Source organism: Lolium perenne, chromosome 1 (assembly GCF_019359855.2).
Source record: "Lolium perenne isolate Kyuss_39 chromosome 1, Kyuss_2.0, whole genome shotgun sequence".
NCBI classification, from domain to species: Eukaryota; Viridiplantae; Streptophyta; class Magnoliopsida; order Poales; family Poaceae; genus Lolium; species Lolium perenne.
The window spans coordinates 154,651,195-154,723,283 of NC_067244.2; the positions used below are offsets into that span (position 1 = coordinate 154,651,195).

Below are 72,089 nucleotides of genomic sequence, written 5' to 3' on the forward strand. Positions count from 1 at the left end.
ATTTGTGTTGATTACATTACGCACCATACTTAATGCAATTGTCTGTTGTTTGCAACTTAATACTGGAAGGGGTGCGGATGCTAACCTGAAGGTGGACTTTTTAGGCATAGATGCATGCTGGATAGCGGTCTATGTACTTTGTCGTAATGCCTAATTGAATTTCACACTACTCATCATGATATGTATGTGCATTGTTATGCCCTCTTTATTTGTCAATTGCCCAACTGTAATTTGTTCACCCAACATGCTTTATCTTATTGGAGAGACACCACTAGTGAACTGTGGACCCCGGTCCATTCATTTACATCGAATACAATCTACTGCAAACATTGTTCTTTACTGTTCTTCGTAAACAAACATCATCTTCCACACTATACATCTAATCCTTTGTTTACAGCAAGCCGGTGAGATTGACAACCTCACTGTTACGTTGGGCAAAGTACTTTGATTGTGTTGTGCAGGTTCCACGTTGGCGCCGGAATCCCTGGTGTTGCGCCGCAGTACACTCCACCACCAACAACCTTCATGTGCTCCTTGACTCCTACTGGTTCGATAACCTTGGTTTCTTACTGAGGGAAAACTTGCTGCTGTACGCATCACACCTTCATCTTGGGGTTCCGAACGGACGTGTGCTTTACGTGTTATCACTCCTTTAGTTTTGGGGGAATCAATATGCAGTTCTGAGCTCCTCACTTTAAAAATAATGGCTATATATATCGCTTTGCCCTTAACATTCCTGATATTTACAACAAATATGCCACCATCGTGATATACCACTAGTATTCCAAAAAAAATCACAAACAAAAAATGTATACTATTACAACAAACTCTTTGCAACATTTCAAAATGCTACAAAAAAATTATTAAACAACAATTTTTTTGCTAAATATTGGTTTGCAACAAAAATGACAACACTATCAACAAAAATAACAATTGCAACAAATTTATAGCGAACCCTCATAAACTTTTCAACTTTCTTGCTAAATGTTATTTTAAAAGCACATTTAATCATAAGAAATGGCAAATAAGATCATCGAAGAATCCAAATCAAGAAACAAACTTGAAGTAAACGCTTCAAAAACTTTCCACCACCTCACAATAAAAGACATAAGCGTTTGCTAAATTTTGGGAGCATGCACGCACAACACACGCACACGCAAAGTACGCATAATTTTTTTTCTAAATATTGTTTGCAACAAATATGGCCAACACTTTCAACAAAAATCACAAGTAACTACAACGAACTTATAGCGAACCCTTAGAAAACTTTGCAGCTTTCTTGCTGAAGGTTATTTTAAAAGCGCATTTAATCATAGAAACGGCAAATAAGATCATCGAAGAATCCAAAACAAGAAACAAACTTGAAGTAAACGCTTTGAAAACTTTCCACCATATGGCGTGCAATCTCGCAATAAAGGACATAAGCGTTTGCTAAATTTTGGGAGCATGTACACACAGCACACGCTTACGCAGTGTATGCATTGTATGCGTGTGGGGGCCAAAAGAATAGAAAAGGAGCGCACAACACGCTATCGGTCCGATAGCCGCACACTGGGCACTGGCCACGACGACCGAGTAGACGCGTGTGATCGGTCGCCGGATCGCAAGTCCTTTATGTTTCCTAAAATAAATAAGATCCTTCTAATGTTTGGAAGATTTGATTCCATTTATCTTCAGCTGGAAGTATATTTCATTTTTTTGGGAGGACTTGAAACAAGAAATTGATTTTGAGATATACTACACTTATTGTTTGAACGCGAATGAGAACGGTAACGCGTAAATATCGAAAGGAGTAGTCCATTTAAAAGGTGGCAACAATTGTTTTCCATTTTTGTTCTCCAATAAAGGAGATTTAAATTTCAATTATTACATCCCTGCGAATCAAAAAGTAGAAGGCGAACACGAATATGCATTGATTGGTAAATATTATGGACGCAGCAAGATTTTCTTTTAAATAGTTCCCAAATCCAACCAAATCAATCCGATGCATTTATCAGCAAATTGCGGCGCGCGACCATAAATAGTTTCGGCGCGTGCCCTCCAGGAGACCCACGGAGACCAATCGACCCACCCGGCCCGCTTCCCCTCTCGCGCCACTCTCGCCTTGCATGCATCCTTCCACTCGACGCCGGGCCATGGCGGCGCCGCCTCCCAATCCGGGGAAAACCCCTAAGCCTAGGGGATTCTTCCCCGGCGACCGCCTCTTCGCCTCCCTCGCCCCCTACGTCAGCTTCGTCGACTACCTCAGCATCCGCCTCGTGTGCCCCTCGTGGCGCTTCTTCTGCCGCCGCATCGGCCGCGCGCCGCCGCCCTTCCCGTGGCTCATGCTCCCGGAGCCGGCCCCCGCCTCGCCCTCCGCGCCCGCGCCGGTCACCGTGCGCCGCCAGTTCTACGACATCCCGGGGGGCCGGCCCTACGCGTACGACGTCCCGGGGGAGGGCTACCACCGCTGCGTCGCGTCCTCCGCCTACGGGTGGCTCGTGTTCGTCTCCGTGGACGCGCCGCGCCGCCTCGTGCTCGTGAACCCCATCTCCGGCGCGCGGGTGGTCGTGTCCTGGCCGTTCGGGGACAAGTCCCCCAACGCGCGGTTTCACGCCGCGCTGACGTCCTCGCCTGCCGACCGCAGCGCGTTCTTCCTCGTCGTCGCCACGGACAGGCTCGTCGCCTACTGCCGCCCCGGGCAGCAGGACCAGGCGTGGCGCACCCTGCGCGCCCCGGGGTTCCGCTACGACGCGGCCGCCAGCGACATCGTCGCCGTCGGCGCCATGGTGTACCTGATCGACGGCAGGAGGAAGGTCTGGCGCGCGGACCTCGGCGATCCGGAGCCCAAGGTGGAGCGCAGGAACACGGCGTGCCCGCTCCCGTTCCCGTCCGAGGAGGGGAGCATGCGCCACTACCTCGTGGAGTCGCTCTGGAACGTCCACCTCGTGGTCACGGACGAGCACCACGCGCGCGTCGCGCTCTTCAGGCTGGACTGGGACAAGAGGACCTGGGTGGCCATGGACCGCGTCGGCGGCGACCGCGTCCTGCTGCTGGGTCGCGGCTGCTCGGCCTTCGTGCCGCCGGCCGCAGGCCGTCCTCCGGGCATGGTGCTGTTCGCGCACCAGCCGTCGCTAAGTCTGGCTGACGTTGACGTCGACGGCGGCGGTGCGGCTCCCGCGTGGTTCTGGTCGGAGACGAGGTTGAACAACGGGTCGGATGGTCTTCTCGTGATGAAGAAGAAGATGAATCACCGGGAAGGCGCCTTCACCGCCGGTGACTCCTTCTGGTTCTTCCCGGCCATTGATCCAGATGAAAACGCTGTGCGAACTAGCTAGTTGGAACATGACATTCGCGCTTGATCAGGTAGGCTGATTTCGACCTGAACTATACTACTCCAGTATAGTACTGATCTAATAGTCTAGAACAATGGGTCGGTCCTGCCAAAGCTGTATCTTACTTCTTCTGTTAAAAGTAGCAAAATCTTCCAAAGAGCTGCTGCTTCAGCATCCTTCTATGTATGATTTTGCGATGCAACTCGCGATAAATATATGTAATTCCTAGTAATCATTTGTCGACAACAACTGATGCGCCGAATTGGGTGCGGTGCATGGGCATATCCGCATATACATGAAGAAACGGTGGATTAATCATACGTACAACTTTGCATAATCGGTTTCTTAGAGCATTTCACTGGAATTCCTTCAAATTTCTCCCATCTAGCTTGCGTTCTTTGTAGAATTCTAAGCCATAGAGCACTAAGCCATAGAGCACTTATGCATGCACAAAATCCATAATACAAAATTTCCTCGTTCTTGGTGTGGGAAACATGTACTATTACACATTTAGCTTTTCCAATTTCAGTAGAGTGCATGATATCTAATATTCACGATTTTCCTATTCTACCATTTTGAAAGGGATAATTTCACACTAGAGTACTAGACATATATGCGAGCTTCGCCTCGCAACCTGCATTCCGTTTTAGCATCGCCTGGTTGCGTGATAGAATTGCAAGCGCTTTCGTCTGCCCCACTGCCGTGAATAACACTATTAAGTTTATTAACATTGTGTTTTAATTCCACACGTAGATCTAAACCGGTTGGTCGTGCATTTTTTTTGTTGCGGTGTGCGAACGTACTAGGCATAGAAGTGATGTACATGGCGACGCAACCTGGCTGTAGGATTGGCCTGACATGCTGACGGTTTCCATATGAAGTTATTTTGTGTTTACGCGCATAAGTGTGTTTGTTGGGTCACTTTATATTGCCGTTCACGACTGCTTCGTCCTACAACGTGTTTCTGTGCGAGTGTTCCGCTGTGCCAGTACAATCACATTTCGGTTGAATTGTTGAGTTGGTCTTTAAGATTTTTCTTGAGAATGGTGGCGATAATCCACGGTATCATTCATAGATTTGTATACTGTTCCACCTTTACACTACTACAGCAATGCCCTCACAAATATACTCCCAAATGGTTGTTTCTAACCTAACTTGCATAAATCATGAGCATCAAATGTGATGAAAACCTTGGTCAACATCTTTGTTCATGCCGAAAAATTTCCTACTGATGTCAAATTCGGCATGGTCTTGCAGTTGCAGCTGCTAGGATCGATACCACTACATGTTTCATCGCCTAGTAAAATCCTTTCGAGAATATCATTATTTTAGCGTGTTCTTGCCTCCCAACCCTTGTGGCACCTCCCTTACTCGCAAGCATGCTCTCCATTAATATGTAAAAGGAAGAAGATCTAGCTGATTTTCTGTAGATCTCATGGTTAACACGTAATATACGGCGTTAAAATCACTAGAAGACATTGGTTGTTAGTCCTATGGGCATATAACCTAGCTGCAATAGAACCTCCACCATCAACACAACCCATGGTTTCATTGCTCACTACACAATTATATTCATAATTAGAGAAGCAATGCTTGCTTTTCAATGCAGGAATGATAGAGATAGAAATTTGTAAGTATTTTCTATAAACTAATCAATTGCATGAGCAAGCGCTGAATTTTCCTGGAAACCGCGAGGTAATAGTATTCGATGCTTCGAGATGACCCGGGACCTCGGGTTCTGAAAAGATAGCTTCATTATCTGATAAAATAATGCTTAAAGATCCAATTGATGCGACAATGCATAATAATGACATGCATTCACGTATTTGTGTCTTTTACCCCGTTTGTGAATTTGGTGTGGTCTTAAACCATTTAAACACCATTTTTGGCATTTCGTAATGTTTTATTGTATATTAAATTCATTAAATGATAATTATTTGATTTGAATGAATTGATTTGATTTTCCATTGGACCTTTCAATCAAAATAATGATTTTGGATTTTACTAAGATTTTTCTTGGATTTTAATTACTTAAGAAAAAACTTTTTGGAATCAAATAATTCAAAGTTATTTTCAATAAAATATCATTATATGAAAAATTACAATCATCTCTCGATTACAACCACGACAGGGGTCAAGCTTAGCAAGCCCGGGTGGCCCAGTGGGGTGGTTAAGAGATAGGTCTAGCCGAGCGGCCCATTTGCTAGAAGATGAAGGTATAGCTGACTAAGGAGGCCCAAACTGGATTTCGGAAGGTTTGGGAAGATGAGAGACTTGAAAAACAAGATACAACATACTTTTCTACATATACTAGAACTCCATAATTGGCTAGGTCTTTACCTAGATTAAACCCTAATTTTAGTTTTACAGATAATATGGCACATGCCTTCATCTGTGGTCATGTTGGCTAATTTTAATTAAAGAAGCAACAGGTAAGATGACAACAAATACCCGAGTATAATTGTTCTTTTCTCTATTTTAGCATCTCGCACAACAAGTGCTATCAGTGTTACAGAAGTACTGAGATGTTTTCACCTTTATATAGGTAAATTAATGGCAGTGCCAACTTTGTGGTTTAAGAAAATACCACTTAAAATACGACTAACGGAAAAAATGCCATCACAGAAGGGTTCATTTAAAGTATCCAATTCTCGCTGGTGGAGTTTTTTTTGAAGTTTTTAAACGGTGCTTTTTTCGAATACCCGGAATCGGTAGTGGCATATAACAAATTGACCATGTTCGAAATCATGTAGACAAAAGTACTTTGTGTATAAATTAATATTAATTTAATTCTCAATACAAGTATACTTACATTGTATTAATGTAATTTTTTGTTTCATCTATTAGTTAATTTAAATCTTTTCTATATTGATTATAACTAGCTATATTCGTACTGGAAACACCTAAATCCTCGATTCCTCTCATTACTGAAGGATGATTGGTGGTGATTGTCATGTAGCCGCCGCTGCCACCAACACTAGTAGAAAAAGAGGCTTCCGTCTAACCCTTTAGTACCGGTTTCCTTACGAACCGGTACTAAAGGGTGCATTAGTACATGTTGCACTGCCTAGGCCGCCTGCAACCTTTAGTACCGGTTTGTGCAGGACCTTTAGTACCGGTTCGTGTCACGAACCGGTATTAAAGGGTTGGCGTCAGCCACGAACCGGTACTAAAGGTTTTTCCTGCTCCCCACGCACCTCCCCCCTCCCCCCCCCGTGGATCGCCTTTTTTTGCTTTGTAAAATACAAATGAAAATGATAGAAAATTCAAAAAATAAAAAAATTCAGATTCTTGTATGTTATGCAATCTACTATTCGGTGAAAATAAGAAATTCTAATTTTGACTTTTTTTGTAAAAAAAGTTTGAAAAATGGTAAAACCGCATTAACTTTTGCATACGACGTCGGGAAAAACGTATAATATATCAAAATCATCGTGGGAAAAAGTTACATCCAAATTCACCTGGGTTTACCCGGTTAGCCAATTTTTAGATTCTCAAAATTCCAAATGAAAATATGAAAGCAGGAAGATTTTAGGTTTTTTTCCAAAAATTTAGAATTTTTATATATTTTTAATTTTTTTTAAATTAAAATAAATAATTAAAAGATTTTTTGAATCCTAGAATATTACTATTACTTTTAGCAAATTTTCAGGTTTTAGGTTTGCCAAAAAAAATATTAAAATTTTAAAAAACAATTAAAAATAATACAAATTTAAAATTTTAATTTTATTTATTTATTCAATATTATTATTACATCATTACTTTTTTTATTAAAAGAATTATTTGCAATATAAATAATAAAGAAGTGTGACATCGACCAACATGTTAATATGATTGATATGATACTACTATGAACAACATGCGCGCGAAGCACTTGGAAGTGGGTGTAAAGGAACTCGGAAGTTAAGCGTGCTAGTGTTGGAATAGTGTGAGGATGGGTGATACGTCCAAAACGTATCTACTTTCCCGAACACTTTTGCTGTTGTTTTGCCTCTAATTTGTGTATTTTGGATACAACTAACACGGACTAACGCTGTTTTCAGCAGAATTGCTCTGGTGTCTCGTTTTTGTGCAGAAATCCAACTTTCAGGAAAATCCCCAGAATTTATGTCGAAGGTCTTATTTTTCCAGAAGAATTACGGAGCCAGAAGGGCAAGCCAGGTGGAGGCCCGAGGCCCCCACACACTAGGCCGGCGCGGCCCAGGAGGGGGGCGCACCGCCCTATTGTGTGGCCGCCTCGGCTGGCCTCTGACCCCCTCCTCTGGACTACTTAAGAGTTTCGATCTAAAAACGCGAGAAAGGAAGTCGAAGTCGCCAGAAACCATCCAGTACGCCGCCACCGTCGCGAAACTCCATCTCGGGACCAGAAGCTCCGTTCTGGCACTCCACCGGGACGGGGAATTGGAGGAGATCATCGCCATCATCACCACCGACGCCTCTCCATCGACCAGCAATGTTTCCCCCATCCATGTGTGAGTAATTCCCCCGCTGTAGGCTGAAGGGGATGGTAGGGATTGGATGAGATTGGTCATGTAATAGCATAAGATTGTTAGGGCATAGTGCCTAGTGTCCGTAATTGGTACTTTGATGATATTGTTGCAACTTGTTATGCTTAATGCTTGTCACTAGGGCCCGAGTGCCATGATCTCAGATCTGAACATGTTATTGTTTCATGATGATATGCATTGTTTTATGATCTTACCTGCAAGTTGTATACACATGTCGCTGTCCGGAACCCGAGGCCCCAAAGTGACAGAAATTGGGACAACCGGAGGGGAAGGCAGTGATGTGAGGATCACATGTGTTCACGGAGTGTTAATGCTTTGCTCCGGTACTCTATTAAAAGGAGTACCTTAATATCCAGTAGATTCCCTAGAGGCCCGGCTGCCACCGGCTGGTAGGACAAAAGATGTTGTGCAAGGTTCTCATTGCGAGCACGTACGACTATATACGGAACACATGCCTATGGATTGCTTAGTACTTGGACACCGTTTTATTATTATCTGCAAATGCCCTGCTTTGATTGTTACATGAGTTTCTCTCATCCATGCAACGCCCGTCATCCGTCCCTGTGCCTACAGTATTTTAATCCTGATGTTTACTATAATCACTACTGCTGTCTTTGTTACACTGCTGATGTTATTTCACTACTGCTACTGCTATAAAACTGTTACTACTGATAAACTCTTGCGAGCAAGTCTGTTTCCAGGTGCAGCTGAATTGACAACTCCGCTGTTAAGGCTTTCAAGTATTCTTTGTCTCCCCTTGTGTCGAATCAATAAATTGGGTTTTACTTCCCGCGAAGACTGTTGCGATCCCCTATACTTGTGGGTCACCAAGACTATTTTCTGGCGCCGTTGCCGGGGAGCATAGCTTTATTTGGAAGTTCACTTGGATTGATATTGTTCGCTGCAAATTCTCCATCATGGGTAAATCTCGCGATCCTAAAGTCGCCATATTACCATCCACTACAAGAAAAGGTACAACTCTGAGTACCTCTTCTACTCTTGATTCACCATCTGTGATAAGTGATACGCGTACAACACGCGTCCGTTGGGAACCCCAAGAGGAAGGTGTGATGCGTACAGCGGCAAGTTTTCCCTCAGTAAGAAACCAAGGTTTATCGAACCAGTAGGAGCCAAGAAGCACGTTGAAGGTTGATGGCGGCGGAGTGTAGTGCGGCGCAACACCAGGGATTCCGGCACCAACGTGGAACCTGCACAACACAACCAAATTACTTTGCCCCAACGTGACAGTGAGGTTGTCAATCTCACCGGCTTGCTGTAACAAAGGATTAGATGTATAGTGTGGATGATGATATTTGCAGAGAACAGTAGAACGAGTATTGCAGTAGATTGTATTCGATGTAAAAGAATGGACCGGGGTCCACAGTTCACTAGAGGTGTCTCTCCCATAAGATAAATAGCATGTTGGGTGAACAAATTACAGTTGGGCAATTGATAAATAAAGAGGGCATGACCATGCACATACATGTTATGATGAGTATTGTGAGATTTAATTGGGCATTACGACAAAGTACATAGACCGCTATCCAATATGCATCTATGCCTAAAAAGTCCACCTTCAGGTTATCATCCGAACCCCCTCCAGTATTAAGTTGCAAACAACAGATAATTGCATTAAGTATGGTGCGTAATGTAATCAACAAATATATCCTTAGACATAGCATTGATGTTTTATCCCTAGTGGCAACAGCACATCCACAACCTTAGAGGTTGCTGTCACCCCCCCAGATTTAATGGAGGCATGAACCCACTATCGAGCATAAATACTCCCTCTTGGAGTTACAAGCAAAAACTTGGCCAGAGCCTCTACTAGCAACGGAGAGCATGCAAGATCATAAACAACACATAGATGATAGATTGATAATCAACATAATATAGCATTCATTATTCATCGGATCCCAACAAACGCAACATGTAGCATTACAAATAGATGATCTTGATCATGTTAGGCAGCTCACATGATCCAACAATGAGAGCAAAATTAGGAGAAGACGACCATCTAGCTACTGCTATGGACCCATAGTCCAGGGGTGAACTACTCACTCATCACTCCGGAGGCGACCATGGCGGTGAAGAGTCCTCCGGGAGATGATTCCCCTCTCCGGCAGGGTGCCGGAGGCGATCTCCTGAATCTCCCAAGATGGGATTGGCGGCGGCGGCATCTCTGGAAGGTTTTCCATCTCGTGGCTCTCGGTACTAGAGTTATTCTCGATGAAGGCTTAAGTAGGCGGAAGGGTAGGTCAGGGGGCGCCACGAGGGGCCCACACCACAGGCCGGCGCGGCCAGGGCTTGGGCCGCGCCGCCCTGATGTGTGGCCGCCTCGTCGCTCCACTTCGTTTCCTCTCCGGACTTCTGGAAGCTTCGTGGAAAAATAAGATCCTGGGCGTTGATTTCGTCCAATTCCGAGAATATTTCCTTACTAGGATTTCTGAAACCAAAAACAGCAAAAAACAGCAACTGGCTCTTCGGCATCTCGTTAATAGGTTAGTGCCGGAAAATGCATAAATATGACATAAAGTATGTATAAAACATGTGAGTATCATCATAAAAGTAGCATGGAACATAAGAAATTATCGATACGTTGGAGACGTATCAGCATCCCCAAGCTTAGTTCCTACTCGTCCCGAGTAGGTGAACGATAACAAAGATAATTTCTGAAGTGGCATGCCATCATAATCTTGATCAATACTATTTGTAAGCACATGTAATGAATGCAGTGATTCGAAGCAATGTAGATGCAATGAGTAAACAATTGAATCATATAGCAAAGACTTTTCATGAATAGTACTTTCAAGACAAGCATCAATAAGTCTTGCATAAGAGTTAACTCATAAAGCAATAAATTCATAGTAGAAGCATTGAAGCAACACAAAGGAAGATTAAGTTTCAGCGGTTGCTTTCAACTTGTAACATGTATATCTCATGGATATTGTCAACATAAAGTAATATAATAAGTGCAATATGCAAGTATGTAGGAATCAATGCACAGTTCACACAAGTGTTTGCTTCTTGAGATGGAGAGAAATAGGTGAACTGACTCAACATAAAAGTAGAAGAAAGGCCCTTCGCAGAGGGAAGCATCGATTGCTATATTTGTGCTAGAGCTTTTATTTTGAAAACAAGAAACAATTTTGTCAACGGTAGTAATAAAGCATATGTGTTATGTAAATTATATCCTACAAGTTGCAAGCCTCATGCATAGTATACTAATAGTGCCCGCACCTTGTCCTAATTAGCTCGGATTACCTGGATTATCACCGCAATACATATGTTTTAACCAAGTATCACAAAGGGGTACCTCTATGCCGCCTGTACAAAGGTCTAAGGAGAAAGCTCGCATTGGATTTCTAGCTTTTGATTATTCTCAACTTAGACATCCATACCGGGACAACATAGACAACAGATAATGGACTCCTCTTTAATGCATAAGCATTTAGCAACAATTAATATTCTCATAAGAGATTGAGGATAGTTGTCCAAAACTGAAACTTCCACCATGGATCATGGCTTTAGTTAGCGGCCCAATGTTCTTCTCTAACAATATGCATGCTCAAACCATTCAACTCATGGTAAATCGCCCTTACTTCAGACAAGACGAACATGCATAGCAACTCACATGATATTCAACAAAGAGTAGTTGATGGCGTCCCCGGGAACATGGTTATCGTTCAACAAGCAACTTATAAGAGATAAAATGCATAAGTACATATTCAATACCACAATAGTTTTTAGGCTATTTGTCCCATGAGCTATATATTGCAAAGATGAAGGATAGAAATTTAAAGGTAGCACTCAAGCAATTTACTTTGGAATGGCGGAGAAATACCATGTAGTAGGTAGGTATGGTGGACACAAGTGGCATAGTGTTTGGCTCAAGGATTTTGGATGCATGAGAAGTATTCCCTCTCAATACAAGGCTTAGGATAGCAAGGTTATTTGAAACAAACACAAGTATGAACCGGTACAGCAAAACTCACATAAAATATATATTGTAAACATTATAAGACTTTATACCATCTTCCTTGTTGTTCGACCCTTACTAGAAAATATCTAGACTCTAGAGAGACCAATCATGCAAACCAAATTTTAGCAAGCTCTATGTATTTCTTCATTAATAGGTGCAAAGTATATGATGCAAGAGCTTAAACATGAGCACAACAATTGCCAATTATCACATTATTCAAGTTATTCTACCAATTACCACATGTAGCATTTCCCGTTTCCAACCATATAACAATTTAACGAAGCAGTTTCAACCTTCGCCATGAACATTATGAGTAAAGCCTAAGGACATATTTGTCCATATGCAACAGCGGAGCGTGTCTCTCTCCCACACAATGAATGCTAGGATCCAACTTATTCAAACAACAACAAAAACAAAAACAAACAGACGCTCCAAGCAAAATACATAAGATGTGATGGAATAAAAATATAGTTTCACTAGAGGAACCTGATAATGTTGTCGATGAAGAAGGGGATGCCTTGGGCATCCCCAAGCTTAGACGCTTGAGTCTTCTTGAAATATGCAGGGGTGAACCACCGGGGCATCCCCAAGCTTAGAGCTTTCACTCTCCTTGATCATATTGTATCATCCTCCTCTCTTGATCCTTGAAAACTTCCTCCACACCAAACTCAAAACAACTCATTAGAGGGTTAGTTCATAATCAAAATTCACATGTTTAGAGGTGACATAATCATTCTTAACACTTCTGGACATTGCACAAAGCTACTGAAAGTTAATGGAATAAAGAAATCCATCAACCATAGTAAAACAGGCAATGCGAAATAAAAGGCAGAATCTGTCAAAACAGAACAGTCTGTAAAGACGAATTTCTAAGAGGCACCAGACTTGCTCAAATGAAAATTCTCAAATTGAATGAAAGTTGCGTACATATCTGAGGATCACTCACGTAAATTGGCAGAATTTTCTGAGTTACCTACAGAGAATTCAGCCCAGATTCGTGACAGCAAGAAATCTGTTTCTGCGCAGTAATCCAAATCTAGTATGAACCTTACTATCAAAGACTTTACTTGGCACAACAATGCAACAAAATTAAGATAAGGAGATGTTGCTACAGTAGTAACAACTTCCAAGACTCAAATATAAAACAAAAGTGCAGTAGTAAAATCATGGGTTGTCTCCCATAAGCGCTTTTCTTTAACGCCTTTCAGCTAGGCGCAGAAAGTGTATGTCAAGTATTATCAAGAGACGAAGCATCAACATCATAATTTGTTCTAATGATAGAATCAAAAGGTAACTTCATTCTCTTTTTAGGGAAGTGTTCCATACCTTTATTGAGAGGAAATTGATATTTAATATTACATTCCTTCATATCAATAATAGCACCAACAGTTCGAAGAAAAGGTCTTCCCAATATAATGGGACAAGATGCATTGCATTCAATATCCAAGACAACAAAATCAACGGGGACAAGGTTATTGTTAATCTTAATGTGAACACTATCAACTCTCCCCAAAGGTTTCTTTGTAGAGTTATCAGCAAGATTAACATCCAAATAACAATTTTTCAATGGTGGCAAGTCAAGCATATTATAGATTTTCCTAGGCATAACGGAAATACTTGCACCAAGATCACATAAAGAATTACAATCAAAGTCATTGACCTTCATCTTAATGATGGGCTCCCAACCATCCTCTAACTTCCTAGGAATAGAAGCTTCATGATTTAATTTCTCTTCTCTAGCTTTTATGAGAGCATTTGTAATATGTTTCGTAAAGGCCAAATTTATAGCACTAGCATTAGGACTCTTAGCAAGTTTTTGTAAGAACTTTATAAATTCAGAGATGTGACAATCATCAAAATCTAAACCATTATAATCTAAAACAATGGGATCATTATCCCCAACATTAGAAAAAAAATTCAGCAGTTTTATCACAGGCAGTTTCAGCAGTTTTAGCAGTTTCAGGCAGTTTTTCACGCTTTGCATTAGAAGTGGAAACATTGCCAACACCAATTATTTTACCATTAATAGTAGGAGGTGCAACAACATGTGGAGCATTAGCATTACTAGTAGTGGTAATATTCCAAACTTTAGCTATATTATCTTCTTTAGCATTTTCTTCTTTTTCCCACCTAGCACGCAATTCGGCCAACAATCTTATATTCTCATTAATTCTAACTTGGATGGTGTTTGCTGTAGCAAATGACTTAATATCATTATTTTCATTAGGCATAACTTTCGATTTCAAAAGATCAACATCAGCAGCAAGACTATCGACTTTGGAAGCAAGTATATCAATTTTCCCAAGCTTTTCTTCAACAGATTTGTTAAAAGCAGTTTGTGTACTAATAAATTCTTTAAGCATGGCTTCAAGTCCAGGGGTGTATTCCTATTATTGTTGTAAGAATTCCCATAAGAATTACCATAGCCGTTACCATTATTATAAGGATATGGCCTATAGTTGTTACTAGAATTGTTCCGATAAGCATTGTTGTTGAAATTATTATTTTTAATGAAGTTTACATCAACATGTTCTTCTTGAGCAACCAATGAAGCTAACAGAACATTATTAGGATCAACATTAGTCCTACCATTCACAAGCATAGACATAATAGCATCAATCTTATCACTCAAGGAGGAGGTTTCTTCGACAGAATTTAACTTTTTACCTTGTGGAGCTCTTTCCGTGTGCCATTCAGAGTAATTAATCATCATATTATCAAGAAGCTTTGTTGCGTCGCCTAGAGTGATGTACATAAAGGTACCTCCAGCAGCTGAATCCAATAAGTTCCGCGAAGAAAAATTCAGTCCTGCATAAAAGGTTTGGATGATCATCCAAGTAGTCAGTCCATGGGTTGGGCAATTTTTAACCAAAGATTTCATTCTTTCCCATGCTTGGGCAACATGCTCATTATCCAATTGTTTAAAATTCATTATGCTACTTCTCAAAGATATAATTTTAGCAGGAGGATAATATCTACCAATAAAAGCATCCTTACATTTAGTCCATGAATCAATACTATTCTTAGGCAGAGATAGCAACCAATCTTTAGCTCTTCCTCTTAGTGAGAAAGGAAACAATTTTAACTTTATAATGTCACCATCTACATCCTTATACTTTTGCATTTCACATAATTCAACAAAATTATTAAGATGGGCAGCGGCATCATCAGAACTAACACCAGAAAATTGCTCTCTCATAACCAGATTCAGTAAAGCAGGTTTAATTTCAAAGAATTCTGCTGTAGTAGCAGGTGGAGCAATAGGTGTGCATAAGAAATCATTATTATTTGTGGTTGTGAAGTCACACAACTTAGTATTTTCAGGAGTACCCATTTTAGCAATAGTAAATAAAGTAAACTAGATAAAGTAAATGCAAGTAACTAATTTTTTTGTGTTTTTAATATGGAGAACAAGACAGTAAATAAAGTAAAACTAGCAACTAATTTTTGTGTGTTTTGTTTTAGTGCAGCAAACAAAGTACTAAATAAAATAAAGCAAGACAAAAACAAAGTAAAGAGATTGGAGGTGGAGACTCCCCTTGCAGCGTGTCTTGATCTCCCCGGCAACGGCGCCAGAAAAAGAGCTTGATACGCGTACAACACGCGTCCGTTGGGAACCCCAAGAGGAAGGTGTGATGCGTACAGCGGCAAGTTTTCCCTCAGTAAGAAACCAAGGTTTATCGAACCGGTAGGAGCCAAGAAGCACGTTGAAGGTTGATGGCGGCGGAGTGTAGTGCGGCGCAACACCAGGGATTCCGGCGCCAACGTGGAACCTGCACAACACAACCAAATTACTTTGCCCCAACGTGACAGTGAGGTTGTCAATCTCACCGGCTTGCTGTAACAAAGGATTAGATGTATAGTGTGGATGATGATATTTGCAGAGAACAGTAGAACGAGTATTGCAGTAGATTGTATTCGATGTAAAAGAATGGACCGGGATCCACAGTTCACTAGAGGTGTCTCTCCCATAAGATAAATAGCATGTTGGGTGAACAAATTACAGTTGGGCAATTGACAAATAAAGAGGGCATGACCATGCACATACATGTTATGATGAGTATTGTGAGATTTAATTGGGCATTACGACAAAGTACATAGACCGCTATCCAGCATGCATCTATGCCTAAAAAGTCCACCTTCAGGTTATCATCCGAACCCCCTCCAGTATTAAGTTGCAAACAACAGACAATTGCATTAAGTATGGTGCGTAATGTAATCAACAAATATATCCTTAGACATAGCATTGATGTTTTATCCCTAGTGGAAACAGCACATCCACAACCTTAGAGGTTGCTGTCACTCCCCCAGATTTAATGGAGGCATGAACCCACTATCGAGCATAAATACTCCCTCTTGGAGTTACAAGCAAAAACTTGGTCAGAGCCTCTACTAGCAACGGAGAGCATGCAAGATCATAAACAACACATAGATGATAGATTGATAATCAACATAATATAGCATTCATTATTCATCGGATCCCAACAAACGCAACATGTAGCATTACGGATAGATGATCTTGATCATGTTAGGCAGATCACAAGATCCAAAAATGATAGCACAATTAGGAGAAGACGACCATCTAGCTATTGCTATGGACCCATAGTCCAGGGGTGAACTACTCACTCATCACTCCGGAGGCGACCATGGCGGTGAAGAGTCCTCCGGGAGATGATTCCCCTCTCCGGCAGGGTGCCGAAGGTGATCTCCTGAATCCCCCGAGATGGGATTGGCGGCGGCGACATCTCTGGAAGGTTTTCCGTCTCGTGGCTCTCGGTACTGGAGTTATTCTCCAAGAAGGCTTAAGTAGGCGGAAGGGTAGGTCAGGGAGCGCCACGAGGGGCCCACACCACAGGCCGGCGCGGCCTGGGCTTGGGCCGCGCCGCCCAGATGTGTGGCCGCCTCGTCGCTCCACTTCGTTTCCTCTCCGGACTTCTGGAAGCTTCGTGAAAAAATAAGATCCTGGGCGTTGATTTCGTCCAATTATGAGAATATTTCCTTACTAGGATTTCTGAAACCAAAAACAGCAGAAAACTGCAACTGGCTCTTCGGCATCTCGTTAATAGGTTGGTGCCGGAAAATGCATAGATATGACATAAAGTATGTATAAAACATGTGAGTATCATCATAAAAGTAGCATGGAACATAAGAAATTATCGATACGTTGGAGACGTATCAATAAGTCAACTTGTTTCACCACCACAAGCTTCACTTGCTGGTACTTCTGCTGAATCTGAAAATTCTTATAATATTGATAATGTTTCTGCTGTGCTTGATGATAGTGGTTCATTGGGATCTTTCCTAGATGCTACAATTGCTAGGTCTAGACAAATTGAAAATACTGAAACTCCTAATGAAAATGCTGCTACACCTGTTAATTCACCTGAGTCTGTTGATTATTCTAGTGATGATCCTGATGAGGATTATGTGGAGCTTGATGATGATTTTATTGATAAATGCAATGCTATTACTGATGCAAGAAAAATTAAAAAGTTTCTCGCACAACATACTGTTAGATATAAGCTATCTCCTGATCCTAAATTTGCCACATCTCCTATAAACATTAAGGATAAAGATTATGATTTTTCTCTTGATCTATCTCATATAGCTATTGTTGAGAAAACACCCTTTTGTGGTACTGAAAAAGAAAGTGTTGTAGAACACATGAATGAACTTTCTTCTATGAGTAGCTTGTTTTCTGATGATGTCAAGATGCGTACTTATTTTGTTGCTAAAATTTTCCCTTTCTCATTAAAGGATGATGCTAAAACTTGGTATAATAGTTTGGCTCCTGGTTCTATTAATAGTCCAGGTGATTTGCTTGATGTTTTCTTTCGGAAATACTTTCCTGCTAGTGCTCAACATGCCGCTTTGCAGAAAATTTATAGCTTTGACCAGGAAGATGGAGAGAAATTGCCTGAAGCTTGGGCAAGATTTTGCTCTCTTATCAGAGCTCGACCTGGGCATGATTTGGAAAAGCATGATTTACTTGATATATTTTATAGTGGACTAATCATTGAGTCTAGAGCATATTTGGATAGTTGTGCTGGTTGTGTTTTCAGGAAAAGAACTCCAGACGAAGCTGAAGAATTATTGGCTAAAATAGGCCGGAATCATGATGATTGGACTACACCTGAACCAACTCCGACGCCAATATTGAAGAAGAGGGGTTTAATTAAATTAAATGATGAATATATGAGGGAAGCCAAGAAGTCTCTTAAGGAGAAAGGTATTAAATCTGAAGATGTGAAGAATTTACCTCCCATAGAAGATTTATGCAAGATAATTCCCCCTTCATCCATGATTGAGGTAAACTCTCTTCAACGCTTTACTAGGGAAGATATTCCGTATTCAAAACCTCCTGCTAAATGCTTAGATGAATTTGATAATTATATTGTTAAGCAAGAAATTTTTAATATGAGAGTAGAGAATCATTTAATGGAAAATTCTCAAGCTATTAGTAATTTGCATGATATTGTGGAGAGAACCTCCAATGATGTTAAGATGCTTGTTAAACATTTTCCAATGGTGCAAACTCAAATTGATCAACTCACTAAAGTGCAAAATGACTTGTTAAAAAATAATTCTAAAGAGAAACATGCTTATGAAGTAACAAGTAGAGGCGGTGTTTCTACCCAGGATCCTCTATATCCTGAGGGGCATCCCAAGAGAGTTGAACAAGATTCTCAATGAACTGAACCTAGTGCTCCTTCTAAGAAAAACAAGAAGAAACATAAAACTGTTGTAGAATCCTCTGAACCTGTTAATGATCCTAATAGTATTTCTATTTCTGATGCTGAAACTGAAAGTGGTAATGAACATGATAATGATAATGATAAGAATGATGCTTCTGATAAAGAAGAGGTTGAAGATGAACCTGAAAAGCATGCTAAAAATAAAAAGTATACTAAAGAAGATTTTATTGCTAAGAAACATGGTAATGAAAGAGAACCTTGGGTTTAAAAGAAAATACCTTTTCCTGCTAAGAAACTAAAATCAAAGGAAGAAGAACATTATAACAAATTTTGTGATTGGATGAAACTTTTATTCTTGCAAATCCCTTTGACTGATGCTATTAAATTGCCTCCTTATTCAAAGTATATGAAAGATATTGTCTCTAATAAAAGGAAAATTCTTAATGAGGAGATTTCCACTATGCTTGCTAACTACTCTTTCAATAGCAAAGTTCCAAAGAAGTTGGGCGACCCAGGTATACCGACTATTCCTTGTTCTATTAAGAATAATTATGTTAGAACTGCTCTATGTGATTTGGGAGCCGGTGTTAGTGTTATGACTTTTTCTCTTTACAAGAGACTTTATTTAGATAAGTTGATACCAACTGATATATCTTTGCAAATGGCTGATAAATCTACTGCTATTCCTGTTGGTATATGTGAGGATGTTCCTGTTCAAGTTACTAATAACTGCTTGATATTAACTGATTTTGTTGTGTTGGAAATGCCTGAAGATGATAATATGTCTATTATTCTTGGGAGACCTTTTCTTAACACCGCAGGGGCTGTTATTGATTGAAATAAAGGAAAAGTTACTTTCAATGTTGATGACAAGGAGCATACCGTTTATTTTCCCAAGAGGATTGATAAAATATGTGGAGTTAATACAATTTCTAATGTGAAAACTATCAAAGTTGGAGCTATTGATTGTCCTATATATGAGCCTAAAGAAGGATATAAAAATATTATGATTGGATCCATATCAATACAATTCAAGGTAACATGATTGATTTGAGGTTTAATTCTTCTTATGCTATGTAAAATTTATTTGGTGGCAAGACTTGATCAACCTTGTTAACAAATACTTTTTATATGCATAGAGGAACTAGACAACATCTCTTTCTTCCTCCACTTGTTTTACTCGCTGTAGCAATACCTTTGTATCTTTACTTTATTTCATTATTGTGCCAAGTAAAGTCTCTAATAGAAAGTTGATGCTAGATTTGGATTTCTGCGTAGAAACAGATTTTTAGCTATCACGAATTTGAGTTTTTCTCTCTGTAGGAGAATCTAAAAATTCTGTAAAAATTCACGTGTGATCCTTAGATATGTACGCAACTTTCATTAGTTTTGAGTTTTCTGATTTGAGCAACGGAAGTACCTCGAAAAAATTCGTCTTTACTGGCTGTCCTGTTTTGGCAGATTCCGTCTCTGTTTTTTTGCATTGTCTCTTGTGGACTTTAAGTAAGGCTTTCTAGACGTGGAGAGCTGTAGCTAATGTTTTATTGAGTTCTTGCAATGTGTCACTACAGGACTAAAGTTGATTAAAGATTTTGAGTACTTACCCCTCTAATGAAGTTTATGAGAAGTTTGGTGTGGCGGAAGTTTTAAAGGGTTAAGAGAGAAGGGTGATATAATGTGATCAAGAAGAGTCAAAAGCCTAAGCTTTGTGGGGGGTATACCGGCATCACTCATTCTTTGCATATTATGGTTGCTGGATACTTGTACATACTTGTTTAGCTTCTTTGAGTGGTTTTCTAATAAGAGGGAGATGATATTTGGGGAAGTGCTGCCTGAAAACAAATTCTGGACTGTTACCAAAAAAAATTCTCAAAAACAGCCAGAACGTTATTTTGCGAAGCCAATTTTTGTGCATGTTCCCCAGGTTGTTATCTAACTTTCATTAGTTGAACACTTTTCGAGCTGAGCAGCGGAAGAATTTCTTAAAAATTGATTACTGTACTGCTGTCAAGTTTGACGAATTCCTGCTGCTTTGTGTTTATGTGAGTTTTCTAGTTTTCATTTTCTTGTTTTTTGCTTTGTTTCTTTCCTAAAATACAAAAAGACCAAAAATATTTCTGTTGTTTCTCTTCACCATTATTTTGGATTCTTGCTTTTATTTTGCTTTATTTGCTATCGTTGGTTTGCTATAAGAAAATCCAAAAAGATTTTGCTTTGTTTGCTTGTTTCCTTTTGTTCTTGTTTCCAATTCGAAAACACCAAACATATTTGCTGTTCTTCTTTGGTTTTGTAAAGTTCATTATGAGTTCAATGGTCTTCGGTGGCTGGAGCGTGGTTTTCATTTCATATTATTCAAGCTACACAAGTGAAAGGCAATAATGACGATCTACGACAATTCGACTGTGGTGAGAGGCTGGTATGAACTCTATTTGTTTTCATTTTTGTACATATACTCATCCATGTGAGCATGCTTAGTTGGTTCATGTGAGGTATATGTCATTTGAGAAAGTCTAGTAGTTCATGATCTCTCATGTTTAGCTCCAATTTATTAATATGAGTAGCATGTCATGGATGTTTGCTTGCATTGTTTTATTCATAAATAGGTATGACATTGTGGTATCCTCCTCTGAATAATTCATTTGAATCGACTTGGCACATGCTCACGCATGCATATGACTGGACAAAAGTCAATTAAGCCTCGATGATTTACTTTGTTTCAGAGTTCTTGTATCACTTTTATGCCTCCGTTAATTTATTTTGCCGCAAGCATGATTATGACAGTGACTGCTCTCTTGATTGTCGCTCCCCAGTCTATTGCTAGCCTTCACTTGTACTGAGCGGGAACGCTGCTCGTGCTTCCAAACCCCTGAAAACCAAGTTAATCCAAAGTGTCCACCATAAATACCTATGCACGGCATTTCAAACCATTCCAAGTAAATTCTCATGCGCTACCTTTAAACCTTCAAAATGCTTCTCAATTTGTGTTAATGTTTTATAGCTCATGAGGAAGTATGTGGTGTTTATCCTTCAACCTTGTCATTTACTTTTGACAGACCTTCATAATAAGAGCTGGCAACGGGGTGCCCAGCCCCAATTAATAACTTCATTAATAATTCTCTTCACATGTTTTGCTCTGATTCATCAGTAAGCAACTTAATTTTGCAAATAGACACTCCTCCATGGTATGAGATTGATGGAAGGCACCCGAGGATTCGGTTAGCCATGGCTTGTGTAAGCAAAGGTTGGGGGGAGTGTCACCCATAATAAAACTAAAATACGTGTGTGAACAAAAGAGAAGAGGGATGATCTACCTTGCTGGTAGAAATAACGTCCTTCATGGGAGCCGCTCTTGAAAGTCTGGTTGGCGAGGTAGTTGGTGTACCCATTACCATTCCTTGACAACAACAAACACCTCTCAAAATAATTTTACTCCTGTTTAAAAAAAATGAAAAGCTCTAGCGCATGTTAATCCATGCTTCCCTCTGCGAAGGGTCAATCTTTTACTTTCATGATGTGTCACCATCCTTTCTTTGAGCACTTTATTGAGAGCACAACTGTCATTCTTAGTATAATATGCTTGTCCCAAAATATGATTGACTGTGGTATAACTTTGATGCTTTTATCTTTGACAATCTCTATTTCTAGTCTTTCCATGAACTTCAGAGGTGCCTGAGCATTTATGTTTTGCTGATTCAAACACGGGCAAGCGAGATACCACTTTATCATATCCTTTTATGAACATTGCAATCCTGCTGATAGACATAACTCATGATGCTTATTATTAATTTGTTGGTACCTTTCCATGATTGACATAGCTATTGGATGATCTTATTTGCATGTATCGTATTATGAATTGCCTAAGTACTTGTCCATATCATGAGAATATTTACATCATATGAACAAATGTGTTCATGAAAGTTCTTTTTATCGCACTCAGTTGTTAACTGAATTGCTTGAGGACAAGCAATAAGCTAAGCTTGGGGGGAGTTGATACGTCCAAAACGTATCTACTTTCCCGAACACTTTTGCTATTGTTTTGCCTCTAATTTGTGTATTTTGGATACAACTAACACGGACTAACGCTGTTTTCAGCAGAATTGCTCTGGTGTCTCGTCTTTGTGCAGAAATCCAACTTTCAGGAAAATCCCCGGAATTTATGTCGAAGGTCTTATTTTTCCAGAAGAATTACGGAGCCAGAAGGGCAAGCCAGGTGGAGGCCCGAGGCCCCCACACACTAGGCCGGCGCGGCCCAGGAGGGGGGCGCGCCGCCCTATTGTGTGGCCGCCTCGGCTGGCCTCTGACCGCCTCCTCTGGATTACTTAAGGGTTTCGATCTAAAAACGCGAGAAAGGAAGTCGAAGTCGCCAGAAACCATCCAGTACGCCGCCACCGTCGCGAAACTCCATCTCGGGACCAGAAGCTCCGTTCTGGCACTCCGCCGGGACGGGGAATTGGAGGATATCATCGCCATCATCACCACCGACGCCTCTCCATCGACCAGCAATGTTTCCCCCATCCATGTGTGAGTAATTCCCCCGCTGTAGGCTGAAGGGGATGGTAGGGATTGGATGAGATTGGTCATGTAATAGCATAAGATTGTTAGGGCATAGTGCCTAGTATCTGTAATTGGTACTTTGATGATATTGTTGCAACTTGTTATGCTTAATGCTTGTCACTAGAGCCCGAGTGCCATGATCTCAGATCTGAACATGTTATTGTTTCATGATGATATGCATTGTTTTATGATCTTACCTGCAAGTTGTATACACATGTCGCTGTCCGGAACCCGAGGCCCCAAAGTGACAGAAATTGGGACAACCGGAGGGGAAGGCAGTGATGTGAGGATCACATGTGTTCACGGAGTGTTAATGCTTTGCTCCGGTACTCTATTAAAAGGAGTACCTTAATATCCAGTAGATTCCCTAGAGGCCCGGCTGCCACCGGCTGGTAGGACAAAAGATGTTGTGCAAGTTTCTCATTGCGAGCACGTACGACTATATACGGAACATATGCCTATGGATTGCTTAGTACTTGGACACCGTTTTATTATTATCTGCAAATGCTCTGCTTTGATTGTTACATGAGTTTCTCTCATCCATGCAACGCCCGTCATCCGTCCCTGTGCCTACAGTATTTTAATCCTGATGTTTACTATAATCACTACTGCTGTCTTTGTTACTGCGTCGCTGTTATTTCACTCTATCTTTGCTATAAAACTCATTACTATCGATAAACTCTTGCGAGCAAGTCTGTTTCCAGGTGCAGCTGAATTGACAACTCCGCTGTTAAGGCTTTCAAGTATTCTTTGTCTCCCCTTGTGTCGAATCAATAAATTGGGTTTTACTTCCCGCGAAGACTGTTGCGATCCCCTATACTTGTGGGTCATCAATGGGTGACCGACCGGGAAGTTTGACCACGGGTAAGTACTTTGACTAGAGATTAAGTGTAGTTAGGAAACGGTACTAAAGGCCTTTTGAAACCGGTACTAAAGGGGGGTTTCTCTACTAGTGCAAATTCCACCACCACGGCAACCGATGCACCCGTATGCTCCATTGCTTTTCTGGTCCAATAAACAGGCTCGACTAACCAACAACAAGCTAGCTTGCTTCGCCGATCAACAACTCTAAGTGCATCTAGAAAAATATTTTGCATGAATTCCACAAGGCCATTACTGGCAACCATATTTATATTTGTTGTCTAAATTAACATATGATACATATTATTACATACTATGTACAATTAAAAAGTAGAACGGGGTACAAGGGGACAAAGGCCCTCCCTTGCCATGATATAACTTCACCTCCGCAAAGATAAATAAAGGAGAAAGAGACGTCTCGTGAGTTAATTTAGAGTTTACAGGTACAACGAGATCGTAGCTACCACCTAGTTCTTGTAGCATGGCGGACTCAGAGTTTTTTCAAAGCCCAGACAAGCCAAAGTGTGCTTACAAAAATTATGGAAATTGATGGTTAATTGGAGAAGATGGAAACTAGAAATGGATCGATTTTTCTAGGAAATAATCCATAACTGGCCACTACAACAACTAACGGTGGCCATCTAAAAAAACAACAACTAATGGTGGCCTAATTAGAGGAATAAGGATATCCTAACTCAATATATGGCCCATTATTTGAGGCGTGGGGTACAAGAATCGGCTCGTGTAAGCCTCGACCGGGCTTCTTTTGACCAAGTGGTTGTTGTGGCAGATCCATAGACACTAGAAGCGAGCCACCGTGAAGCCCGTGCACAAGACCATCCATGTCATGCCGATTAAATAAACGAAAAAAGAAACTTGTCCTGCGAGCTGTATGTACAACGAGATCGTAGCCACGTAGCCACCCAAGGTCATCCTGAGTGTGGATGCTCACAAGTTTGTTGACCACAAACGTGGAGATTTTTTTTTTAGAACGGCCCCAAAAGGCCTGGAAGCAATCATTAAAAGCGGTGGGTACAGGATTTATAACAATGCCCTTTTGCATCTCTAGCCCTAGAAAACCTGAAAATTGAAGAAAAGGCATTGAACTTTACAGAAAGGACCCTAGCAAGAAATCCGAAAAAGCAATCAGGTGCTCGGTCTCCTTCTCCACCGGTCGCCGGTGACCTCAAGGCGCGGAACGCCGAGGTCGGAGAGGAAGTAGCTCGGGGCGCTCTCCATTCCGACGAAGATCTACCAGCGCCAGCCATGTCAACACCTCCGGGGACGAACCACTTGGTGGTGTAGCCATGGCGAACTCCGACGCCGTGTAGCAGAGGGCCTCCAGAGGAGGTAGAGCTTCTGGTCGAGGGCCGCCCTTCAATACACAGTAACATCAATAAATTGTTCACTCCGTACATCATTAAGATTATTTATAGTGGTAATAACATAGTAACATCATACACAGCAAAATATTTTGGTGACGTGGCATTCCAATAATAAAAAGTAGAATAAGGTGGTAACTAGCTATTTACCATAACATCACACACCTAAGATAAGATGAGTCTACAACATATTAAATAACACAATACATGCAATCACATACTTAGACTAATATCATATGTCGTGTTACTAGTCTTACACCCCACGATGATCAGCCTAAGTTAAACGAGGAAAACAATCTTATTTGCCTACTCAAACAAATTCTTGGATATAGAAAATTTAGTTTTTGGTAAACCTGAATTCCACCTATGTAAATCTACAGGACAATGCAGAACGCCATGCCATAGTGACATGCGTGCCTGCGCGAGCACCACTCCTGCCTGTCATGGACGAAACATTGTATGGAATGAGATGCAGTACCGATATCCTAACACAAATATACTTCATTATAATCTGATTGCTGACAGAAAATATATTAAAACCGGTTTTGCTAAAAATCAGCTAAATACGCATTTTCTATAAACCCATCGTTAAAATTAGCTATCCAAAGTTTCCAAACAACCACTAAGGCTAGCCATAGTGCTAGTATCATAGCTAGTATCATGCATCCTAGCCCCACCAAAAATGCTGATGTGGCAGGTAATTATGGATGAGAGAGGAGATTGGAGTATCATAGGTAGATACTGTATCATAGCGCACATTCCGAGAAAAGTTAGTATCAAATAAATCTTGTACACAAATTTGTATTGGGATTCTACAAATCAATTAATATAGCAAAACTATAATACTAGTCTATGATACTATGCATTATGGATCTAGTATCATACAAAAGTATCATATACATGATACTACTATATGGTACTACCCACTATGGTCAGCCTAAGGTGGACATAGAAAACCGTATCGATTAAATGAAGGAGTACTATTTGATAATAATGTATAAAATATATCACTAGTAATATTATCGAAATTAACATGTTAAATATATATTCTTAAATACTATGTATAATTAAAATGGAGCTTGGGTATGTATAGGGGGGCCAAGGCCCTCCTTTGACATGATATATATAGTCCACCCTTGCAAAGATTTAATGATTGTTGTGGTTAATTTAGAAACTCACACGAATAAAATGAAAAGGTAGACATATGAAAATTAAAGAAATGTTTGAAAATAGGATAAAGCAGAAAATAAATTGTGCAAAAGGATTCAAACCGAAGGCACGATAAAAGAAGGATTTGAATACAAGACATACTATATCCATACTAGCCTCTAAGCTATTGATTCTTAGTACTTTGAACTGGGACATTTATTCATATTATACATGATGGACTTGGCGTAAATTTCTTTGCAAGGTTTTTGGTATTGAATTGAATAACACTATGGAATGATACAACCAATGTATCTCGCATAACCATGCTTCACATTGTATCTTGCAACGTCTTTAACCGTTTTTGATAGTTATTTGAAGAACACCATGAATGTGAGTTCATGAAGGTATTTATAGGTGAATCTATAGCTCAGGTATATAGAGCTCTATGAATCTAGTGCAGACAAAAATATATAACTATGTTTAAGTACACAAGACCATCCATGTCATGCCGATTAAATAAACGAAAAAAGAAACTTGTCCTGCGAGCTGTATGTACAACGAGATCGTAGCCACGTAGCCACCCAAGGTCATCCTGAGTGTGGATGCTCACAAGTTTGTTGACCACAAACGCGGAGATATTTTTTTTTAGAACGGCCCCAAAAGGCCTGGAAGCAATCATTAAAAGCGGTGGGTACAGGATTTATAACAATGCCCTTTTGCATCTCTAGCCCTAGAAAACCTGAAAATTGAAGAAAAGGCATTGAACTTTACAGAAAGGACCCTAGCAAGAAATCCGAAAAAGCAATCAGGTGCTCGGTCTCCTTCTCCACCGGTCGCCGGTGACCTCAAGGCACGGAACGCCGAGGTCGGAGAGGAAGTAGCTCGGGGCGCTCTCCATTCCGACGAAGATCTACCAGCGCCAGCCATGTCAACACCTCCGGGGACGAACCACTTGGTGGTGTAGCCATGGCGAACTCTGACGCCGTGTAGCAGAGGGCCTCCAGAGGAGGTAGAGCTTCTGGTCGAGGGCCGCCCTTCGGCCATCGAAAAAGGGGGCGAGGCAGCGAAGCCAGCATATGTCCCCCAAAGAAGAACTCGCCAGACAGCACGGCAGCACGACATCATGCCAAGATCATCCATAGCTTCCAAAAAGCACCATAGAGGCAATTTATTGCAGCAAGAAGGGGTGGGGAAAGAAGGAGCAAGACCAGCCAAGAACAGATCTCGCCATGGACGCGGTAGCGAGGTGGTAGCATGAGATCTGCCAATGTTCTTCCCAGTTCTAAGAATCAGAGATTGAAGAACAAAAGCAACAACACCACCAGATCCGGATCTGACCTCCTCCTTATTCGCCAGGGGGGAGCTAAAAACTACAAGAACTAAAACTATAAGAAGCCAGACCTCCCACCCACCCACCGTCAGCCACCATGGCCGCCGGCGGCGAGGGGGAGAGAGGCCGGCGGGAGGAGCAAGGAAAAGAAGGCTCAAAAAGAGCAAATCTCCACAAGGGTACTGTAGCGCAACGAGAGGTGAGCGGGGGGAAAGTGAGTGGTGAGTACGACAGCGTCACAAACGCGGAGAATGGTGCCAATTAAATAGTAGATGGTTGTGCTAAAACCCCCAAGTGGATAATATGTCAGCTGAATGGATTTACCCAAGTGAGACTGAGACATACATAACATGAAAATGATAGACATTAGAAAAGAAAAATTCGCAGCTTGAATGGGAACAAATTCACAGACTGAGACATAAATAACATTAGATGCATGTTTCGAGGTATAATATGTCTTTTATTTTTATGACAAGGTTTCTAAATTAACCACAACGGTTATTACAACCTTTGCAAGGGAGGGCCTTGGGCCCCCCTATATCCCTGTTCCACTATTTAAATTATGCATAGTACTAAAACTAGAGATATAAAACCTAAGTAAGATTTTAAAAATAGGAGAATAGCGAAGAAAGCAAAATAAAAGTGCAAAGAAGCATTTGAACCCAAGACATTCAAAACAAGGATTTGAACACAAGGCATACTATGTCCATAGTAGCCTCCAAGGTATCGCTTCTTATTTCAAATCGGGCTGTTTATTCATAGTATACATGCTGCATTTGGCGGTACATATAATTTTTCTTGACATTTTTTGGTATTGAGTTGAATAACACTAAGTAGAGAGAGGATTTTCTGAGCAGACACTCAGGTGCACACTCTAAGATGTTTATAGGTGCATAAAGATCCACTCTAGCCTTTTTTTTCTCTCTCAAACAAATTCAATTTTTTGTATCTCTCACACCATACAATATTTGAACTTGAAACTTTACAGTTTCACTGAAAAATTTGAGATGGAATTTGGTAAAAATAGTTCAGGATTTTATGACATTAAATATATACGTAAACATTTTCTTTTGACTTTTAAATGTTTTAAAATTTTATATTGCACAAAAAAACTCAACCTATTTTCCACATTCTAGTTGTAATGTTTTAGTGATCTGCAAAGTTTCAAGTCCATATGTTATATAGTTTAGGAGACACGAAAAAGAAAAACTCAAACGAGTATATGTGTGTAGGTGTCATGGTGCTCACTCACAGCTTTTCCCACTATGAATACAACCTAATTATCTTGCATAACCATGCGTCTTTTATGTATTGAAATAGTCATTCGAAGAACGCCACGAATAAGACCTAAAGTGGCCCTGATTATAACATGTGTGCACCTGCAAATAACAGGCAAAAATATGATCAGATATTACATGCACACTACAATCAGTTACAGGAATTACAAGCACTCGTCTGTCCTACTTGATGAAAAAGATTTCCTGCCGGTTGCTTGAAAAATGGCAGTGCAATTAGAGGCACTTTTCTTTTTGTGCAAGACACATTTGATCATAGGTTTGCACGAATGGTTGCAAGTGCAAAAGTTTTATTACAATGAACATCTTTGATAGCTTAGAACTTTCCAAATGCACAGAGTATCTAAACACCAAGCCTTGCAGATACATTTGCATATTCCAATAACTAACCTGATTAAAATGGTATAATGTTGTGACAACTTGAGTCACAGGGATAGGAGCAGTCGATTGCTTGAGCGGCATCCCTTTCAAAGTACCAATCACCGACCAGCTCTGCAATTGTCTAACACTCAAATAAGATTTTAGTGCAAGAAACACCCAATGCTAAAGGTCCACAAACATACAGCTTGTTATCATGAATTGATTAGTATCAGTACCTCATTTTGTAGTGTTGGTGAGTTTGGTGCAAACCATGTGTCCTGCAGCTCACTCTGGCAATGTGCAAAGCAAGAATTGACGAACATCCCCACCATTGGTTCGCCTTCAAACGGTTTCAGAGCTGTTAACATCGCACTTCTCAGGCCTGTAGATAAATTCCTTAAGACATCAACTTAATGAAGAATCTTACACCCGTTGGCGTGATGCACGTTGCACAAAATTTGTATCAAGCACAAAATTGAACCTTGGAGAGTTGCAATTTGGGATATGCTGCACGTGCTAGGGTCCGCCTTACAGCGACTCCATTGACCTCTAGGATCAGAAGAAGGAGGCACAAATATGTGATGGAACTGTCCAAGAAATAATATTACTAGTTGTCAGATGCAGAAAATACTGAGTAGTACCATGTTTTGTTTTACCTGGTATACGTCGTAAGCTGAATTCAAAATGAAATAGGGGGTTTTAATGTTTGGAAGCATGTATTGTGGGAAATAACACTGCAAGAGGGGTTGAAATTATTAATTAATAAAACTAGTGCGAATGATGTGGTTAGGAAATGCTAAGAGCCTGACCTGGTAAGGATCGAGTGTTGAATTCAAACAGTCTTTGTTCAAATTCTTCTCAGCTCCCTATACATAAAAAATAAAACCAAAACACACTTAAAAGAATCAAAACATCCGAAAAGATCCCAAATTAGTGTGTGAAGAGGAGGTTTATGGTGATGAAAACCTGCAAAGCAACTAGGCTGCTAAAGAAAGGCCTAATGGTGTTGTTGCCAGAAATGTCATCCCTGCAAAATGGCATAAGTTCTTTCAACACATTTGACTAAAAGCTCAACCCCCCAAACGTAATTTGTTTGATTGATTAGCTCCAGCGTTACACATCAAGGAAAAACCCGGCGTCACTCATGCATTTCACCGTGGTGGCGCCTCCAAGACGCTCCTTGAGGTCATCACAGTGGAAGAATGTAGCTAGGCCTCCTGCTGAGCAGCCCGAGAGCAGCACCTGAAGGATTCAGAACTTGCTCAAAACCATGATCGTTTAACTGTCACATAACTATCTAGCTTTATACAGTGATTTGAGCTGGTAACTGAAACTCAAACAGTAATTCAAAGCATACCATTCCTGAAAAAGTATATAAAACACGCGGAAAGTATATAGTATAGTGATGAGATCTGGAGAACCTTTTCGGCTCTGTGGAGGCCTTTCTGGCAGAGATCTGTGATGATAGCGTCCCATATCCTCTGACCTCTCATGTAGATGACTGAAGACTGCATATGTTGCGGCAAAAAACAAGCAGTCAGCACCTCGTATACGTACTGTACAGTACACCCGGTGATTTGTGATTGATTTTAGGAGTACGTACACCATTTGTGAACTCTGAATCGCCTGCGAAGGAGCCGCCGTCGCAGTACCGCAGCTTCACACGATTCCAGTTGTAAAAGTCTGGTCGAATTGTCCGCAAACATCGTGTCAGAAAAATCTATAGCAAATGAGGATAACTGAATCTGAAGCTCTGATGTTTTGGAGCAGAAATTATCGCAGGATGGCCTGATGCAGATAATGGGCTGATTAATCATTCTTGTAGGACCGTCAGCTTGAATTGGCAATGGGCCAGGATGATAAAGCAGAACCGTTGGCGCTGCTGCATGCTAGCTACGCTACCTACCGGATTATTATGATCTGTTGAGTCTGGCGGTCACCTTTCGCTTTAGCAGACACAGTACCACTGTTAAGGCAAACATGCAAATGCCGTGTTGATCATCATCATCATCTATCAACTACGAACTGGCGTGCAAGGCACGATGAGATGAAGAATGGGTGGGTGAAACGTCTTGCTGAGGAATTCTGAATCGTGTTCGAAACAGAAATGAAGCTGGAAGAGCAGCAGTTGAGTTGAGGGAGGCACCTGGGTTCATGGCGGGATCGTTGCTGAGCACGCCGGAGAAGACCTCGAGCTTGGTCATGAGGCTGGTGGAGCCTCGGCGCGTGCCGGCCCTCTCGGCGCACGACCGCGCGCTGTTGCACCAGCCGCCGCCCTCGAACTGGAGCAGCCAGCCGCGGGCGCCGGCGCCGGAGCCGCGGTGAAGGTGGTACGCCGGCGGGCTCCCGTCGAGGCACACTGCAAGGTTGACGCGGACCATCTCGTACGCATGTCAGGCTTAGGAAGAGGAGCTGAGCAGGGCAATGAGGGGGCGGCTGGAGAAGAAGAGGCCTGATTGAAGGCGAGGAGTACTTGCCTGCTCCCGTCGACGCGGCGTCCGGGACGAGAGTCATGTCCACGAGCAGCCTCTTCTTGACCGCCGCCGCGGCAGCAGTGACGGCAACGAGGAGCACAACCACCGTGAAGGCAGCTGCCCACGTCCAAGGCCGCCGAGCCATGCGGACGACAGCGGCAGGTACCGACAGAGGTCGACAACGGGAAGAAGAGGCGCCGCGCGGCAGTCAGAAAACTTGTGTGAGACGTGGATTCTGCGTGTGAGGTGGCTGCAGTCCAGGCCTGTCTCGAGTAGTCTATATGTACAGCCAAAAATATAGCCCGAAAAAGCTATATTTGGCTAGTTTCATATTAATTCGGTATATTTCAGATATTTCAATGAAATCATGCTAGTAAAATCAATAAAATCTTAGCAAAATCTTATCATATCTATATGATCTTAAGATTTTTCTACCATTTTATTTAAGTATCTAAACAATACCGCATTAATACAAAACTAGTCAAAATATAGCCAGAAAGCTAGCACGAATCACGAAGACGGTGGATGCGACACCGGTAAGTACGGGTGGGTTAGAAATGCATTTCTCGATGGCGATGTGAACTTGTTTTTTTTTTATTACAACGCTGGTACTTACTAGCGTCGTGCCCATTATTCACGCAGTTTGCTAGCATATTTGACTAGTTTCATGTTAATGGGGTATATTATAGATACTTAAATGGAGTAGTAAAATCTTGCCATGCCGACATGATTTTAAGATTTTACTACTGTTCTATTGAAATATGTGAACTATACAGCATTAATCTTAGTCGAAATATAGCAAAGATAGCATGAATCATGAATTCCGCGGATGGTAGGTACGATGAAGATAAATACCTGCGGCGCCATGAAAAATGCATTTCTCATGGAAAATGGTGACGACAAGAGTGCACCATGACGACGAGGACTTCATGCTTGTGCGGATTATATCTGCATTGGCCAGCAGCGAGCGCATATACAACTCCTGAAGCGCTTCCCCGATGGGCTGGGCCCAATTAGATCACGTACCCTTTCATTTTTCATGTTAATTTTGAAATTTAAAATTATTCAAAATAAAAATTGTTTGAATTCAAAAATTATTTATTTATTAAAAAATCAAATTTATAAATTTTAAAATTAAAATTAAAATAGTTTTAATTTGGAATTGTTTGAATTTTGAATTGTTCGAATTGTTTTAAACCTGAACAATTTAGAGCCTTTTTCCAAATCTAACCTTTCTTATTATTTTAAATCTAGCCGTTCTATAAAATTTGAAATTTCTCAAATATGAACGTTTTTATATCAAACACAAAAAATTGAAAGAAAACCAGCAAACCAAAATAACACAGAAGAAAAACCTGAGCTGAAGAGTTTTGAAGGTTCCAAAACCGGAACCGAAAAGGAATATGGGCCGACCCACTTCCCAATCGTGGCGCTAGGAGGAGGATACGAGTCCAACGGGATTTCTTCAGAACATCTGCAGCCGTGTCTCCCAAACGATGCCGGATTTAGTGTTTGAAGAATGATGTTCGTATCGCGTTTGGGGACGTACCTGCTCAATCGCGTTCTAAAACGCGGCCTCCAAACTTATTTTATGTTAAAATACTCTTTTTTTTCATTTTCATTTCAATAGAGAGGAGTAACATTATACAAACTAATACATAGTTAAAAACATTGCAAAATAAGAAAACCTAACTAGTGTTAGCCTCGCAGATTTTGTATGTTCGCTGCCAAGAAAAAAACACTCTCAGGCACTCTCACTCACTCAAACTAGAAAATCCAGCTGGCAATGATAACACATGATAACACTATTGTTCATACGCATGAAGAATATACAGAAGCCTTCGTGGCCATCTTCGTTGCGAAGAAAGAACAATCTGTTTGTTCATTTGTCGTCCTTCTCATCGTCGTTGTGGTAGTGCCGGTGGCAGGACGTGTCGTCAGACACCTTCACGCTCATCTCCTCGTCGCCTTGGTAGGAGAATGTGAGTACGCAGACGGTTTGGAGGTCGTGGAAACGAGTGAACTTCTCCGAGCCGGTGTGGAGGTACATCTTGCCGCGCCCGTCGAGGAGCACGTCCACCGGCCATCGGCAGAAGCCGCAGCAAGCCTCCCGCAGCTGCAGCGCGGCCGACTTGTTGCGGGCAACAAACTCGGCGAAGTTATCCGACAGCCTCTAGATGCCGAGTGGGTCGCCATTGAGGACGATGATGAACTCGAACTCCCACTCCCCCTCGGAAGACGACGACAGCGCAGGCAGTGGCGACCATGCAGGCCTTGCTGCTCCAGCACGACCGCGACCACGGCCATGACCTCGACCTCGGCCTCTACCAGCCATGAAATGTCCCTCGACTCTTGAGATGGTGGCGGCTAGGGTTAGAGAGAGAGGCGCTCGGGGTTGGGTGTGAGGAACGATGCGAGAACGTCCCTTTTATAGGCCGAAGGGATGCGAGGGAGCGGTGGCGCGCATTGACGCCGGCACAGAGAGTTAGGCGCGATGAGACGTGTCGTGCGTTAGCCGACGGTTGTGCGTCATTCGTGTGTCAATGATGCGTCGAGCCCGCCACTTCTCGTCTCGCTTCTCACTCTGTCCGACGCGCCCGGAGCGTCCCTGTGGAGCGGGGACGGGCTCGAGGCGCCGGACACCGTATTGGGCCGCGCCGGACGGAAAAAGGCTTTGAGATGCACGATTGAGATGGAAATATGTTCGGCGCCCCTCAAAAACCTTTATAGAACGCTTTGGAGATGCGGCCGGAGATGCTCTTACACCCCTCATTTCTTTTCCTTCCATGTTCCTATAACACACTGTCTTTTTGGGGGTTTCATCGTGTTTGCCGGTTTTCCATCCGGTGTATGGGTTAGCGAGAAATGTGTGAACTTTTTTCAAAATTTCAATAAATTTTAAATCTGAATAATTTTCAAAATCAAAACAATTTTGAAATCTAACATATTTTAATCTAAACATTTCAAAATCTATCTTTTTCAAATATGAACAGTTTACAAAAATGAAATTTTCTACGTTTTTTTGTGTGGCTGAAATTTTCTACGTTGGTGGGATAGAATGGGCGATGGATTATGGTTTGTTTGCGGCCACAGACTAACGGGACACGGACTGGGCCTAGAAGGGCACATACAACAAGTACCATAACGGGTGGCACCGCAGGATCAGCCCAACAGCCCAGTAAGCTATGCCTTCTCCAGAACTTTCCGCTGCCGGTCAGTCTTACACTTTAATCTCTCAACCTTTTCGCTATCTCACTCTCGTCCCTACACGAAGGCGCCCCAAATAGATTTCGGAATCTCCATTTCGTTTCCGTCAGCCGCCAAGAAGAATATTTCCCTCGCACTCACACACCAGACTACGAGGCAGATGCGCGCGGGCTGAGGAATCAATCAATCCGGTCCACTCCCGCTCCCGCTGCGCTGGTCTGGTTCTCGTCGACTGGAAGGTAAATGGCATTTCTCGGCTCTTCTCTGGTTGATTCATGGTACCGTCCTTCTTCTCCGCAATGGTTGCGGCGGATGGGGTGTAGATTTGGGCGGTGGGGCTTGACCAAGGTTGGAGTTTAGGGACTAGTGGCGGGCTAGCTTCTTGATGCGTTTCTTCGAAAGTGTAGGTCGGATTTGGTGCAGAACTCCAGTCTGCAAATGTATTGAGTTTTTTTTTTATGCCGATATGGTGGTGGGATTTGATTGACTTCCATGTGGAAGAGTTAGATGTTCTCAGTTGATTCAATGATAATGCGCTGTGCGACCGAGAGCAGATTTAGATTTATTCTTGTTATGCTAGACTTCTAGTGTTGGGCTAATGTCCCTCTTGACTTCTTGAGACATAGTATTGAAGTTGTATGTGTGTGAAAACTCTTTGTTCTTTTGGAAGTAGATGCGCTATTGTATATTTTTGTTGTTGGATGAGATTGATGCATAGGATGGGTTTGGACTTTGAAGCTCGCAAAATATTTCTACCGTCGAGCTTGATGCATATAATGGTTGCCTTGCCTTGTATGGTCTTTTCTTAGATAAGGGCTGATGCCACTACTGTCCTCCTTTTCCTGTTCTAAGGCGAGCAGTGTATTCTGGTTCGAATGCAGGTTTCCGACATGGGGAATCGCTCTCGTCCGAGTGTAGCAAAGGAAGCCATGGAACCGATTGACGAAGAAGTAGCGAGTCCTAGCAGGGAAGCACAACCGAGCAGACACCATCAGTTGAAGTGTTCTGATGCAAAATCGGGGGAAATGTACCTCGACCGGATACCAAACTTCCATTGCAAAAGCCTGCCTTCAAGACGCCTTGAGGCAAACTCAGAGGATAGCTTCATGCATAGCCGTGGTTCTATGTACCAGAGCTCCAGTGATGTTAGCAGACTCAGGAAACTCCAAGAGGGGAGGAGGAAATTAGATTCTGCGTACGGAAGGGATGCTGTTATGTCATTTGGGACTTCAGATTCATCCACCCAGCCTAGCACAAGTGGAGCTTGCTTGTTTCCTGAACGGAGCCGTTCATACAAGCCGAGGTCTTCTATTAACAGAAGTTGTGAATCTAGTCAAGATGCCAGGGAGTTTCTGGACATCTCTTCGCGCGAGGTTCCTTATCAGAACTCGAGGGCTGGAAGGCCACGGAAGGACTGCAATTTATTGACAGCTGATGTAAGAGATGATTTCCTACAATTACCTGTTGAGGAAGACACCGCTAAACGTTCCTGCGGAAATACGGCTCCTCATTTGCTAGAAGGCAGTTGTAGTGAAGGTACAAGATCAAGCTGCCAATATCCTCTTGGTGTTCATTCTGATGCAATCAATCATCGCAAAGGTGATTTGGTGAGTAATCTGCCCAAGTCATTGTCAGCTAAGGCGTGTGTTTCTGATGATGCCTGTCCATCAGATAGTGGTGATGGTGTTGACGGCAAGAAAAAAGCTCGATCTAATCCATTCAGAAAAATTATGGATCCTTTCATGAAGTCCAAGTCTATGAGAAATCCCTCCCGCATGGAAATGGTAGATGAGAAATGTGGCAATCCACCAGTTAGAGGAAAAGATAGCGCACTGCGCAAACCTTTGTTGAGTGGTAACGCCAGAACTGAACACAGCTCCGCACCTACATGCCAGACAAGTGGGGAAGCCCGTCCTATGACCGTTACTTCATCACCAACTCACCTTCATGCTGTTCTTAAACTGGATCCTGATGAGGGTGCTTTCGGTTTCGAGTTTTCTACCAAGGGTCTGGAAGAATCCATTTATGCTAACACGTGGAAATCCGGAAATGAACTGAACTGGATTTACACTTTCCATAGCGCTGGCAAACGATCTAGTGCCGTGGGAAGGACCTCCAAGGATAGGCGTGGGTGTCCTCCAATTGTCGGTCAGATGCATGTGTCTTCCTATCTGTACTCTGAAGTTGAAGAAGATGGTATTTTGAATAACTCAGCAACTAGCGAGTTTGTTTTGTATGACATTGCTCATGCCCGACGGAGCTCTGCTGTCGATATAACTCAAAGTAAAGATGCCACCCAACCACCATTCTGCAATGTTGTCCGTAATTCAATCTCTAGAGAGTCTCTAGAGAGAAATAGTATGCTGGAGCGGAAAAGTACTGCAAGAAGTAACTCAGACGCATTGGCATCTTGTCTTTGGTCCCAAGAAGATCTGCATCCTCATTTGGAGGTTGCAGCTGTTGTAATCCAAGTGCCGTTCCACAAAACAGGGTCCAAAGAAGTGAAAGCTGGCTCAGCACCTGGTACGGTCAAAGTGGTTACAACAGGCGGGGCACACGGGTTACCAAGAGATGATGACACCAGCCCATCACCGTTACTTAACCGTCTGAAGAGCGGTGGACAGTGCGACTGTGGTGGATGGGACATGTCTTGCCCAATTGTTGTCCTTGACAATGCATATGATAGTTATTGGGTTGATTCTGTGATGAATGAAAGCAAACATCCTATGGAGCTATTTGTTAAGGTAAAGCGAATAGTTCCTATGTCCAGACACCACTTGTGTTTGCTTATTACCACATGTTTGCATTTGCCCTCAGATAGTAGCAACTAAATTTGGTCTTGTTTTGGTTTCTCCAACTTGATTAGAACATCAAAAGAAATATCCTTCTATGATAGTTGAAATGCATTATTGTTTGGTCCCACTTAGAAGAATATATAGTTATATACCCATTTTACTTATACATGTTTTATTTTACAATTACACTGGTAAAACCATATTTAACTGAATGCAGTATTTCATTGTGTACCTCTACTGTTGAAGCAGGGTAACCAAGAAGTTCTCCCTGCTCTTTCAATGAAAGTAGATGGGAAAGGGGATCTCTCCGTGGATTTTCATGCACGATTATCAGCACTGCAGGCATTTTCAGTCTGCATTTCATTGCTTCACTGCTCTGAAGCTTCTTCAGCCATTGGTATAGAGAAATTCAAGCACAAGCTCTATTCCAGCTCATTGAAGATACTCTTGAAAGAAGAAGTGAAGCAGTTAATTGAAACAGTAACAGGGAAAGAGAAGAAGAAAGTGAAGAGGAGGAAAGGAAAAACTCCATCTATTGTCAACGGCCCTCCCTTCTCACCCATGGGAAGAGTATAGCAAAAAAATTGCCATCATAGTCAACTTTTGGGGTTGATCATGCTTTTTGCAAGATAAAAGGGAGAGATATAATGTTCATAAGGATGGAAGCATTTTCATTCAGCCTGAAGGTCATACAAACATACATCTGTACAATATAACCAATGTTTGTTTCTCCTGCTTGTTCCTGAGTAATGAATTGCTCTTCTCCAGCAATTTTTAATTGGAGCCTGGAAGCAAGCGTCAGAACTGGTTACCATATTTTTGCATTGGTTGTTGGTGCATAGAATTACATTTGCTGCTTGTAGTAAGTAGGCATTGGCTGGTGTTTTTACTATGTTCATGTAGGAGCTTGTAGTTGACACAATGCAAAAGTTTTGGCCGGTTCACATGTGTTCATTTACTTTTGCTGTCTTGCAGCATCTACAGGTTGACTGAAGCTTATTTTAGTCAGATCTTGGGGCATGCAAACAATCTGGACCCTGGGTAAGAATGCTCTAAGCTGTCAAGATTTCTAATATAAAAAGGTCTCAAGGTTTTCGTGTAAGCACATCAGTCGACTGAGCTGGCGAATTTGTGGCATTCGCGAGGTTAGATCTGCAAAATGTGGCTGTCATCTGCTCACCTCCGTCTGCTGCGTCCAGGACTCCAGGCAAAGATGGGCATCAACTGGCAGGAACAGGGTTTTTGGACCATCTCAAGTCTTCGACCCATATCCCTAGGCCATTTTCTTTATGTGGATTCGGTGAGAGCATCTGCCCTGCTTCTTGCTACAGCCACATTTACTACTACCACCCACTTTGTTTTCATCTCAAGTGGAGCTATAATTACTTTATTTTAAATAAAAAGGGTTAAAAAATTAAATAGAGACAAAAGATTTGAATCTATCCATTAAATAAGGGCGAGAAGCCGGATAGAGAGGAAAAAAGACAAACAAGTTCAAACAAGGATTACTCAAATGTTTGGCACCCGTGGTGCTCCAGAACTTCATCTCACTCTTGATAGAAGCAACAAGGATCGGTGGAGCCGTGGAGGGGCGGCCTTGTTGCGAAACACCCTTGCATGCTCATTTCAAATCCTTCAATTTACAAGCACCATGAGTGCATTCCGGGTGGTGTTGCTAGACATGGAGATCCACCACTCTTTGAGTAATAGCACATCCGTGCAACTTGAAGTATCAATGAAGTGGATCCCCAACATCTCTTTGATCATGAGTTCTTTTGTGGTACCCCAAATAAATAACAGCCCTTCATTTTCGTCCATCCAGAGGTCCACAGAAAACCATACTCCTCTCTAAAACGTGGGAGGTATGTATCATTCCTGGGCAAAATTTTGCAGCAAACAAAGAAAAGACCTAGCCGGGCCACGGCCTACTAGACGGACAGGGCCCGATAGATGGCCCAGGCCCAGGCCCATGTGAGGAAACGTTAGCTGGTGGGGAAACTGGGGAAGGGACCGGACGGGCATAACCCTAGCTCCACCGGGAACTCGCTAGGTGGGTGCCGCCGCCGCTCCACAACTCCGGCGAGACCGCCGCCTCGCTTCCTACCACCGGCGTCTACGCCAAGATCTCCACCTACATTCCGTCGGCCTCCCTCTACCCGAACAACAGCATGTCCTGGCCGCGGCGCCCTTGGACTCACCGCCGATCGAAGATCGACGGCGCCGTCCTCTTCGCTCGCGAAGAATGTCGAGGTCTTCAGGGTGGTCCGGGATAGGTGCCTGGCTTTCATCTCCTCGCGATGCCCGTGTCGGCTCGGCGGTGACGCACGATATTGGAGGGCGCCGATGCTTCGGTAGGCGAAATGGAAGGCGTCGTCGGCGCATTATTCGGTGGTCCAAGACATCGGCGGCGCGTGAGCTTCTTCGGTGTCGGTCCTTTCCGGTGTTCGTGGTCGACGGCGAGCTGGACAGGACTTCGTTGCATTGCTGCTGCAGTTGCGTGCGACATGACATGTTTGGCGTGCAATTGTCGTTGCCTAGGGTTCAGTGGCGAGATGCCCACTACGCCCAGGTGGCTGACGCTCACGCAGGGTGCCGGGAAGGTGTGCCTGGGCTCTCAGCGGCAGCCTGGTGGCCAGCACTGGGTCACTGAGCGAGTGCCAGCTCTCTGAAGAAGACATCAACAGGCTCCTTAAGGTTTGTGTGCTACCACTTTCTGAAATGAGTAGTGAAACTGCAGTATAGAATATTGGTACCTTTTTACTACGCCATTGTGTCATTATTGGTTGAAGAACAATTATCTTGATGCATAGAATTACAGTTGCATAGAATACATGACCATTAGATAAGAGCCAATTTCTATTGATGAAACACAAAGATTGTTGAAGGGAGAGTCCACCCTGCATCAAAAGAATAAGTCCCTGGATGACATGAATGAATGCAAAGACAAAGGTTACCACTGAACCTCCAGCCAAATTTATGTAATAACTGATTAAGCTTCGCTCTAACTGAACTTGTCCACTATTTAGTGAAATCTGCTTGCATGTCATGTTACTTTTGCAATTGCATGGGGTCCAGAGTCTTAAGGCATCATGGCGCAAATAAGCTTAGAAGTAAATCTCCGCAATCAACAAAAGCCTCAAACGAATTAATTAGAGAAAACAAAATGGACTTTGTCTTACTATGGTAGACTAATATAGATACTTGGCATGAATGGCATGAAAGATATCCTTTAGGCTCTAGAGGGAAACAGGTCATTGCTTTTCCACCAGTTGCATTAATACGTTTGTCTACAAATTCCTATGTTCTCTGTCTTCTAATGTTCCAATTAGCTGATGTATGTAAAAACAAATCCATACATTATAAGCTCATTTTCACAATTGACAACCAAAAATCAAGGTGCCTAGGAAATGAACAATGACCACATGGAGCTATTAGTAGTGTGCAGAATTGCGATGCATGCCACTAAGAGGTATTTGTTTAATTTATTAACTCACATAGTTGATATGCAAGAAGTGAAGCTGAATCTGTGAACCCTGACCTATCTAAACACATGCCTCATCCTGCAGTAGTACCCTTGGCTTGGGCTGCAGGTTTAGATGCTTCTTCGCCACGGCGACTGGTACTTACCCTGCTGCCCCTACATCCCAATGAGGACGGGGCGCGTCGGGCAGCTCCCTGGCCGAGAGTGGCCCGTTCTGTCGTCTGACAAAACATGAAAAAGAGGCGCCATACAGCATTATTGGCTTAGCTTAGGCTGAATTACTTGGCGCTTCCTCTAGTTCATTAAAATATTGTTCTTAGGTGAATGTGTTAATACAGATCTATGTAAACAAAATCACCTTCACTTAACCTATTTCCTCAAGGTGCAACATCACCTTCACTTATGATATATGTAAACAAAATCAAGTACTAGTTAGTTTACTTACTATTTACACATTATCACTTATTAGACTTTAGGAGATTTTATATGGTCAACTACTATGCAACTTTGAGTTTCTTTTTGAAGCAGTAATTTTTTCATCTACTTGTGTGCAGGCTGATCAATCTTCTCATTGCCAAGCCTCCACAAGAGACACCAAACAATATCCTCTTCATCCAGAACTGTCCTGGTCTTTGTAGCGAGGCATGATTGGAATTTGCTATGATCCTTCTCTCTGGTGTTTACTTTAGTTTATAATGTGTTTCGAACTAGAGTTTGGTACTACAATTGTTTACTTAAGTTTGTTATATTTTGTTTGATTGAGAGATCTGGCGTGTTAGACTCTTTATCTTGTTTGATTCAAAATACTCTTTATGCTACTTTTAAAATAGTTCAATTGCACTCTGAAACTCGACCGTCGGCTAGACAAAAGAAATTGCTGGCTCTATTGTATGGTTAGTTAGAGCATCTCCACTCGTCTCCCCGAGGCCCCCGAGCGACGTTTTTTTCATCCGGACGGCGTAATTCGGCCCAGTCGTGCCCGCGATTCCTCGTTTTCGTCCGGATTTGGCCCTTCATCCATCCGGCAAGCCCACGCCATCCCCGGTCCCCCGGGGATCTATCGGGGACTCCGGACGAGTGAAAAGCGGGGAAGGGCCCGATCTGTCGGCGACTCGACACACGAACCCCACCGCCACCTCGCTCAAAATCTTCCCCACCCCTCGTATCTCTCTCGCCGCCGGCACCACCTTGCCGCCTTGTTGCCCAGATTCCGCCGTCCCTCCTTCTCCACCTGCCTATATTCCGCCGTCTTTCGACGGAGGCCTATCTGGCTGCTCCTCCGCTGGCCTGTTTTGCGACTTTGGCCTACTCCTCGTCGCTCGCGGCTCGGGTTGCCTCGACCACGCCCGTCAGGTGTTCGTCCTTTTGCGTCGCCGGCCATGGACTCAGACGAATAGGAGGAGCAGATGTTCGTCGAGCTTATGCGAGAAGAGATGGCAGCTGCCGCCCAAGACCAGGAGCACATGATGATCCTCGGTTGCTTGTCAAGCATGTACGCCGGACTGGCAACTGGTCGACATGGTGGGTCGGCACCAGGTCGCCGGAAGTGCAAGCCGAGACAACGAATGGAGGGCTACTGCATGTTGTACGCCGACTACTTCGCCGACAATCCATTGCACGGTGAGAGTGTTTTCCGGCGTCGTTTCAGGATGAGCAGAAAGCTATTTCTGCAAATTGTGTATGCCATCCGAGACTTTGACCCCTACTTCAGATGCAAGGCGGATTACCTTTGGTTTGGTTGGATTTTCGTCACTGCAGAAGTGCACAGTGGCTATGAGGATGCTGGCGTATGGAGCTCCCGGTGATGGTGCAGATGACTATCTTCGGATGGCGGAGTCCACCGCCCTTGATTGTTTCTACCAGTTCTACAGGGCCGTCATAGCAGTGTTCGGGGACTTTTACTTGAGATCACCCACTGTTGAAGACACTCAGAGGATCCTTGCAACAAATGAAGCTAGGGGTTTTCCAGAGATGCTTGGAAGCATTGACTGCATGCATTGGAAATGAAAGAACTGTCCGTTTGCGTGGCAGGGAATGTACAAGGGTCACAAAAACGGCTGCATACTTGAAGCAGTGGCTACCCATGATCTCTGGATTTGGCACTCTTTCTTTGGTATGCCTGGATCCAACAATGACATCAACGTCCTAAACTGCTCCCCGATCTTTTCCAAGCTTGTTGAGGGTCATGCTCCCCCGGTGAACTATGTGATCAATGGTCGGCACTACAACAAAGGATACTACATTGCAGACGGTATCTATCCAAAGTGGGCAACATTTGTGAAGACTATTTCGAAACGTAGCACCCCCAAACTTTGCGAGTTTGTGAAGAAACAAGAAGCTTGCCGAAAAGACGTCGAGCGTGCATTTGGTGTCCTCCAACAGAGATTTGTTGTCGTCCGGTTCCCCGCTATGACTTGGTCCAAAGATCAGATGTGGGAGGTGATGAACTGCTGTGTGTGCCTACACAATATGATTATTGAAAATGAGCGAAAACATCCGGTTCCTCTTGCTAAGCAACAAGCACCATATGAGAGAGAGGGACCTCTTGCACAGCCTAATCACCAGGTGCCTCCATCATGGGCCGCCTTCATTGCTATGCGCCAGGAGATCCGAGACTCTACAATGCATCAACAGCTGCAAGATGATCTGGTGGAGCACATATGGACGCTCCGAGGCAACGCCAACGCCGACGCCAACTAGTGTGTCTTTATTTATTTGTTTCAAAACTTGTGAAATTGTGTGCTTCATTTGTTTTAGCACTTGTTAAACATTGTACTGATTTTCGCCCAATTTGTTTCAGCAATTTTCTAAATCTTGTTCGCCGAACTTGTTAAATTTTATGTCGAATTTGATTGAAATATGTCAAATGCCCCAAGTCGGGGGTGTCCTGCCGGGGGGACGGCTGGAACTTCGGCGCTCCCCAGGCCTAATTTTCCTCCAATCCGAACGAAACTTTCGCCGGATTTGGGCGTGGGGAGGGCCAACGAGTGGAGATACTGCTCGATTTACACTATAGCGGTGATCTAACTGACTTGTAAAGAGTTACATGGTTCTCTTGCAACAGTTGAGACATACTCATAGCATTTTTGTCTGAAATTGTGGAAGTACTCGTGATTAGCATACACAAGTGAGATTTGGAAAAGAAAAATGTGTCACTGGTTAAAGCTGCTGCTTTCTCTACACCTTCTCAGCTCTAATACTTCGTACCCAGTAGCCCACAAAGCAAAGTGGCTTGAAACGTGTTCACAGTCTATGATCCATTTCTAATCATAAAACATCATTCTGAACTTTTGCAAAAGCAGGTTATAATACTACACCAATTGCACGACTTAAGAATGACATCTGAACATGTCAAGGTCCCCATACCCGCAAGCACCACCACATTCAGAGTTTCAGACAACAATTGCAGCAGATAAAAACCCTTTTTTGTTTCTAGGTAACATAGTACAGAGAAGAACTGACACTGAACACATAATGTAAATGACATCCCATGTGATCTTCAAAATTCAGAGTATAGTTTTGATGAATCTTCAGAAGGAAAAAAAACAGAGTCGGTTTCAGTGTCTAGCACCAATTCATCATTTATATACACAAATGCCTCAACTGAACACTCCTGGACAGCACTCTCTGGAGCTCCTCAAGTGCATCAGATGTCCTATGAGACATGACCGAACTGGTCGAGCCTGCCGCGTTAGACTCAGCCCTTGAGTGGGACGAATAACTAGAATCTCGCAGCGGGCGTGCACTTTTCAGCAAATGAACCTGAGAGCCGACTGCCACATCTTGTGATTTATGGGATGACGAGCTTGACTAATCTCTACCTTCTTTTCCATCACTGCTCCTGTAAGAATGAGCTTGCATTAGTTGAATGAACAAGGATGGCACATGATTTAAGAGAACATATCATCATATATACATTAGGAAATAAAGATACAAAATTTATATGGCAATATCGTTTCGCGCTTGAGAGTTAAGCATATAATCCACGAACCAAAAAAAAGGAAATGCGTTTTGTGTTTCAGAGCTAAGCCCGAGGACAGAAAATGAATAAAATTATAGTACCACTCATGTTCTTATGTTTGGGGAGAAATAATATTGGCGGAAAAATATAGATACAATGAAGATAACATTTGGTGTTCATTACATGCAGCGCACAATTTATTATTATGGTACAGTTACCTTTGTTCGTGAAACTGAATCTCTCGTGGAACGCCTTAGGCCTCTTCTTAGATGGAGCACCTCTCAGCTTTATCGGAATTGGATAGAGAACTTTCCCAGTAAAAGCTTGGTTTGCCCTGAAAAATATGCAGGCAATGGACCAAATGTTCTGGACGCAGTATTGATGTCATTTTTGCCTTTGGAGTTCTTTTTTGGTTAAGGCCTTTCGAAGTTGACAAATGTACGGTATCCTTCTTTAAAGCACGTGTAAAGCCGCCTGAACCGAGTGTGTGTGCCTGGCAAATATTTCACCTCCTCCTTCCTAATACTGAACCCTTTGACCTTTACATACTCATTATATAACTCATATCCTCCATCCTCACTTCTGAAGGTCTTGCTAACTACAAGACAATAGTCTTCACACTCCTCGTCGCGAGGGCCTTGACCATCCATGTCTGAAAACCACAATCGTAAAAATAAGATTCATGTTACTAGTCTAGTAAAATGGATATGTTGTTTCAAGTGATAGGTCAAGAAACTCTCATACATTTAGCAGTCGTGACAATTCATAATATATATGCACCATTCAGCTGGTCCATGACCAAAAGCAACGGATGTCTGTGACGAAAAGCAAGGGATGTCCATAAACAACTACTCAAAACAGTAGGAACATATTTAGAAAACACATTAATCAAAACTCGTCGGTATGCTTCCCAAATACAACGCTGCAGCTATTCTTTACTTCCCGAGGCTGCAGCGACAGCTAATGGAGAATGGGGCAATTCAGTTTACCCACAAAGGCTAGAGTGTTTCTTTTCCAATTCTGAATGGTTCATTTCCTCCATCAAAAAGCCATTTTATTTGCTCCTGCTCCCTATGGTGATTTGCTCAACGATTTCATATCTCTGCAAATCACTTCTGTACTATTCTCTCTAAAAGATGCAATGAAGAGCCTAGTTACAAACCTAGGATTAGGCCCATACCCACACCACATGAACAGCACCCTCATGGCTGGAATATCGACATGGACAAAACAAGTTGCAGCACTGCCGCCCTGCATCCACAATACTGTGTTCATTGTCGCTGCATATCCGCGGATGCTCGCCATGGCATTCAAGCCTTCCAGATGCACCAAGTGGCAAGCCATGCCTATTTTTCCGTTGGCTGGGTGGGGTGGTGAGAAATATGCTACCTCGAATCGGCGTCTGCCTATGTTGCGCCGGCGGCGACCTGCTGCCGGCGATGCAGGACCAGGCCGCTCTGGCGGCGGTGGGGGTTGCCCTCGATGCTGGACGAAGGGGAGTCGATGGCACCTGCGGGGGTTGCCCTCAGGAGTACGGGTTGTCGATGGCAGCGGCGGTCAGTGTCGACGGTCGCGCTCCAGTACGACGGGATGATGTTGGCCCAACTGCTTGGCCAATTGTTGGGCCGGTTTTAGTATTGCTAATATTAATATTTTTTCCCTTATGTACGTCTTGTTGGGCTATTGGACCTAATCTAAATATGTTAATCCTGACCGTTGCCTATTCTTAAGTGTGGTAAAAGGTACTATAAAAGAAGCCCAAACCCGTGTTGAGTAGCAGCATCTAAAGGTATAATAGATGCCCCCCATAGGGGTCTCACAACGATTTGAGCACGTGGACCGTTGGATCTTTTCATCGGTACATCTCGTCCATTCGTTTTGGGCACTCCTCTTACTAGCTAACCCCATGCAATGGCAAATTGTTACCCGCCTCCGGCTGCATGTGGGCCCCACCTTTGCCGGCCCCGCATGTCAGCCACTGCGACTAGGATCTCTGTCAGTGCACATTGGCGTCGGGCAGTGGATCTCCACCCCGCAGGGGTATTTTCGGTATTTCGCGTGGCCTAGTATAAAAAGCGAGCCCCCAGGGCAAAAAAAAAAACCTAGCCGCCTCGCTCCCCCGCCCTGCGCCCGCCGCCTCCTCCAGCCGCCGCCCCGCTTCGCTTGCCCGTTGTCGTCGCCGGCCGCCGCCTCCAACCGCGACGCTTCGAGCCGCCTCGACCTGCTCCTCGCTCCCCAGGTCGCCGCCTCGAGCCGCCGGACAACGCGAGCGCCGGCCGCCGCCTCGACCCGCCGCCAGCCCCTCTCTTCCCAGTTCATGCCGCCGACTCCCCATGCGATCTCCTCCCCTTCCGCGGCACTGCCATCCTCGTCCTTGTTCGTCGGCAACCGAGATGCAGAGGGACAGAGGAGGAGGCATGCGACCTCTTCCCTTGGCGACCGAGCTACAGGGAGACCCCGCCGTCGTCCTCGACCTTGCCGTGCCGACCTCCACCGTCTCCATCCTCGTTCGCCGGTACACAGGAGGCTGCAGGCGTGTACACGAGGTGTTTGTGTAAATGTCAATGGACAATAGTTTGCATTCATTTGTTGCATTTGTTACTTTCCTTCGGTTCAAGTATTGGTTTAGGAGAGTGAAATATATGCAGGTTTGAAATGCCAAGCTCTCGTTATGGTTGGGTAGTAATACTTGAACAATTAGGCATTCTTGTCCGCGGTTTTATTTGGCATGTACCATGATGTGATGTTACAGCTATTGCTTTGCTTCTGCTATGTTAGGAATGGATACTGGAGCTGTGGGAAAGGATAAGCGCAGTTGCGCTCAAGATCGGCCATGGGGAAAGTGGGAGGACAGTGAACATGAGCTTGTGTGTGAACTGGCAGCTCTACCTGCTCTTTCTGTAGGTATGAATGAGTCTTCCTAATCCCCTAATTTTATGGAGCAAGATCTGTTTGTTGCTTTTGACTTAGTACAAAAATCCCTACGATGCTATATATACTATTGTCATATATGAATGCAGTCTTCCTATGCAAACACGCAAAATTTGGATCTCCCCAATGGTGGAATCATACTTAGCCATGGCAGGGACTTCTCAACTCAGGCAAACAGAAAATGATAGATACTTACTTTAGCCCAATGTTATTTCAGAATGGATTTTAGCTATGAAATCAAGGTAGGGATGGCTAAACCGGAGAAAATACGAGATTTTCTGAACAAGCTCATAGACCTGAAATATAGTGCCTTCGATACTAGACAATATAGTTGGTATTCTTCATGTCATAATATTGTTATTAGTATCTCTTCGAATTATTTTTAGCGATGCATGTGATCCCTTCTATCTTCTTGCTATGTTGTTGCTCTTCTCTTCTCTTTCTTCTCTTTTGAAGTACTACTATTTCTAATGGTAGGGGGCATTTGAGTAGACATAATTTCATCTTGGTTCATTGTACTCACGCATCTGTTTATGCCGCATGGTTACACAAGTACTAAAGTAATATCTGGTAGCTGCATTTATTTATTATTTGCAAGAACTAGCACCTGCATCATTAATATGCTAAAACACAATATTTGTATCCTGAATTTCAAACATTCAAGCACATTCTCAACTTTCCCCTGTTTTTTCCTTTTGAAAATGCTTGAAACGGGTACCATGAGATGCGATTTGCATTTCTGAATGTGAGAATGTGAAGCAACTTCGGGCAATGTTCTAAATTTTACATTTAATGTGATTCCCATGTACTATGAGATGTGATTTGCATTTATGCACAGTTATGGCTTCTGTATTGTTGCATTTGCATGTGTATTAGTAGGAATCTTACTGAGCACTCACACAGATTTGGGTGTCAGAGAACATTTGCAAATTTGTCCCCTGTTTCATTATCTATGAGTGCCAATTTGATATATTATAGTTTATTTGGTTGAGAGGTAAATCCATCCGTGTATTTCTGAATGTGAAGATTGGGAAGAACTTTGGGCAGTGTTCTGAATTTTATTTTTCGTGTTCCTGCAGATGCAGGCTTCTTTTTCTACATGAATAACAATTTAATTAATTATATGTGATCTTCTTTACATGCTGCTAATGAACCATCGGGTCCTGATGTTGTGTAGGATGTCTTTGCTATGTCTCTCTTATCTATTGTACTATAACTTGTTCTAATTTACAATAGAATGATCAGTGTTAAGAAAGAAAAATGTATTCGATGTTGTTTCTTGGTTTGTGATATAGAATAAGTTCTGTTTTAATTCTCCATTTTGCATTTTGTTCACATAGTAAATTAGTCACATGGGCAGGGTCTCAATCCTGATTTATTTGACTTGACTTTTTGTTTCTCGGGTTTTTGGTGTACTCGCTGCATGGATGTTGCTATTCGTCGTGTATAAATCAAGCTTTATTTTTTGTGGTAAAAATAGACGGGCCATGCTAGAAGAGACACACGCCGCTGCTCATGCTGGTGCGCGCCACTCCATCTTCGGGAGCAGCGCAGGCGGGCACTCATCCCTCTGCGCGCCGCTTCATCTCCAGGAGCAGCGTATCCCGCCACTCGTCGTGCCATTTCTGGGTAGAGTGGCTGGTGGCTCCCTCTCTCTGTAAGCGCTAGGGAATGATGATGCTGGCAGGGCTACTAGCTATTATTTTGCATAAATCAGCACTGTACTCAATATCTTTTTCAACCGGATGTCGAACCCAGAGGTAATTGCACTTCGTTATATTTGACATGTGGGTGGCATGGAAGAGTCTGTACATAAGAAAGAAATTACATGTAGAATCAATTATTTATTTGCACCGAAAAAGAGAGAATCCTAATGTGTATTTAGCAACCATTTACATCATCTTGCTTTAAGATTCAGAGTTAGTTACTGAAGAACCAAAATGTAAAACCTGTAAGAAAAAAAATCAGAACTTGGAGTGGGAAAGTTACAAATTGTCATGGTTTACAAGCAACACTGAAAAATGCTATTGGCTGAACCGTTCATTTCTGAAAACCTCCATATAGATAGATACATCATTTTATCTTGCTTAGGCTTGAAGCATTTATTTCTGCAAGCTTTTATTTTCTTGGTCTAGAAAAAATGATTAATTTACTTGATTTCTTTACTGCCCTGTCTATCTCTTTAGTCTTGGAAATTATTTTTTGTACTTGATTTATCTATTCCCTCATTAATCCTTGCATAAAAGAAGAACTTTTTATCGAATCTAAAAGCTCTTCGACTGCACCATCGATGTTCAATTAGACTGTATACACATATTGATTTATTTTCACGGGCTGATAGGCTATCCCTTATGTTGATTTATTTTCACTATAGATAATTAATGGATAATGTGTCACTCACAGAAACCTCTTTCACTTATGCATTTACAGTCTGTGTTCTGCTATCTTTATTGTATATGATTTTTTTCACATATAGAGAATGAATGGCTAATGTGTCACTAACAGAAACCTCATTCACTTATTCATTTACAGTATGTGCTCTTGATACTTTAATTCATACAAGAAAATTGAGCACGAGCGGATGATACATATGCAAAGGTATAATTTGGGCACAAAGATACTGTGTACTATTTTCTAAAGAGTAGGTTATAGTCAGGTCTGATCACTAGCATATTTTTTTGCAGAGGTTGAGATGGGGATTGGCTGAAGGTGTAAGTGGTCAAACCATGGGAAGGGTGCAGGATATATTGATGTTCAAGGAGGTTGACGCACCGGCGATGCCCTCATAGGAGCTGCTCAACTAAGCCTGAACCCAACGATGGTATCTAGGTAAGGTACCAAACTCCGCATTACTGTTTGTGTTACCAGCTTCTGCTTTGTTCCTTCACTTGTTGTTATATAAGTATATTCTTCATTCGTTGGACTTATTTACTCAGAAAATTGGCGAGCCACCAGAAGTGCCATTCGAAGAGGAAGGCACCTCACTGATCTGACCATTCTTCTGAGGTTGGGTTTTTTTTTGAGGTTTCTTCTTTTTTTACTTTACAAGCAAAGTTATTGAGAAAAAGGTCTGAACATGCTCCGGTAAAGGTACAGAAATCCTAAACCTTCTACTAGCATGTTTAGCGATGTTCTGCTCTCTAATTTTTTTTGTGAGAGCAAGGCAGGTGCAGAGGGGCATGTCATGCATTTAGAATGGAACAATTACATGTGTGATCAGATACTCCTCTAATTGCGAGTGTTGATGCTCCCTAAAATTAATTCTCGAGTTTATTTTGTAACTTATAAGGCCAGACTCATGGTTCTTTTAGTTTTTCTTATAGTGTTTAGTTAGGTTTTCACCATATTACTGATACATCCTTTGTCTATATTGTTCTTTGCAGGGAAGAAATAGAGAGAAGAATCAAACATTTATATGGATCTTTTGGGACATGCATATTTTATCCCAACGCCACTTTATGTGGCTGTTTTGTTTCTCAACTCCAGTATGCAGTAGTGTAGATATTCATTTGCACTGAAACTTATATTTTGCCTTCTGAATATTGGATGAGTGTGATACAACGGAAGTTTCTTATATAATCCACTATAATTTTGTTAGGCTTAAAGGGTCGCTTGAATGCTCCCATGGTTAAATTATTATAATCGTTGGGGGCAATAACTTTTACCTATATGTATTTGTACCATGTATTTGCACTTATATGTAATATATTCCCCCTTTTGGCACTTATATGTACTATATTGTTCTATTTTACCATTTGGTTTAATCCACATGCCATGTTGAGTTCTTTTGGTCCTCTTCATCAGAATGGATTCACTCTTTTTTATTGCTTGCTCATCGTTGATTTTTATATATCTTTAATGTAGCGTTTCGCAAAAAGGGAAGACATGATTGTGCACATCATTCTATTTAAAACTTATGTTCTCTACTGAATATTTCCTAACTGATTTGTATCATTGTTATGCATTAGATTTCAATGTGCTTTCCGGTGTGCTTAATCAGAGTGTTAAACATTTCCCCTTATGGCTGAAACATTTCGTTCTCAGTTTACCATGGCTACGCTGACCATGAGAGGTACATGCTTATTGCAGTTTTGTATGTCACTACATAATACTGGTAGCCTATGGAATTTCTCTTCTTACTAGCGATTCACTTGACGGCTTTTATACAGAATTGTAAGAAGGGTTTAGTGTTCGTCCGGGCCCATGGAAAATGTAGAAAAGTATGAGTAAAGGTAAACACATCCAAGTAATAATCCCCATTAAATATATGCAGATGCAATGCATTCTAGAGCTATAAAAATCCTCATTCTTAAGCACTTCAGGGTAATTAGTACCTTTCCTTCTTCATAAATTATTCATACAATCCTATATTTTGAGTTGTAATTTTGTGTTCCTAGAATAGAAGAACTACCGATTTAAGATTATTGTGTTCATTTAAATTTGTGCAATTGTATTGTCTTAACGCATGCTGATTACGGATTAGCTTATTTGTTCAGTCAATAATTTTGTTGGTTTTACATTTTATCTAAATAGATGATTTCTAAAATTTAGAACTCATATTTATCTTCAAAAAATGTTTTAGGTATATGTTTTGTAAGGTATGTGTTCTATGTTAGCGACATTCTCCTGGAAGGTCAACGGAAACAAAAGGAAGTGTATTACATTTTAGGTATATGCTCTTCTTCATAGCAATCTTCTTGTAAGTAATTTGAAGATGTTCATTCCTCTTAGTATATTGTAGTTTGAACTTAAATGGCTGGTCTTGCAATACTAAAATCAGGAACTACGGAGTCCCACTGCACTTGATCCGTGAGCTCTACGAGACTTCTGCAGCTTCAGAATCTTCATTTCAGAATTCAGACTATGTACGCTACAAAAAAAAGATAACTTCTAACATGAATGAACACTTTGTTACAGGAGATAAACTCAATGTGTGATTTAGTTTTTCCATATATACGCAGGAGCGATGCCACATTTATTATTTGCTGTGAAGCGATGAGCACATCAAAGAAGCTGCTTTGTGGGCACTTGTTCTATGTACATTGTCGTAGAACTATGTGGGCACTTTCCGTGAACAAAGGATGTGCAGCATCAGTACAACAACATGGAGATCAACCAGGTGGTTAGCCTTGTGAGCTTCTCTTGGTTTTATCACACAATTAATCCATTTTTATGAGTTAGTAGTAGTTTATGATGGACAACATCTGCAGGTTTTGGTTCTTCAGCTTCAGAAGGAGCAACAATGCAACAAGTGAGAACGTGAACATGCGCCAAGCAAAACTTGACGCTACTGCTTCAGCTGCTTCCTTATATGGGAGAATGTTTTCTTATCCTCGAGCAAGTACACAGAATAGTTTATATTTTCTGGAGTAGTTTAAAGGGCAAAGTTCTTCTCTATATGAAACAATTTATCTTTGGCAATTTGCCATAAATAATATGTACCGACTATTCCTTCTATATACAATAGCTCCTGGTATTCCTTAACTATTGTTGTTAGTATGGTAGTACCTATATGGTTATATCAGAGCTGAATTTCTTTTTTCGTAACTCCAGGCATGCTATGCCTTTTTCTACCACATACAATTTCTTTTTTAGCTGTACTACCTAGAGTTCATAGTCATGTCAATGTATAGTTTTGTTTTCAGGCTCTAGAGCATAATATAGGATAAGGAGCATCCATTATTGGTATTGTTTCATATAACCATTATTATCTCTTTTGATGTGTAGTGTGAGCTTCGTTGTGCCTAGGGGCATACATGGTTTGTGGTGCCTAATTTAACTACTACTCCGTGGAACCCTGGTGAGGACGTGAGATCTCCCTTTCGCATGTTCACTATGTCCAGTCGTATGTCCCAAATTAAACCACAATCTCTAATGTTGTTAAGTATTAGAGGTCAAAATGTAATATCATATTGTTCTGTTGGCCAAACTGTCAACATACTTTTGTCCTTTTGTCCTGATCGCCAAGTACTATCAGCATAAGAACAAAGCTAAGAAATCTACTGCGTGGAGGACTATCCAGAAAAAGCGACGGACTGATGCAAGACTGCAAGATACATGATATGTTGTGTTCTTTTGCTCTCTTGGTTAACTGGTAAGTCTCCCCTAGATCCTCTTCATCAACTGATAATTCTTCCCTGTATCCAGTTAAACAAAATGCATAATTATTCACTCTTCATTTAGTGCTTGCTTATCATCGATGTTCACAAATGTATATAAAATGAACATTGGCACAAGTTTTACGGGGTCGTGCGCCAAGGCGCACATCAAAATCTAGTTGGAAGAAAAGGTGCGCGACTCTTGCGATTTTCTATAAAGAGGGCAAACCAACAATTAGGCCAAACTCGCTTCTCAAGTCGGTTTGCCACCCATAATCTATTTTTAATTGCCAACCAAGCAAATAACCTGATTTTGAAATGAACCCAAGACTCCCAAACCGTCTTGTTCATGCAAGTAAGAGTAGCATCAACAAAATTGAGCTTTGTATGCTGATTCTGAGGAGTATTTCCCTTGAGGTTCCACACAGTATAGTACTCCTCATTCTCACGGAGTTGCTTCTAATCTCCACCCATAGGTTAATGAATTCAATTATGCAACCAAAACATCCAGGTTTTCTATAGACATTTTTGAAGGAGGGACTCCGGGTCATCTTCAGATATTTTAGCGGGCGTCAGACCCGGCATCAGCAACCTCACATCGACACTATCCTAAAAAGTTCTCCTTTAGCCTAGATAAATAAATAAATAATGATAACGAAGGTAAAACTCGCAGTCACACTGCAAATGCAGCTACAATACAATGGTGTTCTAGGCGACTGAATTCGATGCAGGAATGGTCTCACACGAGGAGATGCTCTCTCCCCCTACTTTTTCTTAATCAATGTTGCAACGTTCTTGAGCGGCTAAATCGACATGCCCTCTCAAATGGTGAATTGCCCCCCTGCTTTTTTTTTTAAATAGTGTGCTTTCATGGCAGGAGCTCCTACTAAGGGCCTCTGATATCTACGCACGCTTCTATTCCTGTAGACAGTGTTGGGCCTCCAAAAGCAGAGGTTTGTAGAACAGCAGCAAGTTTCCCTTAAGTGAATCACCCAAGGTTTATCGAACTCAGGGAGGTAGAGGTCAGAGATATCCCTCTCAAGCAACCCTGCAATTAAGATACAAGAAGTCTCTTGTGTCCCCAACACACCTAATACACTTGTCAGATGTATAGGTGCACTAGTTCGGCGAAGAGATAGTGAAATACAAGTAATATGGATGAATATGAGTGGTAATAGCAATCTGAAATAAAGATGGCAGCAAGTAAACATGTAGCAGAACTTGTTGGAAACGGTGCCAGAAAATAGCTTGCTGGCGTGGGAGGCAATTCTCTGTGGTGTAACTTTTCTATTCGGAAACAAGGCCTAGGGATCCTACTTTCACTAGTGGACACTCTCAACAATGATCACATAAATAAATAACTTCTCTTTCTTTGTGCTACATACACTCTTTTGTTGGATGACAAACACCATTCATTGTGTAGGGCTACAAGAGCTCCCTCAAGCCGGAGTTAACAAGCTCCACAACATTCGGAATTCATATTTAAGTAACCTCTAGAGCATAATAGACCGTTGCAATTTAGACCGAGTACTAACATAGCATACACACTGTCACCTTTAAGCTATGAAAGGGGAATAGATCACATCAATACTATCATAGTAATAGTTAACTCCATAATCTACAAGAGATTACAATCATAACCTACGCCAAGAACTACATGATACACACACCGTCACATTTACATCATGAAGGAGGAATAGACTACTTTAATAACATCACTAGAGTAGCACATAGATTAATAGTGATACAAAGCTCATCATATGGATCTCAATCGTGCAAGGCAGTTCATGAGATCATTGTATTGAGGTACATGAGAGAGAGATTAACCACATAGCTACCGGTAGAGCCCTTAGCCTCGAGGGAGAACTACTCCCTCCTCATCATGGGAGACAGTAGCGGCGATGAAGATGGCGGTGATGTCGATGGAGATGCCTTCCGGGGGCACTTGCCCGTCCCGGCGGCGTGCCGGAACAGAGACTTCTGTCCCCCGAATCTTGGCTTCGCGATGGCGGCGGCTCTGGAACTTTTCACGTATCGTGGCTTATTCCTTTAGGGTTTTCGCGACGGAGGTAATATATAGGCGGAAGGGCAGCCTCGGAGGAGTCCTGGTGGAGCCACACCATAGGGGGGCGCCCCCCCCCCCTTGGCCGCGCCGCCAGGTGGGGTGGGACCCCCCTGGCTCCCCTCTGGCCCCTCTTCGGTGCTCTGGAAGCTTCCGGGAAAAATAAGATACTGGGCGTTGATTTCGTCCAATTCCGAGAATATTTCCTTTGTAGGATTTCTGAAACCAAAAACAGCAGAAAACAGGAACTGGCACTTCGGCATCTCGTTAATAGGTTAGTTCAGGAAAATGCATCAAAACGATATAAAGTATGAATAAAACATGTAGGTATTGTCATAAAACTAGCATGGAACATAAGAAATTATAGATACGTTGGAGACGTATCAAGCATCCCCAAGCTTAGTTCCTACTCGCCCTCGAGTAGGTAAACGATAACAAGGATAATTTCTGAAGTGACATGCTATCATAATCTTGATCAATACTATTGTAAAGCATATGAGATGAATGCAGCGATTCGAAGCAATGGTAAAGACAATGATTAAACAACTGAATCATATAGCAAAGACTTTTCATGAATAGTACTTTCAAGACAAGCATCAATAAGTCTTGCATAAGAGTTAACTCATAAAGCAATAGATTCAAAGTAAAAGGCATTGGAGCAATACAAAGGATGATTAAGTTTCAGCAATTGCTTTCAACTTGTAACATGTATATCTCATGGATAATTGTCAACATAAAGCAATATAACAAGTGCAATAGGTAAACATGTAAGAATCAATGCACACAGTTGACACAAGTGTTTGCTTCTAAGATAGAAAGAAGTGGGTAAACTGACTCAACATAAAGTAAAAGAATGGCCCTTCGCAGAGGGAAGCATGGATTACTATTTTTGTGCTAGAGCTTTTTATTTTGAAAACATAGAAACAATTTTGTCAACGGTAGTAATAATTCATATGCGTTATGTATAAGACATCCTATAAGTTGCAAGCCTCATGCATAGAATACCAATAGTGCTCGCACCTTGTCCTAATTAGCTTAGATTTACATGGATTATCATTGCATAACATATGTTTCAACCAAGTGTCACAAAGGGGTACCTCTATGCCGCCTGTACAAAGGTCTAAGGAGAAAGTTCGCATTGAATTTCTCGCTTTTAATTATTCTCAACTTAGACATCCATACCGGGACAACATAGAAAACAGATAATGGACTCCTCTTTAATGCATAAGCACTCAACAACAGATAATATTCTCATAAGAGATTGAGGATTAGTGTCCAAACTGAAACTTCCACCATGATACATGGCTTTAGTTAGCGGCCCAATGTTCTTCTCTAACAATATGCATACTCAAACCATTTGATCATGATAAATCGCCCTTACTTCAGACAAGACGAACATGCATAGCAACTCACATGATATTCAACAAAGGTGTAAAAGTTGATGGCGTCCCCAGAAACATGGTTACCGCTCAACAAGCAACTTATAAGAAATAAGATACATAGCAACATATTCAATACCACAATAGTTTTTAAGGCTATTTTCCCATGAGCTATGTATTGCGAAGACAAAGAATAGAATTTTAAAGGTAGCACTCAAGTAATGTACTTTGGAATGGTAGAGAAATACCATGTAGTAGGTAGGTATGGTGGACACAAATGGCATAGTTTTTGGCTCAAGGATTTGGATGCACGAGAAGTATTCCCTCTCAATACAAGGCTTAGGCTAGTAAGGTTGTTTGAAGCAAACTCAAGTATAAACCGGTACAACAAAACTTACATAAGAACATATTGCAAGCATTATAAGACTCTACACTGTCTCCTTGTTGTTCAAACACTTCACCAGAAAATATTTAGACTTAGAGAGACCAATCATGCAAACCAAATTTTAACAAGCTCTATGTAGTTCTTCATTAATAGGTGCAAAGTACATGATGCAAGAGCTTAAACATGATCTATATGAGCACAACAATTGCCAAGTATCAAATCATTCAAGACCATATACCAATTACTACATGAAGCATTTCCTGTTTCCAACCATATAGCAATTAACGAAGTGGTTTTCAACTCCGCTATGAACATTAAAAGTAAAAGCGAAGAACACTAGTGTTCACATGAAAGAGCGGAGCGTGTGTCTCTCCCACACAAGCATGAATTTATTCAGAGAATGAAAATAACAAAACAAAAATAAAAGCACACAGACACTCCAAGTAAAGTACATAAGATGTGACGGAATAAAAATATAGTTTCACTAGAGATGACCTGATAAGTTGTCGATGAAGAAGGGGATGCCTTGGGCATCCCCAAGCTTAGATGCTTGAGTATTCTTGAAATATGCAGGTATGAACCACGGGGGAATCCCCAAGCTTAGACTTTTCACTCTTCTTGATCATATTGTATCATCCTCCTCTCTTGACCCTTGAAAACTTCTTCCACACCAAACTCGAAACAAACTCATTAGAGGGTTAGTGCATAATTGAAAATTTATATATTCAGAGGTGACATAATCATTCTTAACACTTCTGGACATTGCACAAAGCTACTGAAAGTTAATGGAACAAAGAAATCCATCAAACATAGCAAAACAGGCAATGCGAAATAAAAGGCAGAATCTGTCAAAACAGAACAGTCCGTAAAGACGAATTTTTCTGGGGCACTTAACTTGCTCAGATGAAAAAGCTCAAATTGAATGAAAGTTGTGTACATATCTGAGGATCACGCGCGTAAATTGGCAGATTTTTCTGAGTTACCTACAGATGGGGCTGCTCAATTTCGTGACAGTAAGAAATCTGTTTCTGCGCAGTAATCCAAATCTAGTATCAATCTTACTATCAAAGACTTTACTTGGCAAAAAAATGCAATAAAATAAAGATAAGGAGAGGTTGCTACAGTAGTAACAACTTCCAAGACACAACAAAACAGTAGCAAAATAAAAACATGGGTTATCTCCCAAGAAGTGCTTTCTTTATAGCCATTAAGATGGGCTCGGTAATTTTAATGATGCTCACATAAGGATGAGAGTTGAAGCAAAAAGAGAGCATCAAAAAGCAAGTATGAAACAAATTTAAGCCTAACCCACTTCCTATGAAAAGGAATCTTGTAAATAAACAAGTCAATGAAGAACAAAGTGAATAGCATAGGAAGACAAAACAAGTGTAACTTCAAGATTCTCAACATAAAGAGGGGAAGCTTAATATTATTAAGATGCATATAACCATGTTTCCCTCTCTCATAATAACTTTCAGTAGCATCATGAACAAACTCAACAATATAACTATCACATAAAGCATTCTTATTCACATGCATAAAAGTATCATTACTCTCCACATAAGCATAATCAATTTTATTAGTAATAGTGGGAGTAAAACTACCACAACCATCATTGTAATTATCATAAATTGCAGGCATGGTATAATCATAATAAACTTTATCCTCCATAGTAGGTGGCAAAAAAATACCACTATCATTATAATCATCATAAATAGGAGGCAAAGTATCATCAAAGAAAATTTTCTCCTCAAAACTTGGGGGACTAAAAATATCATGCTCATCAAAACCAGCTTCCCCAAGCTTAGAATTTTCCATAGCATTAGCAACAATGGTGTTCAAAGCATTCATACTAATAACATTCCCATTAGCATGCATATAAAGTTCCATGGGTTTTTTAATTCTCTCTTCAAACACATCATATCCTAATTCAAGATAAAGTTCATAAAGATCTCTCATTTTGTTGTTGTTTTCCATTAAGCCTACCTAGTGAAAATAAAAAACAAGAAACAAAAAGATATACTTGCAGGATCTAAAGGAAATATCTTCGAGCACTCACACACCGGCAACAGTGCTAGGAAATAGCTTAGTAGTCGGAGGATGTGAATACCTTTTACCTTACCTCCCCGGCAACGGCGCCAGAAAATAGCTTGATGTCTACGCACGCTTCTATTTTTGTAGACAGTGTTGGGCCTCCAAGAGCAGAGGTTTGTAGAACAGCAGTAAGTTTCCCTTAAGTGAATCACCCAAGGTTTATCGAACTCAGGGAGGTAGAGGTCAGAGATATCCCTGTCAAGCAACCCTGCAATTAAGATACAAGAAGTCTCTTGTGTCCCCAACACACCTAATACACTTGTCAGATGTATAGGTGCACTAGTTCGGCGAAGAGATAGTGAAATACAAATAATATGGATGAATATGAGTGGTAATAGCAATCTGAAATAAAGATGGCAGCAAGTAAACATGTAGCAGAACTTGTTGGAAACGGTGCCAGAAAATAGCTTGCTGGCGTGGGAGGCAATTCTCTGTGGTGTAACTTTTCTATTCGGAAACAAGGCCTAGGGATCCTACTTTCACTAGTGGACACTCTCAACAATGATCACATAAATAAATAACTTCTCTTCCTTTGTGCTACATACACTCTTTTGTTGGATGACAAACACCATTCATTGTGTATTGCTACAAGAGCTCCCTCAAGCCGGAGTTAACAAGCTCCACAACATTTGGAATTCATATTTAAGTAACCTCTAGAGCATAATAGACCGTTGCAATTTAGACCGAGTACTAACATAGCATACACACGGTCACCTTTAAGCTATGAAAGGGGGAATAGATCACATCAATACTATCATAGTAATAGTTAACTCCATAATCTACAAGAGATTACAATCATAACTTACGCCAAGAACTACATGATGCACACACTGATGGCGTGTAACTCACACGTTCGTTGGGAACCCCAAGAGGAAGGTATGATGCGCACAGCAGCAAGTTTTCCCTCAGAAAGAAACCAAGGTTTATCGAACCAGGAGGAGCCAAGAAGCACGTTGAAGGTTGATGGCGGCGGGATGTAGTGCGGCGCAACACCAGGGATTCCGGCGCCAACGTGGAACCTGCACAACACAACCAAAGTACTTTGCCCCAACGAAACAGTGAGGTTGTCAATCTCACCGGCTTGCTGTAACAAAGGATTAACCGTATTGTGTGGAAGATGATTGTTTGCAGAAAACAGTAGAACAAGTATTGCAGTAGATTGTATTTCAGTAAAGAGAATTGGACCGGGGTCCACAGTTCACTAGAGGTGTCTCTCCCATAAGATAAACAGCATGTTGGGTGAACAAATTACAGTTGGGCAATTGACAAATAAAGAGAGCATGACCATGCACATACATATCATGATGAGTATAGTGAGATTTAATTGGGCATTACGACAAAGTACATAGACCGCCATCCAACTGCATCTATGCCTAAAAAGTCCACCTTCAGGTTATCATCCGAACCCCCTCCAGTATTAAGTTGCAAAGCAACAGACAATTGCATTAAGTATGGTGCGTAATGTAATCAACAACTACATCCTTAGACATAGCATCAATGTTTTATCCCTAGTGGCAACAAAGACAACACAACCTTAGAACTTTCTGTCACTTGTCCCGGTGTCAATGCAGGCATGAACCCACTATCGAGCATAAATACTCCCTCTTGGAGTTACAAGCATCTACTTGGCCAGAGCATCTACTAGTAACGGAGAGCATGCAAGATCATAAACAACACATAGATATAACTTTGATAATCAACATAACAAGTATTCTCTATTCATCGGATCCCAACAAACGCAACATATAGAATTACAGATAGATGATCTTGATCATGTTAGGCAGCTCACAAGATCCGACAATGATAGCACAATGGGGAGAAGACAACCATCTAGCTACTGCTATGGACCCATAGTCCAGGGGTAGACTACTCACACATCACACCGGAGGCGACCATGGCGGCGTAGAGTCCTCCGGGAGATGATTCCCCTCTCCGGCAGGGTGCCGGAGGCGATCTCCTGGATCCCCCGAGATGGGATCGGCGTTGGCGGCGTCTCTGGAAGGTTTTCCGTATCGTGGCTCTCGGTATTGGGGGTTTCGTCATGGAGGCTTTAAGTAGGCGGAAGGGCAAGTCAGGAGGGGGCACGGGGGCCCCACACCATAGGCCGGCGCGGCCAGGGGGCAGGCCGCGCCGCCCTAGGGTTTGGGCACCCCGTGGCCCCACTTCGTTTCGTCTTCGGACTTCTAGAAGCTTCGTGGCAAAATAGGCCCCTGGGCGTTGATTTCGTCCAATTCCGAGAATATTTCCTTACTAGGATTTCTGAAACCAAAAACAGCAGAAACAAAGAATCGGCACTTCGGCATCTTGTTAATAGGTTAGTTCCAGAAAATGCACGAATATGACATAAAGTGTGCATAAAACATGTAGATAACATCAATAATGTGGCATGGAACATAAGAAATTATCGATACGTTGGAGACGTATCACACACCGTCACCTTTACATCATGAAGGAGGAATAGACTACTTTAATAACATCACTAGAGTAGCACATAGATTAATAGTGATACAAAGCTCATCATATGGATCTCAATCGTGCAAGGCAGTTCATCAGATCATTGTATTGAGGTACATGAGAGAGAGAGATTAACCACATAGCTACCGGTAGAGCCCTTAGCCTCGAGGGAGAACTACTCCCTCCTCATCATGGGAGACAGCAGCGGCGATGAAGATGGCGGTGATATCGATGGAGATGCCTTCCGGGGGCACTTCCCCGTCCCGGCGGCGTGCCGGAACAGAGACTTCTGTCCCCCGAATCTTGGCTTCGCGATGGCGGCGGCTCTGGAACTTTTCTCGTATCGTGGCTTATTCCTTTAGGGTTTTCACGACGGAGGTAATATATAGGCGGAAGGGCAGCCTCGGAGGAGTCCTGGTGCAGCCACACCATAGGGGGGCGCCCCCCCCCCCTTGGCCGTGCCTCCAGGTGGGGTGGGGCCCCTGGCTCCCCTCTGGCCCCTCTTCGGTGCTCTGGAAGCTTCCGGGAAAAATAAGATACTGGGCGTTGATTTCGTCCAATTCCGAGAATATTTCCTTTGTAGGATTTCTGAAACCAAAAACAGCAGAAAACAGGAACTGGCACTTCGGCATCTCGTTAATAGGTTAGTTCCGGAAAATGCATCAAAACGATATAAATTATGAATAAAACATGTCGGTATTGTCATAAAACTAGCATGGAACATAAGAAATTATAGATACGCTGGAGACGTATCAGCCTCTCCAATGGGGCGACGCAAATGGATGTTGAGCGACCGTTTGCGTCCGCGCGGACCGGAAATGCGTCTGGCACCACCTCCAACGGGGCGACGCAAAGTGACCGGGCCGTCCGCGGAGACGCAAACCTAGCCAAAATATGCGCCAGGTTTGCGTCTCCGCGGACGCTCCGCGGTCGCGCCTAGCGTCCGCTCACTTCCCCACGGGCCCTCATGGCAGCGACCCAGGTTCGATCGGTCTCGAATTCACAACGCGCGATCAACCGCCGGTGTGGAAACCGCGCCGATCAACCGCCGCAATGGAGCGCCAAACCGCCGCGGAAGAGCAACCGCCGGCCTCTTCCTTATACGCGCTGCCGTTAAACCCCGCAGATAATAACCCCTGCGTCTACGGTAATTCAGGTTCAACCGCCTCCTTCTTCTTCCTCTTCTTCTTCTTCTCCAACACCGGCACGCCATGAGCGACTACACGCTACCGTCCGACTCGGAGAGCGAGGGCAAGTCGCCCGGATTTCTGCATTGGTGGGAATCCCCTGCGACGCCAAGCGATCCGAGCTCCACGCCCAGCGACCCAGCCTCCACGCCGAGTGAGGAGGACGGAGGCGGAAATGCCAGCGAAGGCCAGGAGGAGGACGGAGGCGGCGCTGGCAACAACACCGAGGACGAGGAGGAGGGGCAGGAGGTGGAGGAGGACTCCGACACCAAGTTCGCCCGGTTGGAGGCGCAGGAGGTGATAACCCACCAGTATAGGGGATCGCAACAGTCTTCGAGGGAAGTAAAACCCAATTTATTGATTCGACACAAGGGGAGACAAAGAATACTTGAAAGCCTTAACAGCGGAGTTGTCAATTCAGCTGCACCTGGAAATAGACTTGCTCGCAAGAGTTTATCAGTAGTAACAGTTTTATAGTAGTAGCAGTAGTGAAATAACAGCAGCAGAGTAACAAAGACAGCAGTAGTGATTATAGTAAACAGCAGGATTAACATACTGTAGGCACAGGGATGGATGAACGGGCGTTGCATGGATGAGAGAAACTCATGTAACAATCAAAGCAGGGCATTTGCAGATAATAATAAAACGGTATCCAAGTACTAATCAATCAATAGGCATGTGTTCCATATTTAGTCGTACGTGCTCGCAATGAGAAACTTGCACAACATCTTTTGTCCTACCAGCCGGTGGCAGCCGGGCCTCTAGGGAATCTACTGGATATTAAGGTACTCCTTTTAATAGAGTACCGGAGCAAAGCATTAACACTCCGTGAACACATGTGATCCTCACATCACCGCCTTCCCCTCCGGTTGTCCCAATTTCTGTCACTTTGGGGCCTCGGGTTCCGGACAGCAACGTGTGTATACAACTTGCAGGTAAGATCATAAACAACGAATATCTTCATGAATTAATAACATGTTCAGATCTGAGATCATGGCACTCGGGCCCTAGTGACAAGCATTAAGCATAACAAGTTGCAACAATATCATAAAAGTAACATCTACGGATACTAGGCACCATGCCCTAACAATCTTATGACTATTACATGACCAATCTCATCCAATCCCTACCACCCCCTTCAGCCTACAGCGGGGGAATTACTCACACATGGATGGGGGAAACATGGCTGGTCGATGGAGAGGCGTTGGTGGTGATGATGGCGATGATCTCCTCCAATTCCCCGTCCCGGCGAGGTGCCAGAACGGAGTTTCTGGTCCCGAGACGGAGTTTCGCGATGGTGGCGGCGTACTGGATGGTTTCTGGCGACTTCGACTTCCCCCCGTGCGTTTTTAGATCGAAACCCTTAAGTAGTCCAAAGGAGGGCGTCGGGGGCCAGCCGAGGCGGCCACACAATAGGGCGGCGCGCCCCCCTCCTGGGCCGCGCCGGCCTAGTGTGTGGGGGCCTCGGGCCCCCACCTGGCTTGCCCTTCTGGCTCCGTCAATATTCTGGGAAAATAGGACCTTTCGCATAAATTCCGAGGATTTTCCTGAAAGTTGGATTTCTGCACAAAAACGAGACACCAGAGCAGTTCTGCTGAAAACAGCGTTAGTCCGTGTTAGTTGCATCCAAAATACACAAATTAGAGGCAAAACAATAGCAAAAGTGTTCGGGAAAGTAGATACGTTTTGGACGTATCAACTCCCCCCAAGCTTAGCTTATTTCTTGTCCTCAAGCAATTCAGTTAACAACTGAGTGCGATAAAAGAACTTTCACGAACACATTTGCTCATATGATGTAAATATTCTCATGATATGGCAAGTACTTAAGCAATTCATAATAAGATACATGCAAATAAAATCATCTAATAGCTATATCAATCATGGAAAAGGTACCAACAAATTAATAATAAGCATCATGAATCATGTCTATCAGCAGGATTGCAATGTTCATAAAAGGATATGATAAAGTGGTATCTCGCTTGCCCGTATTTGTACAGCAAAACATAAATGCCCGGGCACCTTCGAAGTTCATGGAAAGACTAGAAGTAGAGATTATCAAAGATAAAAGCATCAAAGTTATACCACAAATTAATCATATTTTGGGACAAGCATATTATACTAAGAATGACAGTTGTGCTCTCAAGAAAGTACTCAAAGAAAGGATGGAGACTCAATGTAAAAGTAAAATATTGACCCTTCGCAGAGGGAAGCATGGATTAACATGTGCTAGAGCTTTTCATTTTTCTAAAGACAGAAGTAAAATGGTTTTGAGAGGTGTTTGTTGTTGTCAACGAATGGTAATGGGTACTCTAACTACCTCATCAACCGGACTTCCAAGAGCAGCTCCCATGAAATTTTATTTTTGGGTGGCACTCCTTCCAACCTTGCTTTCACAAACCATGGCTAACCGAATCCTCGGGTGCCTGCCAACAATCTCATACCATGAAGGAGTGCCTTTTTATTTTAGTTTTATTTAGATGACACTCCTCCCCACCTTTGCTTTCTCAAGCCATGGCTAACCGAATCCTCGGGTGCCGACCAACAATCACATACCATGGAGGAGTGTCTATTTGTAAATTTATGAAAATTAGTTAATTTGGGGCTGGGAACCCCGTTGCCAGCTCTTTTTGCAAAGTTATTGGATAAGCGGAAGTGCCACTAGTCCATTGGTGAAAGTCCGTCTGGAGTAAATGACAAGATTGAAAGATAAACACCACATACTTCCTCATGAGCTATAAAACATAAACACAAATTGAGAAGCATTTTGAAGGTTTAAAGGTAGCACATGAGAATTTACTTGGAATGGTTTGAAATGCCATGCATAGGTATTTATGGTGGACACTCTGGAATAACTTGGTTTTCAGGGGTTTGGAAGCGCGAGCAGCATTCCCGCTCAGTACAAGTGAAGGCTAGCAATAGACTGGGAAGCGACAATCAAGAGAGCAGTAACTGTCATAATCATGCTTGCGGCAAAATAGATTAACAGAGGCATAAAAGTGATACAAGAACTCTGAGGCAAAATAAATCATCGAGGCTTAATTGACTTTTGTTCAGTCATATGCATGCGTGAGCATGTGACAAGTCGATTCAAGTGAATTATTTAGGGGAGGATACCACAATGTCATATCTATCTATGAATAAAGCAATGCAAGCAAATATTTATGACATGCTACTCATATTAATAAATTGGAGCTAATCATGAGAGATTGTGAACTACTAGACTTTCTTAATTGACATATACCTCACATGAACCAACTAAGCATGCTCACATGGATGAGTATATGTACAAAAATGAAAACAAATAGAGTTCATACCAGCCTCTCACCACAGTCGGATTGTTGTTGATCGTCATTATTGCCTTTCACTTGTGTAGCTTGAATAATATGGAATGAAAACCCAGCTCCAACCACCGAAGACCGCTGAACTCCATAATGAACTTTACAAAACCAAAGAAGAACAGCAAATATTTTTGGTGTTTTCGAATTGGGAACAAGAACAAAAGGAAACAAGCAAACAAAGCAAAATCTTTTTGGATTTTCTTATAGCAAACCAACGATAGCAAATAAAGCAAGATGAAAGCAAGAAACCAAAATAACAAATGGTAAAGAGAAACAACAGAAATATTTTTGGTCTTTTTGTGTTTTAGGAAAGAAACAAAACAAAAACAAGAGAATGAAAACTAGAAGAAACACAGAAAAGCAGGATGGCAGAAATCTGCCAAAACCTGACAACAGTACAGAAATCGATTTTTACAAACATCTTCCGTTGCTCAGTTCGAAAAGTGTTCAACTAATGAAAGTTAGATAACAACCTGGGGAATATGCACAAAAATTTGCGACTCAAAATAACGTTCTGTCTGTGCGCACGAATTTTTTTAGTAACAGCCCAGAATCTGTTTTCGGGCAGCACTTCCCCAAATATCATCTCCCTCTTATTAGAAAACCATTTCAAGAAGCTAAACAAGTATATACACGTATCCAGCAACCATAATATGCAAAGAATGAGTGATGCCGGTATACCTCCCCCCAAGCTTAGGCTTTTGCCCTAAGTGGAGATCAATCCCATGGTGACCATAAAGTGGCACCTCCGTAGTACGACGAAGATGGATCCGGGTATATGCTGGAAGAAGCACCCGGATACGTGACGGTGTAGTCGTAGGAGGGCACAGCGTCCTCGGAGTCATGCTGCTGGTGGAAACCTTGTATCTTCAGTTGCTCATCCACCTCCTCCTTAGAGCGCGACCATGGTTCCCTGTGAATACTGAACAAATCTAGCTGCGGCAATGGGACTTCCCTCTCTTCCCCGTCAGCAAACAACATTCTATAAACAATATTATCTAAACTAGAGTCAGCTGTAACAAATTGATGACTCTTCATAGCAACAATATCAAGCCTTATAGGAGTTAGTTTCACATCAGTAGGGTCAAGAGGAAGTTCTAGATATGCTAAAATGCGCGATGCGATAATTCCTCCAAATATAGGTCCCTTGTTAGACAAGCGGCGAGCAACAAGAGCACCAAGATGATAAGGCGTGTCCCCAGTGAGTGCAGCAATTAAGAAAGCAAGATGATAGCTAGATATATTACTAGTGTTCTCCCTACCAAGAATGCTAGTAGCAATGTAATAAGCAAAATACTTAATGGCGGGGAGTTGAATGTTTCTTATCTTACCACGCTGAATGGTGCGACAATCATCATTGCTGATTCCTCGATAGAGCTCCAGCAATTCCTTGGGGTTGTCCTCAATCTTCTTTGATGTTCCTACAGGGGCAATATCCAATGCAGCACAAAAATCTTCCAACTTCATAGTAATAGGTTTACCATAAATCTTGAATGCAACTGTCGGGCGAAAGTGCTTGTTATTGAACTTGAAGCTCTCCACAAAGATTTTAGTGAGCGTGTAGTATTGCTCACTCTCATCTCCCATGTAGGTGGTTAAGCCTGCCTTACCGACGAGGGTCCAGAAATCATCCAACAAACCTGCATTTCTCAAAAAGTCATAACATGGGAAGGATGAAGCGTTAGGGACTCCATTGTCCTCTTCGGGTGCGAAGCTTGGTGCGATGAGGTCCTCATTATAGGATTGCCTGAATCGGGTGGATGACCTTGAGGGCCTCCCCGTGCTGGTTGGCTCTCTTTCAAAAGCTTCTCCGAAGTTGTGGTTATCCATCTTCCTTTTCTTATATTGTATTGATACGGATCCAATCATAATCTTCAGCGTCGTCTGGAGTTCTTTTCCTGAAAACACAACCAGCACAACTATCCAGGTATGCCCTAGACTCAATGGTTAGTCCACTATAGAATATATCAAGTAAATCATACTTTTCCAAATCATGTTCAGGCCGAGCTCTAATAAGAGAGCAAAATCTCGCCCAAGCCCCAGGCAATTTCTCTCCATCTTCCTGGTCAAAATTATAAATTCTCTGCAAAGCAATATGTTGAGCACTAGCAGAAAAGTATTTCCGGAAGAAAACATCAAGCAATTCTTTTGGACTATTAATAGAATCAGGTGGCAAACTATTATACCAAGTTTTAGCGTCATCCTTTAATGAGAATGGAAAGATTTTAGCAACAAAGTAAGTACGCTTCTTAACATCATCAGAAAACAAACTACTCAGAGTAGACAGCTCAATCATGTGTTCTACAGCACTTTCTTTTTCAGTACCACAAAAGGGTGTTTTCTCAACAATAGCTATATGAGATAGATCAAGAGAAAAACCATAATCTTTATCCTTAATGTTTATAGGAGATGTGGCAAATTTAGGATCAGGAGACAGTTTATATCTAACAGTATGTTCTGCAAGCAACTTTTTAATTTTTCTTGCATCAGTAGTAGCATTGCATTTTTCAATAAAATCATCATCAAGTTCCACATAATCTTTATCAAGATCATCACTAGAGTATTCAACAGACTCAGGTGAATTAACAGGTGTAGCAGCATTTTCATTAGGATTTTCAGTATTTTCAATTTGTCTAGACCTAGCAATTGTAGCATCTAGAAAAGATCCTAACGAACCATCATTATCAAGCACAGCAGAAGCATCATCAAAATTATAAGAGGAATTTTCAGATTCAACAGAAGTACCAGCATTTGAAGCTTGTGGTGGTGAAACAAGTTTACTTATCACAGATGGTGAATCAAGAGCAGCAGAGGTACTCAGAGTTGTACCTTTTCTTGTAGTGGATGGTAATATGGCGACCTTAGTATCGCGAGGTTTACCCATGATGGAGAATTTGCAGCGAACAATATCAATCCAAGTGAACTTCCAAATAAAGCTATGCTCCCCGGCAACGGCGCCAAAAAATAGTCTTGATAACCCACAAGTATAGGGGATCGCAACAGTCTTCGAGGGAAGTAAAACCCAATTTATTGATTCGACACAAGGGGAGACAAAGAATACTTGAAAGCCTTAACAGCGGAGTTGTCAATTCAGCTGCACCTGGAAACAGACTTGCTCGCAAGAGTTTATCAGTAGTAATAGTTTTATAGTAGTAGCAGTAGTGAAATAACAGCAGCAGAGTAACAAAGACAGTAGTAGTGATTATAGTAAACAGCAGGATTAAAATACTGTAGGCACAGGGATGGATGAACGGGCGTTGCATGGATGAGAGAAACTCATGTAACAATCAAAGCAGGGCATTTGCAGATAATAATAAAATGGTATCCAAGTACTAATCAATCAATAGGCATGTGTTCCATATTTAGTCGTACGTGCTCGCAATGAGAAACTTGCACAACATCTTTTGTGCTACCAGCCGGTGGCAGCCGGGCCTCTAGGGAATCTACTGGATATTAAGGTACTCCTTTTAATAGAGTACCGGAGCAAAGCATTAACACTCCGTGAACACATGTGATCCTCACATCACCGCCTTCCCCTCCGGTTGTCCCAATTTCTGTCACTTTGGGGCCTCGGGTTCCGGACAACAACGTGTGTATACAACTTGCAGGTAAGATCATAAACAACGAATATCTTCATGAATTAATAACATGTTCAGATCTGAGATCGTGGCACTCGGGCCCTAGTGACAAGCATTAAGCATAACAAGTTGCAACAATATCATAAAAGTAACATCTACGGATACTAGGCACCATGCCCTAACAATCTTATGACTATTACATGACCAATCTCATCCAATCCCTACCATCCCCTTCAGCCTACAGCGGGGAAATTACTCACACATGGATGGGGGAAACATGGTTGGTCGATGGAGAGGCGTTGGTGGTGATGATGGCGATGATCTCCTCCAATTCCCCGTCCCGGCGAGGTGCCAGAACGGAGTTTCTGGTCCCGAGACGGAGTTTCGCGATGGTGGCGGCGTACTGGATGGTTTCTGGCGACTTCGACTTCCCCCCGTACGTTTTTAGATCGAAACCCTTAAGTAGTCCAAAGGAGGGCGTCGGGGGCCAGCCGAGGCGGCCACACAATAGGGCGGCGCGCCCCCTCCTGGGCCGCGCCGGCCTAGTGTGTGGGGGCCTCGGGCCCCCACCTGGCTTGCCCTTCTGGCTCCGTCAATATTCTGGGAAAATAGGACCTTTCGCATAAATTCCGAGGATTTTCCTGAAAGTTGAATTTCTGCACAAAAAAGAGACACAAGAGCAGTTCTGCTGAAAACAGCGTTAGTCCGTGTTAGTTGCATCCAAAATACACAAATTAGAGGCAAAACAATAGCAAAAGTGTTCGGGAAAGTAGATACGTTTTGGACGTATCAGGAGGCGGCGGACGACAAGGCGGCGGCAAGGAAGAAGTCCAGGGCCCGGGCAAGGGCGCAGGCGCGGCCGGTGCGTCGTCGTCGTCCGTTCACCTACGACGACAACGAAGACGACATTTCTTCCAGTTTCAACTCCTCGACGGGCGCGTCGTTCTCTAGTTCCTCTTCCGACGAGGAGGTGACAAGCAAGAGGCGCATGAGTTTGGACGACGAGGGAGGGTCTTCTAACAAGAAGGCCAAATATTAGTTTTAGTTTATATGTTTTTAAATTTGTTCTTCTTTCTATGTTAAATATGTTTGAATCTATTCGATTGAAGTATCCGGTGAATTGTTTAGGCTATAATCTATTCGATTGGAGCAACATGACAACATTGAGTACTACTTTTTCGCGTTTAAACTTGCTTATTCAACAAAAATGAAAAGAAGTAGCACAAAAAAACACT

The 72,089-nt window shown here is 42.4% G+C and overlaps 3 protein-coding genes and 1 long non-coding RNA gene across 7 annotated transcripts; 3 read left to right on the top strand and 1 right to left on the bottom strand.

Annotated features, from left to right (window-relative positions):
- The first annotated feature begins 2,066 nt into the window (after positions 1–2,066).
- LOC127300561 (uncharacterized) lies at positions 2,067–3,517 on the top strand. The gene has a single exon (XM_051330723.2). The coding sequence runs from the start codon at positions 2,109–2,111 to the stop codon at positions 3,315–3,317; it is 1,209 nt and encodes a 402-aa protein (XP_051186683.1). The 5' UTR covers positions 2,067–2,108; the 3' UTR covers positions 3,318–3,517.
- Positions 3,518–28,979: 25,462 nt separating this feature from the next.
- LOC127308511 (pectin acetylesterase 9-like) lies at positions 28,980–32,154 on the bottom strand. Of its 4 annotated transcripts, none has more exons than XM_051339373.2 (12): positions 31,908–32,154; positions 31,577–31,789; positions 31,034–31,113; positions 30,852–30,938; positions 30,548–30,672; positions 30,397–30,457; positions 30,240–30,296; positions 30,087–30,164; positions 29,912–30,017; positions 29,667–29,812; positions 29,461–29,562; positions 28,980–29,154 (listed from the first exon to the last, which is right to left on the bottom strand). In XM_051339373.2, exons 1-12 carry the CDS (start codon positions 32,047–32,049, stop codon positions 29,080–29,082), a joined length of 1,272 nt encoding a protein of 423 aa, XP_051195333.1. In that variant the 5' UTR covers positions 32,050–32,154; the 3' UTR covers positions 28,980–29,079. The 4 variants fall into 4 exon arrangements, with proteins under 4 accessions (XP_051195333.1, XP_051195337.1, XP_051195310.1 ...); XM_051339377.2 differs by having other exon boundaries at positions 29,461–29,572; XM_051339350.2 differs by lacking the exon at positions 28,980–29,154 and having other exon boundaries at positions 29,272–29,562.
- A 3,027-nt stretch (positions 32,155–35,181) lies between these two features.
- Positions 35,182–38,684, top strand: LOC127308536 (uncharacterized). Its single transcript, XM_051339399.2, has 3 exons — positions 35,182–35,350; positions 35,993–37,855; positions 38,156–38,684. Exons 2-3 carry the CDS (start codon positions 36,002–36,004, stop codon positions 38,480–38,482), a joined length of 2,181 nt encoding a protein of 726 aa, XP_051195359.1. The 5' UTR covers positions 35,182–35,350; positions 35,993–36,001; the 3' UTR covers positions 38,483–38,684.
- An 11,906-nt stretch (positions 38,685–50,590) lies between these two features.
- Positions 50,591–53,958, top strand: LOC127308545 (uncharacterized). Its single transcript, XR_007856645.1, has 9 exons — positions 50,591–50,877; positions 50,964–51,108; positions 51,216–51,285; positions 51,663–52,351; positions 52,449–52,511; positions 52,862–52,948; positions 53,060–53,144; positions 53,241–53,398; positions 53,490–53,958. It is a non-coding gene; the product is annotated as an uncharacterized lncRNA (long non-coding RNA).
- The last annotated feature ends 18,131 nt before the right edge of the window (positions 53,959–72,089 follow it).

What these genes read in the sequence shown, in the direction of transcription:
- LOC127308511 (XM_051339350.2), bottom strand. Translation starts at nt 32,049, where the DNA reads ATGGCTCGGCGGCCTTGGACGTGGGCAGCTGCCTTCACGGTGGTTGTG. An exon ending in CAACACTCGATCCTTACCAG is followed by an intron (nt 30,165 to 30,239) that starts GTCAGGCTCTTA and finishes CCCCTCTTGCAG; the next exon opens with TGTTATTTCCCACAATACAT. An exon ending in CACCAACACTACAAAATGAG is followed by an intron (nt 29,563 to 29,666) that starts GTACTGATACTA and finishes AGACAATTGCAG; the next exon opens with AGCTGGTCGGTGATTGGTAC.
- LOC127308536 (XM_051339399.2), top strand. Translation starts at nt 36,002, where the DNA reads ATGGGGAATCGCTCTCGTCCGAGTGTAGCAAAGGAAGCCATGGAACCG. An exon ending in CTATGGAGCTATTTGTTAAG is followed by an intron (nt 37,856 to 38,155) that starts GTAAAGCGAATA and finishes CTGTTGAAGCAG; the next exon opens with GGTAACCAAGAAGTTCTCCC.
- LOC127300561 (XM_051330723.2), top strand. Translation starts at nt 2,109, where the DNA reads ATGCATCCTTCCACTCGACGCCGGGCCATGGCGGCGCCGCCTCCCAAT.